The sequence below is a fragment of the Labeo rohita genome, chromosome 8 (genome assembly GCF_022985175.1).
Source record: "Labeo rohita strain BAU-BD-2019 chromosome 8, IGBB_LRoh.1.0, whole genome shotgun sequence".
Classification (NCBI taxonomy): domain Eukaryota; kingdom Metazoa; phylum Chordata; class Actinopteri; order Cypriniformes; family Cyprinidae; genus Labeo; species Labeo rohita.
The window spans coordinates 25,100,909-25,161,856 of record NC_066876.1 but is presented as its reverse complement, the minus strand read 5'-3'; the positions used below and the strand labels follow the sequence as shown (position 1 = coordinate 25,161,856).

Here is a 60,948-nt window from a genome sequence, read left to right as displayed (position 1 = left end):
AAAAAGCAGTCTGATTATAATACGTAGAATGTGTGATGTAGAAACTACAATTTTTATCATGTAATTTGGAATAAAGAACCGACTGCAATTTGCAAGTAATCTACCCAGCACTGTGTATAATTTAGTCTTACAGTAAGCACAACAACGTGTATGTGACAAATGTATATATAAATGTGTAAATGTCAAAACTAATTATTAAGTATAACTCACACAGACCACTGTGAGGTCTATGGACAGCCTAAATCCTAAAACCCGGTTTGTGGTAAACCTATTTGAAAAGTGTGCCAAAACTTCTGCCTCTATCATTGGCTCTCTGTGTACATCCGGGTATTGCAGCCCAGCCAACCTATGAGGCCAAAGGCACCAATATGGCGGAGGTAAGCTGGATAGCTGGAAAAAGTATTCGATTTTAAATCCATCTCTTTAACCATTTACTGTGGTAGCGGTTGCTTTCGTTGATATATATGCGTAAAGTAGATCCTGATATATTTACACCGGGGTTTATAGTAATAATTGTGTTAAACTGACGATGGTAAACCGGTTTAAATGAAGAGTGATCTATTAGGATCGGAGAGGCCTCTGAATCTCATCCCCGTTAGCTCACAGGAAAAAAACAAACAAGAAATCGTCGCCTGTAATTGATACATTACTCGATATAAATGTCGTTTTCATGACGCATTGTATTGTTTTTTTAGGCTTTATTGTGTTTTAATATATTGTGCGAATGCATTTTGGCTGTTAACTTGCAGAAAAGGTTTGTTTATGCTGTGAGTCGATGGGATTTTGCAGTGTTTAGAGAGGATGACAGCATCCGTACAAAGCTGATGGCTGTTTGGTTTGTGTCGTTAATAAATGTAGTTTTGTTACATTATCAAGTAGATACGCGTTATTAAGTTTTATAAGAGGGGACGCAGATTTGTATTTACACTGATGTACATTTACTGTCATGCGTTTTACTCTCAATGTTTGCACGCAAACGATGTAAAATTGAATGTTCATTCGGTTTCATACATTTTCTAGTCCTGATCATTGCACTGTAATGTATTTTGCATAATTTGATTTCATTTCATTCAAAAAAATTCATTTTTTCCTCTTGTCTTTTTTCTTTTTCTTTACGTCTGTCTCCACAGGCTTCCTTTGGGAGTTCGAGCCCTGGTAGGCTTGATTTTTATTTTTTTATTTTTTAGTGTTATTATTATTATTATTATTATTATTATAATTATGTTAGTAGTATTGCATGTAATAGTTGACCAAAATGTATTTTTTCAGTAGCCAATACTGCTCTCCAGAGACCATATAATGATATACTAAAATATAATTATATAAAATAAAGTGTGCAGAATATTGGCATAAAGTAAACATTTATATTACAAAATATTTACTAAAAAATGTAGTGAAAAATACTTAAAGAAAAAAAAGTATCTTACAAGGGCTTAGGTCATTATTATATTATGATTGAGATATTATTATTTATTTATTTTTTTTTTTTTTTTTAATTTTGGGTTCCTTAAAAATTGTTAATTGTTAATAATGCACAATTCCCATTATGTTCCACTAAATGTTGTACTAAAATCAGTCAATTACTTTTCCCCCAGTTGGCTCTTTGTCCTCAGAGGATCACGACTTTGATCCAACAGCTGAGATGTTAATTCACGAGTATGATGATGAGAGAACTTTGGAGGAGGAAGAGCTTTTAGAGGGAGAGAAGAATTTCAGTGCAGAATTGTCAGACCTGGAGAGGGTAACGTGCATTCATAACAATCCGCTTTTTCTCATTAAAAACTGTATGCATTGTGTTGCAATCTCTGGATATTTAGGGCCATATTTATGCTTTGTGACGCTTTTCTTCTTTTTAACATGGATAGGAGGGGAACATGCCGATCGAGGAGTTGTTGGCTATGTATCGTTACGAGGCGTCTGTCAGTACGGGGGCGGGATCTAGCATGGACAGTTCCTCTGTTGAGCTAGCTGATGATCTGCCTGACATGACCCTGGATAAGGTAACTGATGTGATTTTGCTTCTGTGCCAGGGGAAATTGTCAACAAAAGTTGACAAGGTGAAATCACTAATGGTGCTCTGTTGCAGGAGGAGATAGCGAAAGATCTCTTGTCAGGAGATTATGAGGAGGAGACCCAGTCATCTGCTGATGACCTGACCCCTTCTGTTACCTCCCACGAGGCCACAGACTTCTTCCCTAGAACACTCAGATGTGAGAAGAATCATCACACTTTTTATCTTTCATGTTTCCTTTCTGAATATTGGAGGTGTTTTATAGTTTGATAATTTAAAATCTATTATTAACATATTCAACATAGAAAACATATTTCCACGTAGAATGTGAAAAGAGTGAAAAGTCAAAATTACATTTACCTTTTTGCACAGTGAACTTAAACTTTATAGGCAGACTTCAGGGAAAAAGTAATAATGTAATTTGTAACAGTAATACGACCCTTTCAAGCGTATTTTGTCATTTTTAAAGATATATGCAAGTATAATTAATGAACTATTTTCTTTTGTAGCCAACGCAACATATGATGGTGATAAAGAATCTGAGGGGGAGGAGGACGGTGTAAGCAGTGAAGATTCTAGAAAGGTTAATCTAAGTTTAAGTTTTCATACATTGTGCAACATTTTACACACACACAAACGCGTGTGTATATATATACCTATATCTATATCTATCTGTCTATCTATCTATATATTATTGCAATTTAAAGTATTGTTTTTCTATTTTAACATATTCATATACATTAACATATTTAATATCATTTTTTTCTGTAATGCAAAGCTGAATTTTCATCAGCCATTACTCTAATATACTAATTTATTATCAATGTTGGAAGCAGTTTGAAAAATTGCTGAATATTTTTTGGAACCGGTGATACTTTTTTTCAGGATTCTATGATGAATAGAAAGTTAAACAGTTAATAGAAATCTTTTCAAACAATAGAAGTCTTTGCTATCACCTTTTATCAATTTAACACATCCTTACTGCATAAGGGTATTAATTTCAAACAAAGAAAAAAAAATTACTGAACCCAAACTTTGATAGGTAGTGTATATTGTTACAATTTTTTTATTTTAAATAAATGCTTTTTAATTGTTTTATTCATCAAATAATCTACAAAAAAGTATATACAAATATTAAGCAGCACAACTTTTTTTACCCAAACTTAATTTATACGTAATTAATTTATTTTTCAAATATACTACTGTTCAAAAATTTGGGTTGATAAGGTTATATTTTTTAAGAAGTCTCTTTTGCTTAACTGATTGCGTTTATTTGCTCAAAACTAAGTAAAACAGATATATTATCAACTATTATATTAATAAAATAACTATTTTAATATATTTTAAATTTAAATTTAAATATTTTATTTCCTGAAATTTCCAGCAGTCTTGAGTGTCACATGATCCTTCAGACATACTAATATGCTAATTTGGCACTCAACTTTCTATGTCTCTGTTGAAAGAACAGAGTTAAACCAAAATATTAACTTTTTCAGAAAAAAAATCTGATGATAATTTAATTATTTAATTGTTTTTGCTTTAAAACAGGAAATAATGGTTGGATCTCAGTATCAAGCAGATGTTCCAATGGGCCTCAGTCACTATAGTGATGATGAAAAAGGTGAGTTTTGTATTTAAATTTGCTTGTGACTTTCACCTGAAATGATCTGTAATTAACATTTCATCCATTCTAATCACTGTAAATGACCATATTAAATATGTGTTGTTTAAAGTGTACGAGGAGGAAGATCAGCTGCTTTGGTGTCCTGACGTGCTGTCAGAGTGTAAAGTGAAAGACTACCTCAGAGACGCGCTGTCACACTCTACAGATGACAGCACAGAAAATTCCACGCCTGAACACATACGAGATAACGAACAGGTCTGTGCTTTCTAAATACTCTCATTAATTAATATAATTAATATGAAAGTCTTTTGCCCATGTGAGAGTTGCCGCTATGGTTTTAATTGCATTTTTTTCTTTGACCTCCTTTCTAGGCCTTGTTTGAGCTCTTGAAATGTAATTATGACACCCGTGAGGCACTGACGCAGTACCGCAGTAATGTGAAGACTTCGAAAGGTAGGCTGTTCAGTACATGACCAGCTTGAAATCTTTTGTATCTGTAATGGCATAAATGTTCACTTCTCTTTGTGTTGTTTCGATAGAAGAATCCCCACCGTGGTCAGAGGAAGAATGTAGGAACTTTGAACATGCGCTGCAGATTTATGAGAAAAACTTCCATCTTATTCAGAAACACAAGGCAAGAAATGTATCTTTTTCACTGGGACAGGGTTTCCGCAGGTCTTAAAAAAATCTTAAAAAGTCTTAAATCGCTTTTCCGTAAATTAAGGCCTTGAAAAGGTCTTAAATCAGAGCAGCAAGTCTTAAATTCATATGATCATGGCAATAATTTTCGTGAGCAATTGTTTCATCATGTGTTTCATTTTAAAGTGAAGCAAAAGCGTAATTTCTGTGCTACATGGCTTAGGTCGCTCAATATTCATTAAACAATACGCGGTAGATGGCGGTATGTGCTGATTCATCTGTCAGTCACCGGTAGAAGAAATTGTCGTTTTGATTTTTTTATAATAATAAAATTAATTTAGTTTAGTTAGTAAACGGACAATACAGTTAAAACAGTGCAGTGTGTCGAACGACAGTTTCATCACAGATCAGATTTTATTTATCACGCAGAGTGATAAATAAATAAATAAGCGTGCAAGTTGTAAGTCGTGGTTCCAAGCTTTCTTATTCGTTTTGCTAATAAACGTTCTAGGTTTCTTATTTATTTGGTTACACGTTTTTCACTTTTGTATACCTATTTAAACTTTGTGTAAGTTATTATTATATATTAGGCATATAACGTGGTGTATGATTATTCGTTTTGTTAATAACAATTCGTTACGTTAATGCCGTTAATTTAAAAGTGAAAGTAAAATGCGCAGGACGCTTTTACAAGCAGTACCGGCGCAGAGTACGCGGTCTGCGTATAGGGCAACTCCGAGGGGTGCACCATCCCAGTTGTTAAAAAAAAAAAATCGTTCTATAGTAATATCAACATATACATATACACTAAGAACACGTAACGCGCCATTCGCGCCCGCGCCTCCCCTCACCCCCGTCCTCGTCCTCGCCCTCGCCCTCATCTCAAGTATGTTTGCGGCTGACTGCAATCATAATAAGCGGTCCGGCGCCGAGAAAAGAAAACGAAAAAAAGCCAGCCCGTGTCTCACTTTCAGGTTCATAATCCTGAGAAACTTCTTTGGCTGTTGACGTTTACGTTAACTGTTAACGTGTTTTAGTGTCGGTAATAATTTTACCACCACCAACGCACCTGCCTTACTAGTTTCCATGGCTTAAAATGCATGAACCTATATAAAAACAATGAGGCAATAATGATCGGGTAATTAAAAATAATCATATGGTTTCATTAAATAACACTTTTAAAATACATAATGTGGGCTAATACGAAATAAACAATTTCTGTACATTACATATTATTACAAATGCCTGCAAAGGGCGCCAAAGGCCTAATAATTGTTGTTGTTACACTTACAGGACGATCAAATCCTTGTGTAATAGTGACTGAACATTTAATTCAAATATCCACTTAATTTTGTGATAGAAATGCTACAGCCTCTATAATTTATTCAACAAAAACATGTGGAAATCACAACCCTTGCCAAAATTAACCATGGTTTTATCATAGTAAAACTGCTTAATTTTCTTTTATGTGTTTTCTGGATGCTTGAGACAATAAAATCATTTAGACAACTGTCAAAATCATAGTCATAGGTAACTGTTTAGATCTGCAACTGTAATTTATAAATAATACAGTTTAAATGCAATTTATTCGTTTAGTTTTATTATTTTTTTTTTTTTAAGTTCTGACCCTGTAATAGAAAATTTTGACCCTGTATAATATATTTTATACAATTCTGCGTAGGGCACTCATTTGGCCAGCAGCGGCCCTATTTACAAGACTTAAAACCGAAGGAAAGTGAAGAAAAGAGGGAAAACTCAAACGAACTAAAAACAAACAACTGCTTGATGCCAAATTGCCACTAATTTGAAAGTGAAAGTAAAATGTGCATGGCACTTTTACCGAGGAAAAGCAAGCAAAAGAGGGAAAACTCAAACAAGCTAAAAACAAACAATTGCTAGACGGTGAATTGCTGCTAATTTGAAAGTGAAAGTAAAACTCGAACTATATTGCTATATTGTTTTCCCTTCGATATATATATATATTTTTTTTCCTCCTTAAATTTTCTTTAGTTGGTCTTAAAAAGGTCTTAAAAAAGTCTTAAATTTACCCTCATAAAACCTGCAGAAACCCTGCTGGGATCTTTAACTAGAGAGACGCATAAATTATTGCCAATGGTGTTTGCAAAAGTTGGAGTTCAGTATTTTTTTTTAAGTCTAACTAAGGTTGTTCTAATTTGATTGCAGTTTATAAGAACTGTTTTCAATTTTAATAGTTTAAGCCGTAATTTATTCCTGTGATGGCAAAGTTCAATTTTAGCAGCCGTTACTCCAGTCTTCAGTGTCAAATGATCCTTCAGAATTTTTTTTTAATGTTGATTTGCTGCTCAACAAACATTTTTTTTTTTTTTTCTTATCAACCTTTAAAACAGTGACGTTTTTAGGATGTTGATGTATAGAAAGTTTAAAAGAATACAATTCACTTTAATCTCTCTATGTATTCTCATTGCTTTCCTTTTTCTTTTTTTTTTTTTTTCCAGGTTCAGACACGGACTGTAGCAGAATGTGTGGCTTTTTATTACATGTGGAAAAAGTCGGAACGCTTTGATTACTTTGCTCAACAGAACCGATTCGGCAAGAAGAAGTACAGTTGTTACCCGGGTGTGACGTAAGTACTGGGATGTGTGGTTGTTGGTGCATCTGCATGTGTTTAAATTAAAGTATTAGGTTCAGCTGTGTGGTTTTCCTCTTCAGAGACCTGATGGACAGGCTGGTGGATGAGGCAGAGGGTCTGGCCGTGGACAGTTCCTCATCGGTGTGTTCAGCAGGAGCAGGGGGACGGATGGAGGCATCGGCAGAGCAACAGCTCGGACTGCTCAACTCCATCACTGCCAGTGACCTCACAGGTGAGCTCAGCTGCCACAGTAGTCTAGATTCATTAAGGAATGATTCTTATAGACCAGTTCTTTTAATGAGTCACTTGTGTAAGTTAAAGGAATTGTTCACTCAAAAAAAAAAAAATTGAAAATTTGTTGAATATGTACTCACCCTCAGGCCATCTAAGAGGTAGCTGAGTTTGTTTCTCTTTAGAATAGATTTGGAGAAATTTAGCATTACATTACTTGCTGACCAATCGATCCTGTGCAGTGAATGGGTGCCGTTAGCATGAGAGCCCAAACAGGTGATAAAAGCATTACAGTAATCCACACAACTCCATCAATTAACTTCTTGTGAAGTGAAAAGCTGTGTTCATAGGAAACAAATACTTAATGTATTTAACTTTAGATGAATCGTCTAGACATAATAGAGTTTTCTCCAGTGAGAATGCCATCTCGACTGAATCAGGAGAGAAAAGTGCAAAGATCAAACAAAAATAATCCAAAACAAACAAATATGTTGGTGGATTTTGATGTGAGAGGACAATAGAGAATGGACTTTTTAACTGGAAGAAGTTTGGATTATCGTAAAGTTTAATTAGCTATTCGGACTCTCATTCTGACGGCACTCATTCACTGCAGAGGATCCATTGGTAAGTAAATGATTTAATGCTGAATTTCTCCAAAACTGTTTTGATTGGAAAGAAAACTAATCTACATTGCCTGAGAGAGAGTACATTTTCAACAAATGTTAATTTTTGGGGGGAACTATTCATTTAACTCAATCTTAATTTCAATAAAAAAAGTAAACACTAAAGGATTAGTTCACTTCCAGAATAAAGTCCTGATAATTTACTCACCCCAATGTCATCCACAATGTTCTATTTTCTACATTTAGAAAGGTTTTTGGAAGAAAAAAAAACAAAACAAAAAAACATCTAGGATTTTTCTCCAAATAGTGCACTTCAATGGGAGCCAACAGTGTAGTGCATTTATTAAGCATTTCTGTAAAATTTCCAAACTTATTATATTGGTTTGATATTATGCTTTTATAATGATAGACACAGATTTAACTGCTATGACACGCAACATGCCTTTATATTAAAATGAAATGAAACCACTTCTCATAAAAAAACAACAACATGGTTGTGTTTTTAATGAAATGCCAATAGTTATATAGGCTAATTATGCCTTCTTTATAACAACTTGTTTACTGCATTCTTTATTCTTTCAAGCAGACATTTATTTATTTATATAAATAAATTTAGATTCATCTTTATTAGAGCTACTAAAGTGATTGTCAAGAACAGTGAGTGATATTCTGTCTTTCTTTTTGCTTGATTAACATCAATGCCACAGACAAGAGCAACTAAATTAGGCTGCTGTCCCTTTGACAGTGAAAGCACAGATGCAATATACGATACATATCCAATATTCTCCCAACTGTTTACGTTCACGTAAGATGTAACAGAGTGTGTTTACACGAATACTCGTCAAATCAGACAATTCCAGCATCATTTTGTGTGTATCTCTCCATTCGTGAGACGCAAAAGAGTACTTGTGCGCTGTGTGAGAGGCACTGTTTCGGTGCCTGCGCTCAGAAAACCGGACTCTTTTGCGTAGTCAAATTTATCCATATGTCTGCTTTTCTCTCATTCCCAGATATTGACATTTTTGAAAGTTTTATGAGACGTGCAGCAAATGTGTGGCAGCTTATGTCCTGCTGGATAGATAGTTTGTTACAGTTCAAATGTACGTATCTAACCTCAAATCCACTCAGCAGATTCGTTCTAAATGAATCTCTTCTGAAATCATCCCTCCCTAACATTTTTGTCTAGTTTTTATTAGTTGACGAAAATGTCAATGGATTTTCGTCATAGTTTTTGTCTCGTTTTTGTCAGTGAAAAAATGTTGATGAAAATTATGACAAGTTATTTGTCAACAAAATTAACACTGATCGACTCAGGACTTCCGCCTATGTCATACGTGACCTTTTCAACGTGACTACACAATATGTGAGGTTGAGCTAGTGCAAGACAAGCATTTGTGGTTAAAAAAAAGCATATAATTTTTATTGTTTTTTTTAGAAAATGACCAATTGTTTTGCTAGATAAGACCCTTATTTCTCGGCTGGGATTGTTTAGAGCCCTTTAAAGCTGCATTAAAACTGTAATTTGGACCTTCAACCCATTGATCCCAATTGAAGTCAACCATATGGAGAAAAATGCTGGAATGTTTTCTTTAAAAACCTTCATTTATTTTGACTGAAGAAAGAAAGACATGAGCATCTTGGATGACATGAGGATGATTTACCAAAAATATTTTTGTAGGAAACACTTTTAATGAAAAACAGCAAGATTTTCTTTATTATGCACCCCTGTTTTTTCCTCAAACATCACAAAATAGTTTTCCCCCCTACTTGTTTTTGCAGCCATTAGTAACAGTGTAGCAACTGTGTGCAACGGTCCAGGAGACATAAGCTGTTTAGACTCGCCGTACTTCCCCCCTCTGGAGAGTTTACACAGAGGAGCCCTGAACCATGATGATCAGCTCAGCTACGCCGCAAACGGAGACAGCGGCTGCCTCAACATGCTGGATTCTGGCTTCTACCGCTCAGACCTGGGCCAGATCAGCGTGTGCAGCACCAAAGACTGCGAACGGCCCTCCAAGAGGCTCAAGATGGGCCTTTCGGAGTCCTTCATTAACGACGTGTCTGTTACTAACCTGGGCGTGGACTTCGAAGGCAGACGCACACATCGCATTACAGGCGCCACAATGGCCGTGTCGGTCACAGACTTCGGCAGCATGGGGAGCGGCGAAACGAATGGTTTTCTCGGCTCTCATTCACGACACCACCAACACACTGCACTTCAGTCCGACTGATTTCCTTATGCCATCCAGACACGCGTTCATCCGCTCACTGACTATTAGTTCTTTTTTAAATTAAACACAAAAAATCTATATATATATATGAATATACCTTTTGGTCGTTTTTCGTTTTTGTTTTTGTAATATGACATCAGTGATGTCTTTATTGTACAGAGCTAAGAAATCTTGATTTCTCAAGAGTTTAAATAGCCATTTATTTTTCTGGTCCTTCAGATATTTAATATCCTTTTTGTCTTTAGTGATATACAGTTAAACCTAAATGCTGGAGCAGAGAGCTGTGGTCTCTTACTGTACTCATCCCGACACCTGCATCTTTAAGTCTCACGAAGAAGCCGCTGCCGCTGAAACTGCATTTTTCGTTGTTGTTGTTTTAGGACTTTTTCATGTGTTTCAAAAATTGGTACTTTTTTCAGTGTTTACACCACCCAAGATAGACTACGCCTTGGGAAATGTAGCATTTTGTATATCAGGAGACTGGCTTTTGTAACTGAAAATAGTAATTTCTTTGGAGCAAATGACATACATGTTTAAACAAAGAGCACTTCTAGTCGCTGAGATGTTTTGCCCTTTTCTTTTTTTTTTTTTTTTTTTTTTTTTTTTAAACCAAACAAGGTTTTGGATCTTGTTATTGGTTGGTGTGTCGAGTTTTTAAGCTTTAATAACCATTTATCGTGGTAATCCGAACATTTAATAAGTTGTTTCTTCTTCTTTCTTTTAGTATTTTTTTTTTATTTGTGTCTTTCTCAATTTTTTTTATTGTATATTTTGCTTAATTCTCAAGTAGCATGGCTGAAATGAACACAGATTTAATCTTTTCAGCTGCGCAATGTAAAAAATGTAGATTTTCCACTCCCTAAGATTTGGCACTCAAATGATAATGTAACCTTGAATAACATTATATCAGACAGATTGGCTCTATAGGGCAGTCATCTGCACTTGACAGTATTATCATAAGTCGTATATAAATATTAGACTATGAGAAGTGATGTTTATGATTCCCCTTTGAGCTTCTAAAGCTATTTAAATGCTCACTACTATCGCAGGTTATTTTTTTTTACACTTGTGCTGGTGCTCTAAACTGCAGGCGCTTTAGTACCAATTGAACCAGTGTTATTATTTTTTTTTTATTTTCAGCTATGCATTATGTATATTTTGTAGCTGCCGGGGTACTGAGGAACACCTGAATGTTAATTGAGCTAATTGTTAATCACTCTTTACCTCTTTTATGTTAAGCTCGCTGTCTTAAGTTCTTTACCATTGTTGTTTATTTTCTGCATGATGCAGATTGGACTCTTGTTGATCCTTTTGACATATTTCAAGCTGATTAATATTAAATGCCAAAAAGCAGTCAGCTTGCCGCACTGTATCAAAACCGATACTGCCTCTGAGCTCGAGTCCTTCCTGCTATTTGCATTTACAATTTACCATAGAATTCATTTGTATACTTAAAGCCCTGACTTTAATTAGGGCGTTGCAGAATGCTGAAAAAATGTTCTTGTTTATGGCAATAATATGTAGATATGTATAGATTGTTGTACTTCTGTAAGTCTTACAATATCCATAGCTTATTTTTACCTTTGTTTGTTTACTGCAGTAAGAGACGTCAAAAAGATGCATGCTGATGGTGGCCGTTTGGCAACACATACCACAGCATTTTTTTTTTGAGAGAGAGAGATGGAAAATTGTTGAAGCGAAGATTTATGGACACTCCCATTTAAACCCATTTGTTCATCTCTTTGCTCAGTAGACGGAGGAATTTTCCTTGATTTACACCTGATGCGTATCGGCTGCTATTAGTAATGTGAAGAGTCTATTTTCTATTGAATGCACTGCAGTTGCAATTATAAGTTGAGTTGAAAGTCTTGTACATCTACATAGTTAATACATAGCGAAGTACTTGTTAGTAGCATGTGTGGAGCTGTGAATACAGACACTGACTGAAATGGATCCATAGATGCCATTATTCCTTGACAGGGGTTAGAAAGCACTACAAAGAATCAGTTTTTGTTCAGATGTTTTCAGTATCTGTACATCCAGCAGAGAACTTTATCATGCTCAACATACAACAAATTTAGTACTTGGTGCTCATATAAAAAGTTTTTATTTTCATACTTTTAAGTGTCTGTGCTCCTACTATGTATTAGTACTTTTATAAATGATACAGTGAATTTCAGCTTTGCTGAAGAATTTCAGAGTTGAAGTACATTAGTAATTTTACCCCCAGATATTTGCATATTGATTCATTTTAAAGACAAACAAAAATAACAGAATGTACAGGTTGTTTTGACCTATAGAAACATTTTACATCTTAAAAATATTGAGAGAAGTTTGGTAAATTGTCCTCAGTGGATTTGGGTGTGTGTGTGTGTGTGTGTTTTTATATATTTAATTTAGAAATTTAAAAGAATTATTAAATAGAGGTTTTCACATTTAACCATGGAGGGGGAGGAGAGTGGACAGTAAAAGGTTGTGAATAAAAACAACAATTCTATAAATGTATGTTCATATATACAGACAATCATAACAATTAAATACAGAATTATTCAAATATCTCTATTGTTTATAAAATATGTACATATAATTGTATTGCTTTTTTTTTGGTTTTTCATTTTGTATTTTTGTTGTACTTTATTACTTGGTGTAAAAAGCTCCAGAAATAAAATCTCTGGAAACAAATGTGTGGTCATTTGACTGAAAATAACATGACATCCCACTCCAGTTATGTTAAAGGGGTCATCGGATGCCCATTTTCCACAAGCTGATATGATTCTTCAGGGTCTTAATGAAAAGTCTATAATATAATTTGGTTAAAGATTCTCAATGGTTGTGTAAAACAACACCCTTTTTACCTTGACAAAATCAGCTCTGCAAAAATCATCTCATTCTGGTCGAGGCTGCTTTAAATGCAAATGAGCTCTGCTCGCCCCGCCCCTCTCTTCTCTCTGTGGAGTGACGAGCCTGTTTTCTTTAGCCCATTTAGCCGATAAACTTGCTAACTAGCACATTATTAGGAAAGGCCATTACAAAGATTCATAAAAAAAAACCCTTATACTCACTTCTGCTGTAAGTAAAGCTGGATCATGAATCATTTGTGCAAACAGAGACGGATATACATGGATTTTTGTCATTATAGGGTAGATTTGTACATACACTGCCAACACACATTAATGATCAAACAACATGTAAAAGTGAACTTAGCATCTGAAGACCCCTTTAAAAAACAAAAAAGGCAGAGATGGTGGTTATGGCTAAATAAAGAACTAAAAACACAAGCTTTCCAAAATTAGTAAATATTTTAATTGCTCAGTTCCACAATACACATAGTGATCCACTTTGTAGAATATGCTGGCACTCAAATCAGAGCTTTTTTCTGAATCCAGAACATGTAATGAAATGGAAGAGCAAATTCATAAACTCTGTTCATGATGGTCAGAAGAGGTGCTGTCCAGAGTAGCCAGTCCAACACAGAGGGAAGATTAAGAAGGCAAAGAGTTGTGCATTTTAATGTAAATACAGAGCACCTAAATAATGAAACTGTCAAATAATATCTGTATGTACAATAAAAGTATAACTTAATTAGTTTGGTTTGCTGTATGACATTATGAACTCCTCTTATACTGAAAAAAAAGGTCAGGCAAATGATTTTGACTAATTAAGTCTGATTGAATGAACCGGACCGGATCATGTCACTCTGGTCCACCACGCTGAAAGAAAGAAAAAGAGAAGTTATTGTCAGTGGTTTGTACATGTTTATATACATTTTTGTTATAAATTTCACAGCATTTGTCTCATTAGCTTAAGAACAGAGCTACTGAATATTTTGTTAAAACCAAAATGTCCTTCATTTCATGAGTGGTTAGTAAAAACAAGTAAACACTAACCTGGATGTAGTCCATTTCATCTAACGCAAGAGTTCTTCTGCGGTACTTCTGAGGGAGATCTCTAACTACATCAATGCTGTCAGGGGTGCCAGGCAGTCGGCTGACGGGTCCCGGTGGTCTGGGTGGAGGTGATATTGATGCTGTAGGTGGAGGTGCGGATGGGGAGATCTGTGGGAGACTGGCTGCAAGCACCTTTAGAGCCTCTTGTACTGGAAATACAGCACATGGAAAATACGTTTCCGACAAACTAGTGGTGTTTCAGCTTTAACGTTCGCTACCGTGAACTAAAATAACATACTAAATATCCATCCGCCACAATGGAAACTAGAATTCAAAAAACTAGAAACAATGGAAACTAGTTTTTCAGGATTCTTTGATGAACAGAAAGATTCAAAGATCAGCATTTATTTGAAATAAAAAGCTTTTGTAACATTATACACTACACCATTTAAAAGCTTGGAGTCAGCATTATTTTTTTTTTTGTATTTAGCAAGGATGCTTCGAAAGTGATAAAGACATTTGTAATATTACAAAAGATATCAATTTCAGATAAATGCTGTTCTTCTGAACTTGCTATTCATCCACGAAACCTGAAAAAAAAAAAAAAAAAAAAAAAAAAAAAAAACATCTGCTGAGCTGTTTTCAACATAATAATAATAAATTTTTTTGAGCAGCAAATTAGAATATTAGAATGATTTCTGAAGGATCATGTGGCCGGAGTAGTGATGCTAAAAATTCTGCTTTGAAATCACAGGAATAAATAAATTTTAAAATACATTCAAATAGACAGCAGTTATTTTAAATGGTAAAAATATTTCAAAATGTTGCCATTTTTGTTGTACTTTGGATCAAATAAATGCAGGCTTGGCAAGCAGAAGAGACTTTAAAAACATTAAAAAATCCTACTGTTCAAAAACTTTTGACTAGTAGTGTAGAAAAATGATTGTTTGGTATCTTAAATTTACTGCACTTGGTATTAAAAAGCAAAGACTGCACAGTAAAATATGTATTACACAAATAAAAATGATGCATTTCCTAGAATAATGGACAAACTAAATTCAGTGACAAAAATAAGGCAACGTGTGGGCTTGTTACTGACCATTTGGCCTAGGGACGCCCTTCCGATCTGGAAACTTAATTAAAGGTGCATGAGGCCGCACAACCTGCAAATAAATCACTCAAATGAGAACAGTAAAACAAAACAGTTGCGGATTAGTGACTTGTCTACAAGGTTTCTGGAGGTTTTAAGAAGGTAAACTTAAGACTTTTACACATTTAAGACCTTTTTAAAAGCCTTTCCCTCAAAAGTCTTGTTTTCTGCTAGAGGGCATGGAAAAAAATAGACTTAATTTAATGGAAAAAATGTTTTCACACCTCACTGACAGATATTTGTTTTTGTATTAATCATAAATTCAGTTCATTATGTTCAGGTTCTCACAAAGCCAGACTTTCAATCTATATTTTGCATCTCAAGCAATGAATCTTGATTTAAGGACATTTGGATATTTGTATCAAAAACCAAGATAAAACAGATATTTTTTGCAACATATGCAACACTGAATGCCATGACTACGAGTTTTATAACTTTCTGCTCTGATTTAAGACGCTTTAAGGCTTTACATTGTGAAAAAGTGAATAAGGATTCATTAAGACCTGCAAAACCCCTGTATCTATGCTTCATGTAAAAGAATGAACAACCATAAAAATATTTATGACATTTTGAATATTTAGAGACTGCATTTTATTATATCAACTGTACATAATGCTTAATGTGCTGTTGAGATGACATTGTGGTTTACAGAAAAGAAATAAAAAGATATACAGAGAAGAAACTTGGTTTTGCCCACAAGGGCATCTGACAAGCCAGTGAATTCAATGCCTTTTGATGAAGTAAAAACACTCAAGATCAAAACTAACCTAATAAGTGATCATCGTTTTACCAATGCACCCATATAAACTAGACGTCACAGCAAAACACTCAGTGTACAAGCTGAAGCGAGTGTTTACCTGCACGACCCGACTGGCAGCTGCCATCTTGCCACTCACTTTGCTTCCCATGACGACATTCGATCACTGCTTCCGGTTCAGACACACAGACAACAGCATAAAGTAAACACATTAGCAACCTGAAGAGGGCGCGGTTGTATTAAAACTTAAAGGACAAAAGCGGCAAAGAGTCATTTCCGCGAACCGGTTCTTTTGAACAGTTCGTTTAAAAGAACGGGTTCAACAACTCTAATGCTTCAGAACGATTCTACAAACCGACTCAACTGATTCACTGAGAAGACTCGACTGAAAAACGTTTTGATTGCTTCTGCTTTTAGACTTGGTAACCAGATGAGGGCATGTAAGGACTATTATAAAGTGCTATTAATGCTTAAATGTTGCATTAATTATCTAGAATGAACTACAATCGTTATGTTTACTGAAAGCAGAGAAGCTGTCACATTACTGAATCATACGGAATAAACATAAAACAGGCTGTAAATTCATGCACACATGCATGCGAATTTATGCAGGTAATGAGCTTTGATATCACACATAAAGAATACATTACGCAAAATGAATTTATACAATAGCTCATCCTGCTAATATTCATCACAAGTGGTTCTGCCTTTAAAATAACGGTACATTTACAATCTATAGAGCCACGATTCTTAATAAGCACCATAAACACTCAGTCTTACCAACAGGACGCTATCTAGTATCGTATTATAACCTTATTTCCCCATGTTGACCTCCGAAACACACTAAACGCTGTGCTGACAGTGGCCTGTAACGGCCAACCCTTTATTTCTGCTCATGCTTAGTTTGATGCAGGTGGGCGGGGTCTTGTGGATCACCCTGGTCACATGACTGTCACGTCACGTCAAGACTTCCTGGCGGCAGTTTCAGACGGGGGCGAAGTCGGGCCGCTTGCTAAAAAGTAATATTTGTAAACAAAAGCCGCAACAGAAAGAACCAGAAACGACGGTAAGTGAATAAGCTTATTTATTGAGTGTAATTTTTAACAATCCTTATGCAGTTATTATAAACAACTGGAAAGTCGTAGGAATTCGTTGGTTCTACGGTGCGAGAACACTGGACCTAAGCAAAGCTCACTTGACAGCTATTATTGAAGCTTTAACCCTCTGTTGTATCAATTACCTATTTAAATACAATAAAATCTATATGCGTTTTTTATCTGGAGTCTTTGAAACCTTTAACAGAATTTTGAATGGGATTAACTAAGTTTTTATTTCTGCACAGACATACAAAGATGAGTCTCAGTAATCATGATGAACAATCTTCAGATGTTGATTCAGCTGAAATGAACAGTCTGCCTGATACAGCATCGGCTTCTGAGGGGGTGACACCCACACGCCTGTTAAAGTGATTTTCCATAATTTCATTATTTTATTTGTATGATTTTTTTTTTTTTGTCTTCTTGTACCAATGCGTAGAGCACTAATTAACAGTATACGATATATAGAACGTGTAATCAAACCAGTCAAAAGTTTTTGAACAGTAAGATTTGTAATGTTTTTTTTAAAGTCTCGTCTGCTCACTAAGCCTGCGTTTATTTGATCCAAAATACAGCAAAAGCAGTAATATTGTGAAATATTTTTACTATTTAAAATAATTGCCTTCTATTTAAATATATATTTTAAAATGTAATTTATTCCTGTGATCAAAGCTAACTTTTCAGCATCATTACTCCAGTCTTCAGTGTCACATGATCCCTCAGAAATCATTCGAACATGCAACAGTTGAGTGCATTTTTCAGGATTCTTTGATGAATAGAAAGATCCAAAGATCAGCATTTATTGCAACATTATACACTATACCATTCAAAAGCTCAATTTTTTTTGCTACTTTTAGTTAGCAAGTATGCTTTAAATTGATTAAAAGTGATGATAAAGGCATTTATAATGTTACAACGATTTATATTTTAGGTAAATGCTGTTCTTCTTAACCTTATTCATCTAAGAAACCTGAAAGAAATTCTACTCCGCTGTTTTCAACATTATATTAAGAATTTTTTGAGCAGCGAATCAGAATATTAGAATAATTTCTGAAGGTTCATGTGACTTGAGTAATGATGCTAAAAATGCAGCTTTGAAATCACAGGAATAAGTGACATTTTAATATATATTAAAACAGTTATTTTAAATAGTAAAAATATTTTAAAAAACTACTATTTTTGCTGTACTTTGGATAAAAAAAAATACAGGCTTGGTGAGCAGAAGAGACTTTAAAAAAAAAAAAATTACAAATTGTACTGTTGAAAAACTTTTGACTGGTAGTGTATACTCAGTCTGTTTTTTGTATGTCTTGTTTTTTCTCTCCTCAAGAATGAAAGAAATAATGGAAAATCAGTGTTTTGAAATGAATGTTAAAGTCAGCATGGGTAAGCTTAAATTTGTACATAAATATTTATGCAAATACTAACCACTAATAATTAACCTAATGCTAATTGTAGTGTTTGTTTCTAAGGAAAACATAAAGAGTCATGTGAAGCTGATGGAGACCTGTAAGTGTGTTTGAATTTATGAATATGTATGTTTGTATGTACTCTGTTATAAAATAAACTGACAAATGTTTGTGCTTTTAAAAATCTGTAGATCCAAGTATGAAAGTGAAATAGAGCAGGCAAGACTCTCATATTTCAACAAAACACTGGTACTGAACAGGTAAAGCTGCTGTGGTATCGAGCGTCATTTATTTTCTTTTTGCAATCCAGTGTCCGACAGTCTAAAATGATTGTTTTTCTGTAGAATGCAGATTTGGAATGTCATCATTGAAAAGATGATTCAGAATGATGCAGATGCTGAGTGAGTGAATCCTAATTTAAATAAATCTGATCTGTGTAGTCTTATATTCAGTTATCTGTAATCATATCTTTCATCATACAGCGCACTGAAAGAACTGACAAATCAGAATACTGAGCTCTGTGAAAAGACCCTGAAAATTTTAAAGGTGGGATATTCTCTGCTCTACTAGATGTTTTAGAAAACGCACAGTCCTTTTTGTTAATAGTTCAATTTCTAAAAACTTTCAGGGTCATAGAATACTTAATTACTTATCTTTTTTTTCCCAGGAAACACGAGAGCTTCAGGACCAGATCACAGATGTCCAAAAGGAAAGACTTGGTAATTACTATTTTAATGATACTTGTTGACTTACAACCAGGCCTAGGTGGAAATCATGGAGACTTTTTCTGCTATGAGTTTTTTTTTTTTTTCATTTGAAAGCTTGTTATATTTTAACAAGATGTGACAAATCGGATGGGCAAAATGTTTATTTAAAAAGTAGAAAATCAATCAATCATGTTTTCCTAGACCTAAAAGGACAAATTAAGAAGAAAATGCAGGAGATAAACGAGTTGAAGCAGGTAAAGGAAAACCAAGGAGAAGTTCAACAGAGAGCCAAGGAAAGAGCTGAAGCGGTCCTACAGAAATACCAGAAGGTCACCACCATTTTACAAAATGTGCTGCGGGTATGTACGTTCCCAGTGTTTGCTTGTGTACTTATTCTAGTTTAATCTATCTTGTTGTCTACTTATCTAGAAACATTGTATTTTGAACTTCTTTGTCTAAAAATCTTTTTTTCAGGGAATCATACTGGCCAGTAAAGTCAACTGGAGGGATGATCCTAAATTAAGGGACATTGCAATGGGACTAGAAGATATTCCCAACTAAATTCCTGTTTGAACACAATTCTCCAATTAATGTATATACTTCACTTGTAAATGTGCTTACTGTTACCATGTTCAGTGTAATGTATATTTAAGCTTTTTATAACAGCTCATTTGAGAATGTTTTGGAAGCATTCTGAATGAGATAAATGACATTAGATTAAATTAACTGCATTTACTAATGAATTTACTTTTTAAAACAAAGTTCAGACTGATCTTTTATTAAAGGTTGATATATAACCACATTCAGTACCAGTTTTACTTCTGTAATGCCACACATTTGAGCCATACCATGCACTAAATGGCTAGTTTGTTTTTGATGAACATTATCCATTAGCTTGCTGTCTAAGTAATGTCAGTGGTATAGAAAAAAGGAAGAAGAAGACTGTTTTGGAAACAGCATGCACTGATAAATTGTTCACAAGACCAGGAATATGCAAAAACAGTTTAATTTTGTTGACATGGTAACTAGACAACTGGACAAAACAGCCTTTTACAAAGTATTTTATTTTCCAGCCACTTTAAGTGAAAGGTTTTAATACAGACATAAAAAAAATACAGACATGATTTAATAAAGTTCAAGCAGTAGAAAAGATAAATTCTATCATATTTTCACCACCTGTCCTGCTATACATGGGCTCACTCTCTTTCCCTCCACCAGTGCAGGGTTTGGCTGAATGAGTAACCTTCCATAAGTCCCGCCCACCTGTCCTTTAGTGAGACGGCCAGGATTGACACACACACAGCCAATCACATCCTGAGAAATAATAGAAAATCAGTTTTCCAGTCAGTTAAAATAACCTTATTTGACCTGGTATATAAATAAATTGATCTAAAATGCGAGTGATTTACCTTGATGAAATACCGAAGCTCAGAAGGAACGATAAGAATATCAGGTGTGAGGTTCATTTGGCCAAACTGCTGAAACTTGTCGTAATCCATGTTAACTTCCTCCGCAGGAGGATACAGAGGATAGTAGCTAAAACAATGAAATGACATCTCAGAAGCAGCAGAAAAACAACACTACTAACCTGAGGTAATTTCATTTTAAAGATAAGAAATCAATATGCTCTACTAACCTTCTCTGGGTCAACATGTGTTTCATGATGCGTGAGAAACGTTCTGTGCCCGTGCCACTGCAAAAACCATAATTATACTGTAAACTGTGCTTGTGCTCACTCATTCCTCTGAAATAAATTTGTTAGTTGTGGGTTGTTTTCATGCTAGAATTGCTAGTTGGTTCGGTAGTATTACCTGCTGATCTCTTCAGCTCCCATATAAAACAGGATGTCTGTAGAGGTCAGGCCAAATGTCACATTACCAATGAGGAGCGTGCAGGGGTCAGAAGCTAAGGTCACTCGCTAGGGATGGAAAATGTATACAACAGTAGAAACAGAAACGGATTAATTATTCAGTTGAAGCATTAAGACATATTAAATAAAGCCATGTCTTTCTAATTAAGCATGTCCTGATTCACACAAATAGATAAAATATTAATCACCAGCACTTAGAACTAAAGAGGACGGCCAATTACAGCTAATCACCAGCTAATCACAGCTAATAGCTAATGATCTCACCGCTGAATCATCTTTGCTGAGGCTGGTCAGGTTGAAGGGTGGCTGAGGATAAATGTAATGATGATGGACATCCCTCTGAGACGGCACAAACACCAACCTGCATCCTGACCTATAATAAAAGAATGTGTGGAATGAAAACACACAGTTGTGCATCGTGAGCACTTCCTGTAAAGACGTAAATAAAAACATATACGCACCCTTTGGTTCCTTCCACTATGCTGTCCGCACATCTCTTGAAGATGATTTCGAATGTTTCCGTTACCTGGTTTTTCTGTCGAAAAGGTTAAACATCAATTTATGGTCATGATGAATAACGTTAATACAGGAATTTTTAAAAACATACAAAATCTGGTTTACCTCAATCTGCTCATGTTTGGAATCAACAAAAGGCCCAAACTGTAAGGGAAATACAGTTAATTACTAGTCAAATTAAATAGATTTAAATACATTTTATTAAAATGTCCCATAAAGCAGTCATACTGTAAGATAAATTAGGTTTTATCATAAGATGCTTGCTGGATCAAAAGCTGTACCTACCAGAATGCACACATCAGGACGATCTTTATTGATGATCGTGATGAGGTCAATCAGAGGGTCATAGGTCAGACTTTCAGAGGGGGTGTATGGTCCACAAGTCATCATGACCATCACAGGCTCAGACACTGAAAATTGTTATGAAGGGTTTAATATGAGCAGTGATCTCAACAGTGATGTTCATGCATTTTCTACCAATCTTACCTTCATCCATTTCTTGTTTTACTTCAGGAGGACTGTAAAAAGGCAGGGGAATACCCTGATGGAGAAACAAATCATAGAATAAATAAAACTTTTAATTCAACAAATTCTAACTGAACCCAAATAGGTTTAAACTAAAAGAGCTATATGTAAGATACCTCGTATAGTTTGGTAGCAACAAACTTCTCCCCAGTGGGATTCATACCTTCCATCACAACAACCTATAAAAGAGAGTTAAGAAATTGTTGCCAATATGGATAATAATAAATGGCAAACACATTGCATGATTAAAGATGGGGGGGGGGTTATTAATAATTATTATTATTAATAATTCTGGTTCCTGAAAATTATTTGCAATATAATAACATTGTTTAGTAATAAGATTAAAAAAGACAAAAGGAAAAATATGCATCTAATAGAGGGTTTGCACTTATGTCACTGTTTGGTTAGTCACCTGGATGCATGGCCATATTGGAGATACTCAGATGTAAACAACAGCATAGAATGCACAGTTAATGTACTACTGAATACGTTGTTCTGCTAATTTACTGCATGCTGTCTAAACCACAGAAAAAACGTGTCGAAGCTGCTCAATCATATAGAAGAAGGACTTAGTAAGCAGGAAAGGAATATTTTTGGTAAACTAAAGCATTAATATTAATTAAGATATTAGCCTAATATTTCACCAACCTGACCAGAAATGATAAGAATAAACATGTTGTCAAGATTCTTGCCCTGGAAAACTTGGTTCAGTTTGGCCAACCACAAATGCCTTTTGTTCCTCAAAACGGTTTTTTGCACTCTTCTCCTTGATTTGTTATAACTTTTGGCAGTCTATAGTACTCCAAATGTTTTTCCCGCTCTGACTGATTAGTACAGCCCAAAATAAGACAATAATTGACCATTTTCAGCTGTAATAATCAGCAAAATATGCAAGTTTTGTTCGGTTCAGTGGCATTACATTCAGCACCGGCAATATGGCCGACAGATGACGTGCCGTTAAAACCCTCTATAGTAGGCATGTATCTCACCTGTCCGGGAAAAAGCGAGAACTCTTTAAGCTCAGACAGATCCACAGGCACCTGTCTGCCCCCCTGTTCCTGTCCGGCCTCCAGCAGCACAGACTGTGCATTGAGCTTCCCGTTACTGTCACAACACACTTGCCCCAATACTGTGATGCTATCCTGCAGAAGAGAAAGAAAATAAGATCACAGTTAAAATGGATACACACAAACTGGAGAATTAACTTAATTTTATCACTTTGAGAAAAGATTTAGCCTTAAATATTTTCCTTATTTAGCCATGATGATGTTTGTGCTTGTACCTGAACAGGTAATGAAACTGGAGAGAATTCCTCTATGTTAAAATGACTCCGCAATTCCTCACCGAGTTCTTCAATCTTTTCAGTCAGAACTGTAGATAAGGTAGAGAACATATATGTAAAACAAATATCTAAAAAGACAATCTGTACGTTTCATGCAACACTAACAAATTTTTTCAACATTTAATATGACAATGCACATTTGGAAAGGAGCAAAGGTTTGTATTAATAACAACACAGTCTCACCGTCTCGCACATCTCTCAGCCTCTGAAACATGTATTTGTAGCTGCTGATGAGTGAATTCTCTCCTCCTTCCAGCATCTCAACTCTCACAGCGCTCTGTCCTTTACCCATCCAGCGAGGACCCTGCACTGTTCCAAACGTCGCAACCACCTCTCCTCGGCCACCACGCATGCCATATTTTTGAGAAGGGGTTGCACTACACAAACACATAGCACATCTCTATACTGACAGATCAAATTCATTTCTTTTGGAATCTTTTGGTATCTTGGAAGTTAAAAGACATAAGATTCCAGTTACCATGCTAATTATTCCACACTGTCTTTAAGGTATTTTTGCGTTGGTGATTTTATTAATGGTTCTGTTGCCTCATATATTTAAATCTGAAGAAATCTTAATGATTTTATTACCTTGGTGAGAAGCTAGCAGGTGACAGCAATAGACTGGGGCTGGTGAGTCGAGCCACACCTCTCTTGGACTGTGGATGTTCTGGGGTGGTCAGCGCTCGCTTCTGAGAGCCCTGCAGTCACACAGATAGGAATGCATTTGCATGTGGGCTTTCTTACCAACAGTTACCAAGAAAGCCATTTACAATATACTTGAAATTACAGCAGTTAAGCAGATCAAATAAACAATTTGGGTTTGCTTTTAAGAGCTGAGCTATACATGATTTACTCATTTGGAATCAATGATACATTTCTATCTGTCCATCTACATCTCCATCAAGCATCCCGTATTAAAAAGCCTCCAATTTTCTTACTTTGGCAGGTGTTGAATAGGAATCCAGCAAGCTTTCCTCTTCCTCTTCTGCTCGGATTCTGCAAGAGTCTATTAAGAAAAGTACTGTGTGCATTTATTGTGAAAAACTAAATTAAATGACCTCAAAATAAATCTAGTGATAGTTTGAGTGATAAGGATACAGGTCCTGGATAGAGTTGATGTCTCTTGTCTTTTAAACTGGCTTCCCTTTGATGAGCCTTTAGGCCTTTTCTTTTTGTTCAGTATCTAAAGAGTAAATAAGCAGTAAACAAATCAAACAGAGAAACACAGGGTGTCTTATTTATTAATGCATCTCTGGAGATCTTAGGACATCTGCGTTGTAGTTATCATGTTTTGCACACTCATACTAACTTCATGTTCAAACTGGTCCAGGTTATCAAGAGTTAGCGGCAGCTGCTCTCTACTGGAGCTGAAAGCAAACCACTCACATACGATGTCGTCCCCCTTCAGCCTGTGACACAAACACTGCTCCAACACTACAAGAGACAATTATTACAGTATGACCATCGTAAGAGCGTTTATATATAAATTTCCTACCGTAAATATATCATAACTTAATTTTTGATTAGTAATATGCATTGCTAAGAACTTCATTTGGACAACTTTAAAGGTGATTTTCTCAATATTTTGATATTTTTGCATCCTTAGATTCCAGATCTCACCAAATATTGTCCTATCCTAATAAACCATACATCAATGGAAAGCTTATTTATTCAGCTTTCATGTGATGTATAAATCTCAATTTTAAAAAATTGACCCTTATGACTGGTTTTGTGGTCCAGGGTCACATATATACAAATTTACATTTATATGTTCACAATAAGGCATAATAAGTATGAGTGCCATACATTGTTAAAAATACTGCATTAAAACAACAAATAAGAAACTTGACATTTACTTTTATCCACAGTTTCATTGTTGAAGGCTATGTTGAAGGTGTCCAGTTCGGATTTGATGTCCTCTGCAGTGACTGAAGCCATTGTTATTGTGTCCTCTAATGTTCAAATATGAAGAATCTGTAACCCAAGAAGAGAAGCAACTAGATGCATACGTATTTTGAATAACACATTACATCAACTGCAATTATATCAGACAGAAATATTCAAGTGTCGCTAAATAAAACACTGAACTGGCGCTAAGTTAAACACAATAACTTAACCTAATTTGCTTTATCAATACAATTTTATTCAGCGAAAAATACAGCTCGAAATAAGAAAGTTATCTTCAAACACAGATTGAATAGAAATGTAAAATATTACCTTCTATATTAACATCAAAAATCAGCTGTCATATTCCTCAACAGTCTGCATCACGTTCGGATTGCCGCGAAAAAGTACCCGCAAAACAGCACTGAAAGGTCACTTCCGGTTCCTCCAAGCGTCCTCCACGACGCCAGAGGGAGTCTGAGGCTGTCAACTGAATTCTCTTCCCGATCAGCTGAAAGGAACCAGAGGAACTAAAGCCAGCAGTTGCTACACGTGTTTATGATACCTTAATATTATTCTCACATTTGTACTGTAAATTTTATAATTTGGATTCTTAAACGTTACTTATCAAAATGCCGAAGGTTAAAGCTGAGAAAAAGTCTCGTCAACACCAGGAGGTGAAGAGTCAAGGTAGGTTACGTTCATGTTTTGTACTGCATGCTGTAGGACTAGGAAAATGAAGCCTACTTTTCGGACCATAAAAATGTTTGCATTAGTAACATTATTTTCATGACATTCAAGCACATTTTCATCCTAAGTGACATCACTGTAACGCGTGTTTTATTTATTTATTTATTTATTTCTTTCTTTCTTCTTCTCTCTCTTTATGTGCTTGATTGTCATGTCAAGAATGTCACAAGAATATAAAATTTGGCGACATGCATATATGACGTTTTTTAGAATCCACCACACAGGAACAATAAAACATCATTGTTTCTTAATCTGTTTCAGGAATTATGTTCAATACTGGTATTGGTCAGCATATTTTAAAAAATCCATTGGTTGTCAACGGCATCATAGAGAAGGTCAGTAACATTGACATTTTCTGTTAAAATGTTCTTTTTACACTCCCAATCAAAAGTTTTTGTATAGCAAGATTTATGTTGTTTTAATTTTAATGTTTTTAAAGAATTTTCTTCTGCTAACCAAGCCTGCATTTATTTGATCCAAAGTAGGCAAAAACAGTAAAATTTTGAAATATTTTCACACAATCCTTCAGAAATAATTCTAATATTTTGATTTATTGCTCATTGTTATTGTTATTGTTATAATTATTAGGTTAAGCATTTGTCTGAAATGGAAATCTTATCCTGGTTCCTTATCCTTATTATAAATGTCTTAATCATCATTTCTGATCCATTTAAAGCACCCTTGCTAATATGTATGTGTATATGTGTGTGTGTATATATATATATATACACACACACACACACACACACACACACACACACACAGTGTTGGGGGTAACGCATTACAAGTAACGCAAGTTACGTAATATTATTACTTTTTCCAGGTAACTAGTAAAGTAACGCATTGCTTTTTAATTGACAAGAAAAAATCAGAGTTACTTTTTTTTAAAATAAGTAACAGCAGTTACTTTTCCCCCCATTTATTGATTAAAAGCTCTCCTGTCCCTATGTTAAGAGAAATCCAGAGTAAGAATATGACACAAACCTGCAATAATTAAATATGTTAAATAATACAAATATCCTTTATGCATTTAATGCCATTTTATTAACCGATATCTTTGCTGCCAACCTTTGATGATCCAATTCAACTATACTGTAAGCAAAAATTACTCAAGATAATCTAACATTTGTTTTCCTTTTTTTTTTTTATTGCTGAAGAGTTAACATTTTTTCCTTCTGCGGTCTACTGTTCACACATGAATTTACTTTTCTCAAAGCCTGAGGCTTTTGGTGTGAAAAGACTTTTACATTTTACAGAACTTTTTATATTAAAAATAAACAAGCAAGCACTGCCCAGATTTTAAAAGTAACGCAAAAGTAAAGTAACGCATTACTTTCCATAAAAAGTAACTAAGTAATGTAATTATATATATGTATATGTGTATATGTGTGTGTGTGTGTGTGTGTGTGTGTGTGTGTATGTGTATATATATTCTTGAACAGCATATTAGCATATAATTAGCAAAAGTGATGATGTGATGATGCTGTAAATGTAGGAATAAATTACATTTTAAAATACATTCAAATAGAACGCAGTTATTTTAAATGGCAAAAATGTTTCACTTTACTGCTTTTGCTGTATTTTGGATTAAATAAATGCAGGCTTGGTGAGCAGTAGAGACCTCTTTAAAAACATTAAAACTCTCATATTGTAACAGCACAACATAATCAGTGTGTTGATTTAACACAAAAATGTCTTTGCAGGCAGCATTACGACCAACAGATGTGGTTCTGGAAGTTGGTCCTGGAACTGGTAACATGACTGTCAAACTTCTGGAGAAAGCCAAGAAAGTAAATAAGTTACATTAAATGTTTATTGCTGGATTTTAAGCAGCAATTAATTTCTCTATTTTTATTATTATTTCTCCCCAAAGCAAAACGTAATTACTTCATTTATTGTAATTCAAAGGTGGTTGCTTGTGAGTTGGACACCAGGCTCGTTGCTGAGCTTCAAAAAAGAGTCCAGTGCACGTAAGAGTTTTTATCATACACATTCATTGCCACTGTTGTCAAGACCTCAGCACCTGTTTGACTGAGAAATCTGTTTTCAATGCAGTCCAATGCAAAACAAGCTTCAGATCCTCATAGGGGACGTACTCAAGACGGAGCTCCCCTTTTTTGACATCTGCGTGGCTAACTTGCCTTATCAGGTATTGGTTCAGAGATTTGTTTCTCCTTGGTTACTGTAGATCTGTCTTACAATAAGATCCCATTAGTTAATGCATTAACTGATGTTCAGGATGTGTTCACACATATGTTTGTTATTATTAATTTTTTTTTAACATTAGTTATTGAGAACCCCCCCCAAATGTTCATTTTTAGTTTCTGTTAGCTCAGGTCCATTAGATAATATTAACAGATCTTTTGATTTTAATAATGTGCAGTAATAACTGAGATAAATAAATAGTTTGGAAGCATTTATCATGTTAATGTAGTTAACAAATAAAACCTTATTGTAAGTGTTATTGAATCACTGGTGTTCACATAGTTTTTTTTTTTTTCTAGATATCATCGCCTTTCGTGTTCAAGTTGTTACTTCACAGACCGTTTTTTAGGTAAGAAAATGTTTTTTTTTTTTTTTTTGGACAGTTGTTTTGCAGAAATGAGTTTATCACCATGTCAGATAATGAGTTTTCCATTTATTCTGTCTGTAGGTGTGCTGTGCTGATGTTTCAGAGGGAATTTGCCATGCGGTTGGTAGCTAAACCAGGAGACAAGCTATACTGCAGACTGTCAATCAACACACAGCTCCTAGCCCGAGTGGACCACCTCATGAAGGTTGGTGCCTGTTCACGTTCATTAAATGTATTCTTATTATTATTCATATGTGAAATCAAGTTTTTACTGCTTATTGAGAAATGTTAAATCCTCAAGTTTGTATGAAATACACTATTATATATGGAGATACTGACATGTTATGCTTATGAAGGTGGGAAAGAACAATTTCAGACCACCTCCAAAAGTAGAGTCCAGCGTGGTGAGGATAGAGCCCAAAAATCCTCCACCTCCTATTAACTTCCAGGTAAGTGTCCTTAATTAACGTGTGTTTACTGACTGTGCAGTTATTGGAAATAATATAATCATGTTTTTCTGCATTTATAGGAATGGGATGGTCTGGTCAGAATTGCATTTGTCCGAAAGAACAAAACACTGAGTGCTGCCTTCAAGTAAGATGTCCCTAAATGGTGTTTTCGTTGAGCGATCAATAGTAATACATTTTAGCAGCTGGCCAGTCGTGGTAGGGACTAGGAAGATGACGTTTTTATTTTATTTTTAATTTTTTCAATGCAGGTCTGCTGCGGTTGAACAGTTATTGGAGAAGAACTACAGAATCCATTGCTCCGTGCACAACATAGTGAGTCTGCTTCATGTTTACATTTTTAATATACTTAATATACCTGAGAAACCATTATATTTATGGCTTTTGTGGGTCTTAAAAAGTCAGCTCTTAAATCAGGTCAGAAGTCCTAAATTCATAGTCAAGGCATTTAGCTGTTGCATGCATTGTTTAAAAAAAAAAAAAAAAAAAAAAAAAAAAAAAACTGACCCAAAACTGAAAATTCTGTCATTAATTACTTACCCTCATGTTGTTCCAAACCCAGAAGATCTTCATTTATCTTCAGAACACAAATTAAGATATGTTTGATGAAATCAATGAGAAAAATGAGAGCTTTTTGACCCTGCATAGACAGCAATGTAACTGACATATTAAAGACCCAGAAAGGCATTAATGATATTGTTAAAACAGTCCATGTGACATCTGTAATTCATTTTTATTTTTGGGTGAACTATCACTTTAATGTCATAAGTATTTTTGTCGTGTTTACAGTTAAAATGTCTTAACAGCCTGAAATCTTAAAAGCCTTAAATTTAATTGAGATGCAAACTGAAGATAAAGTTGGTTTTCTGAGAAATTTAACAAAGAAGTGAGTTTAAGATTAAAACAAGAACAAATGTCTGTCAGTAAGAAATAAAAGCTTGTTTACCCTTTGAATTAAGTAGGTTTTTCTGAGCCCATTTGCAGATAGTTGTTCTTGTTTTAATCTTTAACTCACTTTATTTTGAACAATTTCTTAGAAACCAAGACTTGTCTTGTATGTCATTTTGCTTCTCAAGTAAATGTATCTTGATTTAAGATTTAGATTTTTGCACTAGAAAACAAGACAAAAAAATACTGTGGATGAACATCAGATTTTGCAATGTGATACAAAGGTATAGTAAAATTTATTCATATGTTCTCATTATGCTACATGCTTTGTAAATAATTAACATTTAGAGAACACATTGATATATTGTGTTCCCTTTAAAGAGATAGTTCAACCAAAGATGAAAATTCTGTCATTAATTACTCACCCTCATGTTGTTCCAAACCCGTAAGATCTTTGTTCATCTTTGGAGCACAAATTAAGATATTTTTGATGAAATCTTGAGAGCTTTCTGACCCCGCATAAACAACAACACAACTACCATGTTAAAGGCCCAGAAAGGTACCAAGAATATCAACAAAATATTTAGTGTGTCTAGGTACTCTTGATAATGGCGGTAGACCGTAACTCAGGGGAGAAGAATTGTTGAATAAAGTTTTTGCGCACAAAAAGTATTCTCGTAGCTTAGTTGAACCACTGATGTCACATGGACTATTTTGTCACTGTTTTTTGTACCTTTCTGGGCCTTGAACATAGTAGGACCCTTGCTGTCTATGGAGGGTCAAAGTACTTAATGACAGAATTTCATTTTGGGTGAACTATGCCTTTAATTTCTTCCTTAAATTTTCTTTTTTTTTTTTTTTTTAAAGGTTTTGGAAAAAGTCTTAAAGGAGAAGTCCACTTCCAAAACAAAGATTCACTTATAATGTACTCGCCCCCTTGTCATCCAAGATGTTCATGTCTTTGTTTCTTCAGTCGTAAAGAAATTATTTTTTGAGGAAAACATTTCTGCATTTTTCTTCATATAATGGACTGATATGGTGCCCCAATTTTTACCTTCCAAAATGCTGTTTAAATGCGGCTTTAAACGATCCCAAATGCGGTTGTAAACGATCTCAGCCAAGAAAGAAGGGTCTTATTCTGACTCAAGACAGTTAGGGTGTATCGGAAAACTCCAACTGTACTTCAAACTCAACTTCAAAAATCATTTCATCATCCTACATCACTGCAGAAGTACCGATCCTCTCTTGCAAAGTGAACATGCAAAGCGAACATGCAAAGCTCATCAAACACACTTAACAAAAAAGGTAAAACAGCGATATAGGGCGATTTTGAAGTTGAGAGAGAACATGAGATGGGAATTTTTTGACATACACTAACTGTCATGAACCGGAACAAAAACAGTCCAGGCAGAGTAAGACAAGACGAGCGTTTGGCATTAAAAACTATATACATCGTATTATTTTTATTAAAATAAACGATTGTTTCACTAGATAAGACCCTTCTTTCTCGGCTGGGATCGTTTAAAGCCGCATTTAAACTGCATTTTGGAAGTTCAAAATCGGGGCACCATATCAGTCCATTATATGAAGAAAAATGCTGAAATGTTTTCCTCAAAAAACAATTTCTTTACGACTGAAGAAAGAAAGACACGAACATCTTGGATGACAAGGGGACGAGTACATTATATGTAAATCTTTCTTTTGGAAGTGGACTTCTCCTTTAAATCTACCTTCAAAATCTGCAGAAACACTCACATTAAAAAACATTTCCAAACTCTATTACAGGAAGTAGAACAGGATTTCAGCATTGCTCAGAAAATTGAAAGCATCCTTCAAGAGTCAAAGTTTAGCGACAAGAGAGCACGTTCCATGGATATAGATGATTTCATGGTGTAAGTATGACACGCTTCACTTCGTAAAAAAAATACTTTTTAATGTTTGTTTTTTTGGGGGGTGTTTTGTTAAGCATCTTTTCTGCATCCGTGTTTCACGGTAGGCTTCTTCATGCATTCAACTCCGCCGGGATACACTTCTCCTAAGACTTAAGAAACAGAACGGCTACTAAGCTGACAGGAAGTGATGTCACAATCTTCTCATATTCTGCTGTGCAAAGAAATAAATGATATTTCTTTTCAATGGACATGCAATGGAACACCTAATCACTCAGGCTGGAAATGTTTTGTGCCTTTCCTGAATCAGGAAATATTTACGGACTTCCTTCAGAGGTAAAATTGGTGACTGTTAAGAGGATTTGAAGAGGACGTCTTGCATTTTTATAACTTATCTTTATATACTCCCTAAGTGCACAAGGTTACTCTTCGTATAACTCAGGTTGTCATTAAGAATATTAATCATCATCACCGTTAATCTCAGTGTTGCATACAGAACATAATATCCCACTCATTGAGTACTGCTCAATACTGAGCTGTCAAAGTGAAAAATTATAAACTGCTAACACTTTACAATAAGGTTCAGTTGGTTAACGTTAATGGATGTATCAGATGTCATGAACTAATTGATAGCATTTTTACAGCATTTTGTGTCTAGCTTAATAATGTTAATTTTTAAATATAGTAATTGTTAATTGATTAAATGCTGTAAAAGTATTATTCAGTGTTTGTTCATGTTAGCAATTGCATTATTAACAAATTGGAACTTACTATCAAGTTTTAACTAGAATTTATTATTAACATTCTACCTACAAGTTAAGGTAACTAGTACGTAAACTTTGTGTAAATATAATGGCTAGTTATGTAATATGTGATAAATCTATTCTCAGATTCATTTAAGGCATGTTTCTTAGAAAGGTTTAGCTGAACAAGCTCAAAACAATTGAAAAATGTGTTTTGTGTTAAAACTTAAGTATTTAAAAATTTAAAATGAACAGGATCTGCATACAAATCTTTTGACTTTAAAAGGAACTTGAGAAAATGGTTGTTTTGTTCCTCACCCTGTGTGAGACTTGTCAGTAGTGTTTCTATTATAAATCACTTTGAACTGTTCAAAGATGCTCTCAACAGCTTTGAATTGTTAAATTGCTGTCAGTGAAGCCGAGTTTCAGATCCTCCTGTTTTGAAGCAGGAGGAAAGTGAAAGATGAAAATCTGAACATGAGAAAAGTTGCTCTGCTGCAACAATTATACAGTGTAGATGTTTTTCTTAGTTGCATGATAAGCCACACCTGAGTAAAATTACATCATGGTAGGCTTAGCCTTACTTTCTATGGACGTAAGTGCTTTATTTTACTCTTTGCCATGCTGAGTATAAATACAAATGAGTTACTTAAGTAAAGCCCTTTTGTGCACCAAACACATGAGGACCAGCCATCAGACACTAACCAACATCCTCATTGTACACCGCAAGAAAAATATAAACTTAAGCCTGCCTAAAATATAGTTTTAGCTGGTCTGTTGGACAGTTTTAAAGGATTTTAGGCACATTTTTAGCTGGGCAGACCCCTTTAAACCAGTTTTTTTGGTCTTTTAGCAAAGTACATTCTCCGTGCTTTACTAGAAATGCTAAATAATGGTGGTTGTTCACATGACACAAGATTAAATGAGTGGAAAATCGTTTTAGTGGTTGTTTGAATAAATGAGTGGATTATTCCTTTGGCGGTTTCATGTGTTGACTATTTTCAAACTGTTGTTGTCGTTACATAATTTGACCACTAGATGGCTCTCAAGTACCGTTACAGATATTTTATGTGTAGTTCTTTGTACATGAAGGCTATTAGCGACTTTAAGTACGTGGCTAAAGAAAACGAACTTACACGAAAATAGATTTTTCACATAATAGGATATAATTAGGAGGCTGTTGAATTTGATCAAGTCAAGTTGGTAAATTCAGCGTGTATTCCTCCTCACCAACGTGGCTCATTTTCACTCCTACCAACACCAAAATGTCACTGAGTTGAAGTTTCTTACCGTAGTATTGACAGATCCAGCTTTATTGATTGATAGCAGGCAGGGACTCGTATATTCTGGGGTGAAGTGTCTTGCTCTACAGGGAACAGGAAGAAATTGATTCAAGAGTTTGGGCGCCACAGGTGCACAGCCTCATATGAGTGACAGTGGCCTCTACTGTCAATCAATGCTAGAGTTTGTGTTGACTGCCTGATGGAGCAGAGACAGATAGTATAAAAGCATAGTAAAAACAATAATATTGCGAAATATTATTACAATTTAAAATACCTTTTTTTTTTTTTATTAATGAAATTTGTCAGTTTCACATGATCCTTCAGAAATCATTAATATGTTAATTTGCTGCTTTACAAATGTTGCTTATAATCAATGTTGAAAATAGTTGTGCTGATTAATAAACACTACCAGTCAAAAGTTTCTGGACAGCAAGATTTTTAATGTATTTTTTTTCTAAAGAAGTCTCATCTGCTTACCAAACCGACAAGTACAGCAAAAACAGGACAATTTTGAAATATGTTTGCTATTTAAAATAACTGTTTTCTATTTGAATATATTTTACAATGGAATTCATTCTTGTGATTTCAAAGCTACATTATTAGCATCATTACTCCAGTCACAGGATCCTTCAGAAATCGTTCTCATATTCTCATTTGCTGCTCCAAAAAATGTTGCTCAGTAGAGTTTTTTTCAGGTTTCTTTGAATAGAAAGCTAAGAAGAATAGTATTTATCTGAAATAGAAATCTTTTGTAACATTATAAATGTCTTTATCATCATTTTTGATCAATTTAAAGCATCCCTGTCAACAAACAAACAAAGAAAAAAATTATAAAAATAAACAAAATCTTTTTATTTCAGACAAATGCTAATTTTTGGATCTTTCTATTCATCAAAGAATCCTGAATATAATGTAAACTGTTTTAAATATTAATAATAATAATAATGTTTCTTGATTGGCAATTTGACATTAGAATGATTTCTGAAGAATCATGTGACACTGAAGACTGATGATGCTAAAAATTTAGCTTTAAAATCAGAGGAATAAATTGCATTTTAAAATACATTCAAATAGAAAGCAGTTATTTTAAGTGGTAAAAATATTTCACAGTATTACTGCTTTTACTGTTTTTTGCATCAAATAAATGCCTGATTGGTGAGCAGGAGAGACTTCTTTGGGGGGGGACATAAAACAGTCCAAAAACTTTTGACTGGTAGTGTATATCTATATATTTTTTAGATATTTTTGTGGAAGCCAAACTTTTGAACGGTAGTGTATATTGATGTAGGCGATTCATCTCTCGTTTTTATTTTTGCATCAATGGTGCACTGACAAAAATGCAGATAAATTTGAAGTTCTATGAACGTTTAGAGACTCTCCACATTGACTCAACAGTTTACAAATCACGGATTTTAAAACGATGCATAATACATGAAATTATGAAGTGCACACAGTTATCTTTGACATTTCCAGATCTAAATGTCACCTGAACAGGTGTATTTCCTATTGTGGGACGTCCTGCAGTGCAACTGAGCTTCTTTTTTTTTTTTTTTTTTTTTTTTTTTTTTTTGCATCGCACCTGCTCATTTAAACAAATCCCTCTCTAAGTGTTTCACAACATCTTGCTTTATCTTGAAGCAGATGTGACTGAATTGTTAGAGAAATCTATGCAGCCTTACAGCAAAATGCTTTCAGCTGTATTACAAACTTTCCGGCTGAGTCACAAACGTTCAATTATTCTTGCGTAGACTCTCCGTTTTCTGCTTGGCTCTTGAAGTTATGATGAAAATAATTAATTGGGCTTTAGGTGCGAATCCCTCTCATGCTGCCCAGATACTGTCCTAGTTTTCCTGTATACGCAGGTTCTTGCCAGTCGCTGAGCCGCAGGCCTGCTGATAGGATCGAGATTAGAAATTCAAATGTCTCTCTTCTTTGAAGTAAAGCGAGAGAGCTTTTGAGTCGGGCACCCGGAGGACATGCCAACCCAGTCTACACATTGATCCTGCGAAACGTGTTTGACTTTGAAATTTATTTATCTATCTTTCTACTGTATCTGTTTCTTTTTTTCCTCTTAAATTGTTCACTTGAGGCAGGCGCTTAGATTCTCTTGATCACTGTCTGTGATACAGAAGAGATTGGGGGCCATGGGAAGTATCTGATCTGTGGGTCAACTATCAGTCATTGCATGGCTTAACATTGCTTTCTGTCGTACTTGTAGAAGTTCTTCTTGCCTTCACTGACCTCCATGTTGCGATGAACCTAGTGGCCGTTACTGATTGGCTGGTTGCAACAGACCGTGGTGATGTCCCATAAATACTCACTGTAGCATTTAGCTGCTGTCAGGGTCAATGGTGCGGGACGGTCTTAACGACCTCCAGACACTGATGCCGTGATAAGCTAATCTTAAAGGGACTCCATCACTGAGAAGGTCACGATAAGGATCTCATCACAGTATTGAATTTGTTAGATGCCTGGCAGTGATGATTCATTCTATCACATTGGGATCCATTATGGATTTTGCATCTTAGATGTGTCAAAATGTGCTTTTGTAAATTTGTGGTACTATTATTCATTCATTTAGTCCAAAAGCACTTTTTCTTTTTTTTTTTTTTTTTTGAGTTTTTAATTATTTTTAGGGTAGAGAGGACCGAAATTGATGTTGAGAAGATCATAGCATACTGTAAAAGTAATTTTATAGTTGTATTTTTGTATTTATATGTTTTAACAATGTGTAAGCATACTTTTATATATTTATATACATATTTTTTTTCAATATTTTAATATTTATTTATTTTTAAACCTTTATATTCGTTCATACTTGTATGACATCATTTTTTTGCTGAACACAAAATAAGATATTTTGAAGCATGTTGGGGGTCCAAAAACATTGACTTTATAGTCTTGGGCATTTTTTAAAATATCATCTTTTGTGTTTATATATATATATATATATATATATATATATATATATATATATATATATATATATAGAAATGATATTCAAATAGAAAGAATATATATATATATATATATATATATATATTCTTTCTATTTGAATATCATTTCTTGTTTTAAACATAAATCCTATTTGTTTAACAAGGAAAAAAAACATTTAGATGTAATTTGCCTGTTAATGTCTGGTGCATTTTTGATTTCTCAAGTAAATTTATTTGATTTTAAGGATGCGTATTCTAGTCAAAAGTTTTTAATTGATTTTAATTAATTGAATAAGATTTTTAGTTCTCTAATTTTTTTTTTGTTTAAGTCTTTTCTGCTCATCAAACCTGTGTTTGTTTAATCCAAAATAAAACAAATATTTTCACTATTTAAAATAACTGAATTTTTAGCGAGTGATTATCTCATAATTAAGTTATAAAAACAAGTCTCTGTATCATATGCAGCATTGCTTCTCAAATAAATGTATCTTGTTTTAAGGATTTTTACCATTTTTATTCAAACACACAAGTCACACAAGCCTAATTAAAAAGTCATTAAGAAGTCAGTATATTGAAATATTGAGGTAATTTCTTCTTTTTCTAAATATTTCACTTTTTTCAATATTAAATGCTGTTGACATTACTCCCTTGTTAATTTAATGTGATCTCACACTAGACCTTTGAATTAGTGATACCCCAGTGACAAGTTCATTTCTTAGGAGCTTTCACACTGATGATTAAGCCTGCGACTGTCTGCCTTCTCTTCATATATTTCCTCTCCGGCTCTCTCTCAGACTAACGGATGCTTGAAATGCACGCCGTGGCTGTAAAGTGAGGTATTCCCTGTGTGCTCAGTGGGACGTGGCACAGGGGTCTGACCTGGGCCCCCCTGTCGGATATTGATGTCTGCAGATGTTCACGTACAGAAAGGGCAGTCTCATTCCCTCCTGCTCCTGATAAATCATATAAGGGAGGGATTCACACTGCATTATTGATGGTCCGCAGGGAGGGATGAGAGAGGGCTTACTAGAGAAAGAGAGAGAGAGAAAAAAATGCTGTTCAGCCTTTTCAGCTGCCCAAGGTTAGCCAGACACCAGTTAAGAGATCCTGACAGGTGTGTGTGTGAGAGAGAGAGAGAGAGTGAGAGAAAGATTTTCCCCATGGGAGACGATGATCTGGAGTTTTTGAGAGCAAGCCTTGCTGTGACAGGCCTCTCCACAGCAACCTGTCAGGGCAGCCCCTTTCAAGCAGGTTTGAGGGATGTCATGAGGCTGTGGCATGGCGGTCTTTCGGAGGGGGAGGGAGAAAGACAGATTGAATGGAGAGCCCTATTTCCTGCGCTCGCTCACAGACTATAACAGGCATGGATTTTATGAGGCTGTGAAGCTCAATCAGTTAGCGCACACTCCATGAAAAGAGTGTTTTCGTACGCAGCCTCATGCATTCTGCAACTTTCATTTTCATAATTTAAACATCACTGCCCTTTAGGCACGGGAAGGAACTCTGGCTTTGTTTGGAACTGCATACTATCATACTTCTCTGACCAGTTCTGCAGTGTATACTATGTATATATATTTATATATTTATTGCATAGAATACCTTGATGCAGTCTATCCTCCCTTTCACACAGTCTTTACTGGTAAATTATCATGTTTCTGTCAACATACTTGCCTTGACAGCGAATCAGGTTTCTTGCCACTAAATGCAAACATTTTGGAGGCAAAAGACCAAATATAATATAAATATAAATTAAATCTGTATGTACAAACAAAAACGAATGAGAAGCAAAGCCTACTTTTTTTCCATTGCGTATGTTTGTTTGAGGCTGAGAGGAGAACGATCACATGAGCTCTACACTGTAAAACATAAAAAACACAATTTGTTGAGTCAGCTTAAAATAATTTGTTACCCTGCTGCCTTAAAATTTTAAGTTCAGTCAACTAAAATAAGTTTATTCAACTTGAAATGTTAAGTTGTACTAAGTAACAACTTAGATATTTGTGTTTGCTAAACTTAACAGATGTGTAAGTAACCCAGCTGCCTTAAAATTTTATGTTGATTCAACTCAAATATCTAAGTTGTCGCTTAGTATAATTTAACATTTCAAGTTGAATAAACTTTTTTTGAGTTGACTGAACTTCAAATTTTAAGGCAGCCAGGTTACAAATTATTTTAAGTTGATTCAACAAATTGTTTTTTACAGTGTACTGTGTTCTTTCCTATAGGCTGTCGCTCCTGAAAGTCGCTCTTCATTTGCATAAAGTTGAGGAATTCTTAACTTTGTCGCGTCGCTGGACATGCCCCATCCAGTCGCCACCGGTCGCAGTAGCTCGCTGTCGCTCTTGTCACCAGAAATCGCCAGCTCTCCATTGAAATGAATGGGATCGTGTCGCTTTGTCGCTGCCTGATGCTTGTAGTGTGAACGGGGCTTTAGCTACCACTGTCATTAAATAAAAAAAGAATAATTCTAAAGTGTTCTTTAACAGTTTAAAGGAGACCTATTATGTCCTTCTTTATGATATGTAATACAAGTCTCAGGTGTCCCCAAAATGTGTCTAAGTTTCAGCTCAAAATACCCCACAGATCACCTATTATAGCATTTTGAAAATGCCTATTTTGAGTGGAAGCAGAAATGTGCTGTTTTCATGCATGTCTCTTTAAATGCAAATGAGCTGCTGCTCTCCGCCCCCTTTTCCAGAATAGGGCTGTGCCTTTACAGCTCACAACTCTGATACTCTGATAAAAAACATCTGTTTGGTTTTAATTATCATATCTATCGTGCTGAAATCATGCGTTGTAAACCATATCAGTTTAAACTTCTGATATATGCAATTTTCTGAAAAGTGAAAAGGTAGAAATATGCACTTTTAAAGTACTAAAATGTACCTTTAAGGTACTAATATGTACTGTTCAGTGGTAGGTAAGGTACAAAAATGTACCGTTTCACTTTTGTACCTTAGGGTACCGCCACAGTGACAGAACTGTACCTTTTTTCTCTAAGAGTGCATGTGAGTACAAAAAGTACAAAGTTCTCTAATCTAAAAAACGAATTGCGCTTAAGCAGTCAAATACACAGAAGTTTGTTAAAAACACAGGAGTTACAAAAATAGTCTTTTATGTCTGTGAAAGTAAACAGCTGGGAAAGAAATCACGTTTATATTAGATGGCAGCAGCGTAATATACAGTAAATAAATAAGTAAATCAACTGCTATCTTGTCTCCTCAGAGACTGGGACTTTAAATAGTGTTCTGTGCTTGTCTGTGCAGCCAATGACAAAACAGTTAGCATGCTTCGCTCAAACTTTTGCCATGACATTAGAACTACACTGTTGTGCTTGTGAAAACAAAATGACGGCACCGTGGGTGGAAACGTGCAGATTAAGGGGTGGTAATATTATAATAAGATCCCCTTACTACATCACGGAGGGAGCAAAATCTGATGTGCTCATTTTTTCTGGGTTGGTAGATGCATTGGGGACCTAATTATAGCACTTAAACATGGAGTGTTTAGCAGGTTTTCAAACACTGAGCGTCATACACTAAATGACTGAAGATTACACACTACCAGACTTTCAGGTCATTCTGAATACATGAACTCATGCAGAAACATGTCTAAAGTTAGACTCTGTGGCCATCATACACTATAGAATTTTCTGTGAAATCTTTAAACATCAACTGTCCAAAATCTGCAGACTGTCTCTGACTTTCAGCAACTGCTGTTGACTCAGAAAACTTTCAGTAACTTGCATCCAGAAAAGTGACAAAAGTCATGTACTTTTTTCCCAGCCTGAAAGTATAAATAATTTATGATTTACAGTACAGTAGCAGCTAAAAACATCTCTAACTATGCTATTTTGTTGGAAATTTTTAAACAGGTTTTATTTTAAGGGTGATTGCTAATAACTTTACAACATACCACTTTTTCCTCTTGCTAAATGTCAGTATTCCTTAAACAGTTCCCACTTCCAGTCATTAGGATTCAGCTTGAAAATGCCAGTAAAATTGAACCTGCCATGCAAATTCAATTCATCTCTCTCTCTTCTGTTCTTCACACTGTGGTTTTGAATGAATTAGCTCCCTCTTTGATGGCGAGAAGCTTTGAAAGCTTGTCCTCCAGACGCCCAGCCGCCCCCGGCTGTGGTTAATTCCTGGTGCAGTGCAGGCCGCCTCTGGACCTCTAGAGGGGGTGGGACAGGCGTCTGGGGAGCGGGTGAGCAGCCCACGTTCTGCCAGCCGGAACAACCCCGCTCGCCCGGATACAAGCTCTAGAACTCAGGCTTCTGGAATGTTCTAAAATGCCACAGGGCTTGAATTCGATTGAGAATTTGTTGCATTTAATGCAAGAATAAGGGGAATAATCTCTCCCCCGTGGTAAAGACGAGATGATTTGATATTCATATTAATATTTTTTAAATTCATGCTCCCAGCTTGGCCAAAACTGGAACACATCCTTCATAGCTGGGCTTTGAGAGATCTGGAATCTCCATTGAATACAAAGGCAAGGTTGTGCAGCATGTTCATGCTACTCTTTTCCTTTTCTGGAAATAATTCCTGGAATAATGTTTGTTCATAACTTTGAGTGAACCTTAACAGAACGTTCCTGAGAATATTCACTGTGAATCCTCTCTTCATACGTTTAAACAAGAAGGCTTGGAATTAGGCCTGGTATGTACATTTACATTTCATTCTCAGCATATAAAGCTCTACTACTTTACTGTTAAAAGATGCATTCTATGTATGTCCTATAATGCTAATCTTCTGTCCTGAGGTAAGTGTACTTGAGCAAACACAAATGCAGTAATTTTTCCTCGTCTGTGAGCGGCATGGCCATCTCCTTGATAATTTAAAATCCAGGTGTGAAGGAATGTCAGCTCTCGTCTTGAATAACACCATTAAAGCCACTCCGGTAGAGCCGAGTGCCAAGGTCTAGGCTGTTAGATAGCAATTATGTCTCCTGGAGAGCAAGCGGAAGGAAATCTCACTCATTTAATTGACTGTCAGGCTGCTATCTGCGCCTGTGCTTACTGTAATCGGACATGTTCTGCATCCCACAAATCGTGAGCGGGCCCAGTTCAAGGTAAATTTCACAGATTACTCCTTGTAGCTTTTATCCCATGTATATTAGCACTGAACCCATTTGTATGCTAGTACGCTCCTAAAAGTTGAATAAATTAACCTTTAGCAGATGGAAAGAATTCTTTGATGTACAACAAAAACTATACTTTTCTGATCAAAAATACAGTAAAACAGTAATATAATTAAATATTTAACTTTTTTCCAACATCAGCAGCACCACGCACAGTTAAGACTGACTCGTAAGAGATGGTATGGTTGAATAAAGTTATTTTTGCTTTCTTGTAGTTTCATAACATTACGGTTGAACCACAGATGTCACATGGACTATTTTATCGATATCCTTACAAACTTTCTGGGCCTTGAACATGGTAGTTGCATTAGTGTCAATGCAGGGTCAGAAAGCTCTGGATCTATAAATGACAGGGAAAAATAAATTCTTACAATTTTTTGATTGAATCATATACTGTATGCCCACATACACTTTCAAAGTGTGGTTTGAAATATGTGAAATTATTCTAGTTCCTCCTTTAGACTTCAGATACGTCACTCCAAGGTGACTCTGGGCCGCTGTGGAGTTCAAAGGCAGGCGTTTGTCTAGCAGAGGTGTTTGGTTGCTAAGCCTCGTATTGAAGTTTTTCTCCTGAGGTTCAAAGAGTGAAGGTCAAACTCATGCTAAGACGCCTCGTTAACTCTCCATCACAGCGCGTCATTGGTCTGCGAGCGTGTGTGCTGGGGAGGATGTTGACCTCAGGCTAATTTCCTCTTGCCTCCGCTGACTTTTTTTTTTTTTAATGACACACAGACAGCTGCCACTTCTGAAGGATGTCTGTCCCACAGGGGTGCTTCATTAAGGCGCGTCTCAACCCACGCTCAAGCATGCAAGCAAACACAAAGCATGCCGCCACACGCAGACGTCATTACTGTCTCTGATCGTTGTGTTCCGTCAGCAAATTCTGTCAGATGTGATTTCCAGAGCTGTTTTCCTCTTTCTCGCTGTCAGCGTTGGGGAGGGGGTTGACTGATATTTCTAGTTTGTAAACACAACACCGTTCTACACTGCGGCCTAACATGTGGGATCAGCAGATTGTAGTGAAAGGAAAAGCAACTGTTATCCAACAATTGTTTTGCCCGATTCTTTTTCTTTACGAGACAGTTCATTTACTATTTTATTTTTAAGCTCTGCCCACCTTGGTTATGGTCACTAACTCAAACAAGCCATACATACAGTAGTAATGAACTAGACATTTCTGTAAAAATGATTTTCAATAAATTTTGTTCCTGTATAGTGACCATAAGTTTTCTTTCTAAATTTCTAAATTGCCTGAAATGTCTGGATTTTGGCTTTGTTTAGATAGAATCTATCTATCGTTCTGTCTATCTATCATTTTATCTATCCAACATTCTATCTATCCAACGTTCTATCGTTCTGTCTGTCTGTCTATCCAACAATCTGTCTGTCTGTCTGTCGTTCTATCTATCTATCTATCTGTCGTTCTATCTGTCTATTGTTCTATCTATCTATCGTTCTGTCGTTCTATCTATCCAACATTCTTTCTATCTATCTATCTATCTATCTATCTATCTGTCCCTTCTTATTGACTTGCTCTCTAGAGAGATAGGGGGTAGGATCGGGAAAGGTCCTCAAGTCAGGATTCAAACACGGGACGCCCGTAGCGCAACAGCGCTGTATGTCGGCACATTGTCCACAAGGCTATTGCACCAACAGGATTTGGTCACTCTATGTTCATGAAGCAGTAAAATAGTAGTTTATCTGGCTATTTTTTATGAAATAGTTTGTCTTTTTCATTAACTGTCTTTTTCATGAAAGAAATTGTGAAACTATGCAGTAGCATGATTAAAAACTGCAGTTGTTGCAGATCAAAATTGAGAAAAATGCTTATCACGGTAAACTGAGAAAAGCCTCATTTAAAAGGGATTGCAACTGATAACATTAGTGTAAGCAGAATGAAAAAGTGCCACTTGTATCTGATAAGCCACTATTTTAAGTGACCCAGTAACAACATTTTACCATAATTCTTTGTGCACAAAAAGTATTCTTGTAGCTTCATAACATTACAGTTGAACCACTGATGTCACATGGACTATTTAAGCAATGTCCTTACTTTCTTTCTGGACCTTGAATGTGTCAGTTACATTGCTGTCTATGCAGGGTCAAAAATCTCAGATTTCATCAAAAATACCTTAATTTGTGTTCTGAAGATGAACAAAGGTCTTATGGGTTTGGAACGACATGAGGGTGAGTAATTAATGACAGAATTTTCATTTTTAGTAAACTATCAATTTAAGGTTGAATTTTGTGAAAAGTCAATTACATACTGTTTAATATTTTTAGTTGTTACAATTATGACACATTACAGGCAGATGCTTTTATGCAAAGTGACTTGAATTACATTCAAGGAATACATTTTATCAGTTCTTGCTTTCCCTGGAAATCGAACCCATGACCTTGGAGTTGCTAGTGCCATGTTTTACCATTTTAAGCTACTGCTACACACTCCCAATCTATCTCCAAATACATTTCAGAAATCCCTAATGCACAAAATGATTGATAGGCACAGAGTATATATGATTGGCAAGTTCTCTGAAGTTTCCAAAACCCTTCTTTTTGCTGTTTATAGGGCCGTCACAAGAGATTTCTCAGATCATCTGTTTCAGTGGTAGTAGCATTTTGTGTGAAATTGCTTATAGCAGCTTTAAGTATCGTGAAGGAAAATCAATATGCAGGTTCAGCAACTTTTAATAATCAAAAATATCAAGAGTGAGAATTTTTTCGCTACTTTGAAAGATTTATTTAGTGTAGGTGTCACTGACTTGCATTTAAACCAGGAATTTACAGTTTCCACTGGGTTTTATAACACATTTAGTAAAATCTATGAAGAAATTCAATTATGTTTTATTGATCATCAAAACTATCTGGAGGCCCCAGCCTTGAATTTATGAGCTGGGTGTGGACAAGATCCCCCTCCAAGAACATCAAGGTCACACTGTCTCATGTAGGGCTCTTTCTTCTCATCTTCTCCTTCACCTTTACATTCCCCCGATACTCACTTGCCTACCTCATACCTCAAATGCTGGATTGAAATTCTGCATTTAAAACACGTTGCTATGATTCTCTAAACATTTGTGTGTGTGTGGGGAAACCTTGGTTTTGATTACATTACGGTCTTGCACGATTTTCTGAGCTCAACTTTGTTAAAATTAGCCAAGGTGTTTTTGCATTGTCAAGACAATTTGTTCTGTTTTTGAGTCAATGGAAAAAGTGTTGATGTTGTTAAGTGTCTTGGACTCAGCGCAAACACATAAGCCCTTGCGTGGTGCTTGGATAAACTAGTGGGGATGGGCAGGCAGGTTGGGGCAAATACCGGTCTGTGCGTGAAGACTCGTTCACAACTTTCCAACCATAATTGGCTGCGTGTTAATGGCATTTAATCTGTAGGGAGAGAGAGAGGGAGACAGAACGTGAAAAAAGACTTAGAGAGAGTGTGTGTTTGAGAAAGTGAGACCACACAGAAGCCATAACTTTGATATCAAGTCTTTTATCGCTAAGGACAAAAGCAGTTCCAGTAAAGCTGATATGTAATATGAAAATTAATGGGCCATGTTTTTTCCCCTTGCCATTTAAGACACTCTGCGCCCATCACACTGACCTGCCCGTGCTTGTTCGCTACCTGGCGCTGGCTGGAGGATGTGCTGAATGAGTACTGCAGCCAGCGCTCAGGTTTGATTCATCGCTCAAATGCCCTTGTTGTAAATGAGGTGCGACGTGCATCAGCATAACGTAAATTTAAAGCTTGTAAAATGTTTAATTTGCGGGTTGATAAAAAAGATCCGCCAGATGGTCGCGGTCATCGCCCTCAGAACTCTGCTTACCAGCTTTCCTTCATGAGTTATTAATCTGCCTGTACATTTTAATGCACAGACTGACAGTACGTGTCCACAGAGGAGGTCTGTAATACAGTTCTATCCATCGTTCTATCTATCGTTCTATCGTTCTGTTGTTCTATCTATCTATCGTTCTATCTATCGTTCCATTGTTTTATCATTCTATCGTTCTGTCTCTCATTCTATCAATCTATCGTTCTATCTATCCAACTTTCTGTCGTTCTGTCTCTATCTATCTATCTATCTATCTGTCTATCTATCTGTCTATCTATCCAACATTCTGTCTGTCTAACTATCTATCTATCTGTCTATCTATCTACCTATCTATCTATCTGTCTATCTATCCAACATTCTGTCTGTCTGTCTGTCTATCTATCTATCTATCGTGCTGTCTGTCTATCTATCTATCGTTCTATCTATCCAACTTTCTGTCTACCTGTCTATCTACCTGTCTATCTACCTGTGTATCTATCCAACATTCTGTCTATCTATCGTTCTATCTATCTATCTATCTATCTATCTATCTATCTATCTATCTATCTATCTATCTATCTATCTATCTATCGTTCTATCTATTGTTCTATCTATCGTTCTATCTGTCTATCGTTCTATCTGTCTATCTATCTATCTATCCAACATTCCATCTGTCTGTCTATAGTTCTATCGTTCTATCTGTCTGTCTGTCTATCCAACTATCTACCTGTCTGTCTGTCTATCTTTCTGTCTATCTTTCTGTCTATCGTTCTGTCTATCGTTCTGTCTATCGTTCTGTCTATCGTTCTGTCTGTCTATCGTTCTATCTATCTATCTATATATCTATCTATCCAACATTCCATCTGTCTGTCTATCTATCGTTCTATCGGTCTGTAGTTCTATCTGTCATTCTATCAATCTATCTATCGTTCTATCTGTCCAACGTTCTATTGTTCTATCTGTCTGTCTGTCTATTCAACTATCTACCTGTCTATCTCTCTATCTATCTCTCTATCTATCTCTCTATCTATCTCTCTATCTATCTCTCTATCTATCTATCTATCTGTCTATCTATCTGTCTATCTATCGTTCTATCTCTATCTATCTATCGTTCTATCTATCGTTCTGTCGTTCCGTCTATCGTTCTATCTGTCTGTCTATCCAACATTCTATCTGTCGTTCTGTCGTTCTATCTATCTATCCAACATTATATCTTACTATCTATTGTGCTTTCATTTTATCTATCGTTCTATCTATCGTTCTATCTACCTATCTAACTGCTATTTTTCTAGCATTCTTTATATCTACCTATTGTTATATTCTTTCTATCCATCTATCACTCTTTCTGTAATTTTTATCATTTTGTCTGTCTGTTTTTCTGTTTGTCAAGAAAAAAAGTCTTTTTAAACTTCTTTCCATCTTTCAAATGAGAGATGAATATCTTTACATTTAAATTCATTTAAATTTTAATTCTTTACATTTTAATTCTGCATCCTGTTTACTACCTCAATTCAAATTTAAGCATTAGTTGTATATAAAAATAAATCTATATTATGCTTTGGTTGTGCTAAAACATCTACTATATTATATTAAAAAATATATATGTTGCTTGCAAATGCATAATATGTCAAATGTATGTTTTGCAGTATACAGTAGTCAACATTTGAAGTGGATCAAAACCTTTCATTAAAGTGGTCCTAAAACCAAAACAATACTTGTTCTTGTCTTAGGACTACTTTGAACTTTTTTGATCTACTTCAAATTTTGACTACTGTATATCAATATATATCATATATAATTTTGTAGTGCTGTCATTGAGGAAAGAATCATTTTAGCAGCAAAACGTGTAGTTTGGAGCATCTAAAGGATTCAGTCCTTACATTTTAAAGTTACATAGTACTATATTCAGATTTAAAAAGCAGTTTGCATGTTTTTTGTTTTTACTGTAGCTCCATTGTGGCTAGGTTAACAGCAGCATGTATTGAAAGAAACAATAAACCATATATAAGACACTCCCACTATAGTATATTTTAAAAGAAACACTGCCAAAGCCACAAACCTTTGACATGTTCTGCAGTATTGAGCAGATGTCTTCCATACCAGTGCATTCATACTGTCAGCCTTCTGCAAAGCACAACTAAACTTCTCAAATTCAGCCTCCAGTGTGAATTTACCACGCTTCTTAAGCAGGAATTGATCCTGAGCAAAATATGACCAAACCTAAAGAGCAACCATATTCTTTCATTCATTTTAAATGTGTTTGACGATGTTTAGCTTTTAAATGAGGCCCTAAGCTCTTGCTCAACTGCTGTGCTCAAACTCAAAACGTTTTTTTTAGTGTCATGATTAAGATCTCAAATCTCAGAGCTCTTTTTCAGATCTTTTTGTAACTTACAAAATGTACGCTGACTAAAAGAGAAGACAAATCTATTCCTAGCATATAATCATTGTCCAATAAGACCTTTCTCTCTTTCTGAACAAAAATCAAATCTCATTACTGTCACTGTCCTTTTGAGTAACAAGAGCCATTCAGAGATTTCAGAGGTCTCTGTATGTAAGTTAATACATGCTGAAAATAGTTGTCAAGACATCGTAATGAGCTAGTTTTCACTTGTCAGTGGCTCTATTACCATCACTATATGTGCACTGTATGTGTGTGTGTGTGTGTGTGTATATTAAGACAAAGTTTACGTCCAGGACTATTCATCCAAAGTAATCTTACTTAAACCACAGACTGCTGGCTAGTTCTAAGATCAGTAATTATTTGGTCATATTGCTCTTATTGACTGTCCTTTGTTGCTCATGTGGTTGCACAACAAAAAAATAAATAAAAAAATCTAAATGAAAAACACAAAATCTGAACTAGAATCTGATAGCTGTCATGCACAGAAACACAATGACAAAACACATCTGAGAACCCTCTTTAAAAGGGACATCGGATGCAAAATTTATTTTTATATGGTGTTTGCATAGAAACGTGTCTTAGCACTGTCTGAACATAACCACCCTATATGATAGAAATCAGTTCACTCTTTTTATCTCAAAAAACCAAAAACAGTCTCAATGATCAAGCCGTTTTGATTTTCTGAGCAGTATGACATCATAATGTGCAGGCCCCACCTACGGTCGCTGACGCACTGCCCCATATTAGCATATTTCCACCCTCAGCCAGTTGAACGCTGTCCACCATTTTCTCTGCATTGTAGCAGCTGTAGCAACAACAGTGTCTTGTAAGCAATGCAGGTGTTTTGTAGTTGGATGTAAAAGTTAACATAAGCGTCTTTATTTTTTCCCAACATCAGAGCCACTGAGGACGCAGTGGATAAGTTTTGTTTTTTTATGGTAACTCACCATCAAATGCAACAAAAATGGAAGAGGGGGTGGAGTGAGCAGTAGCTCATTATCATTTAAAGAGAAATGCACTGAAATGGGTTACTGTGAACAAGACTGTTTTTGACAAGGTAAAAAGGGTTTTACGTGACTATTGAGGAATTTTTTACTTTAAGTATTGAAGACCCTAAAGTATTTACCTTAACCGATTTGCAGATTTAATTAGGGTTCTCTTTAAAAGACTTGTTTTCTGGTAACTATACCAAAGTAAATATTGACATTCACTGAGCTATAACCACAAGTAGTGTAATCGTATCAGAAAATTCCATAGTACACTTACATGAATTTGTATTTCATTCAGTTTTCCTTTTTCTTAATTCAAATATGAATGACAATTCAGCTTCCTGTTCAGTTCAAATTTAAGATGTCAAAGGTTTCCTCATTCAATTCTGAATGGAACACATGGTCCTTTTGCTGTAGAGTTCTTTTGTGCTTTCTTTTATACTCTTTCTTTTTCAGTTTTTATTGTATGAATACGCTCTACAATATTTACATGTAGTACAAGTGAAGGCCACACTGTGCATACATCTTTTTTTCCCTCTTTTTCTTTGTCCTTGTTTGTGCGCAGACCCACAGAGACAAGTCTAACCAATTACTCAAACACAGTTCAACCAATAATCACTCTAATTAAAACACAAACTTGCACTCACTTAGGGGTCCAAGGTAGTGCAATAAACATTTGATTTTCTAGTTAGTCTGTGAATCATTAATTCAACTCTGTTGTATGTCTGATGTGGACTAGTTTAATGATACTGTTATGATGCTTTTGCAACCTTCAGTACTCTTTTATTGTAAATGTATGCAAAAGAGAAAAATATATTTTTAAATATCTTTTGTTTTACAAAAAAATAATCTTGCATTTGCATTTTTTTTTTTTGTAAAATTCTGTGCAAAGTGAGCGAAATATTATTTGATTGAAAAATTATATGATTGCATCTGTAATGGATCATTTTCTCTGCATCTTTTCATGCATGCGTGTTTGACTTGCTTCGGTTTGATGCTCCCTTACCCCCTAATAAGCCACCTGCAATCAAGCTCAATCCAGTCATTTGCCCAGGTGAAGAAAATGGCAGCTGGGGAGATGGAGTTTGCTGCGCTTTTACTCTCATCTCTCTAATAAACACGCTACAGAGTCGCCCTGCCCCCTGGTTCCCTTTATGGCTCCTAATAATGCTGCTGACACAAATGGCACCATTATCATCTCCTCCTATCTGCACCCTGAATAATGTGCAAACTAGAGTCAGCACAGCGACTAAAAATAACTTACTCGCATCTAACCATAGCTGCCGTTTCTAACGGTTAAAGTGGAGGCAGAAAAACCAAAGTTAACCTTTCCCCATTTGTCTCATGACATTATATAAATGAAATGCTGTTATATATAATGTAACATATGTGCACAAGCTGCAGGCAGACAGCAAAATGCAGTAATCGTGACTAAAAATGGTTTTCATAATGGTTTAATGATTCATAATGGTTTAATGAAATTCCAAAGTAACTGTTTGTAATGTAATTACATAATATTCATTTGATTTAGTATGTTCCACCATATCCATAATCCACCAACATATTTGTTTATAATTTTTCGGACTGTTTTCTCTTGTAAATGGTGCATGATCTGTGCATATTTCTCTCCTAAATCAGATCAGACAACTTTTTCACTGGCAAAAACAATAGTTTGGAGTTAAAAGCATCTTAGTGATGGACTAGTTTATTACAAAAATGCACCTTTTTGCTTCGCAAGATGTTAATTGATGGACTGGTGTCTTGTGAAATACTTGTGGATTATTGTGATGTTTTTATCAGCTCTCATTCTGACGGCACCCATTCACTGCAGAGAGTCCAGTGGTGAGCAAGTGATGTAATGCTAAATTTCTCCAAATCTGTTTTGATGAAGAAACAAACTAATTTACATCTTGCATCCCTTAGGATGAGTAAATTTTCATTTTTGGGTGAACCATTCCTTTAATCAAATAAAAAGCTATGTGAACCACATGGCCAGAGTTTTTTAAAATCACTTTTCATACAAAATTGGAAAATTTTGTAACTTTTTTTTTTTTTTTCCTCTGTATTGATTACTGTGTTTTTGGTTCTCGTCTTACAAGATTGGTTTTGGCATTTTCTTATTTGCTTTGAGCATTGAGTGCTTTGGCTTATGTTTTTGTTGTTTTGTTTTGTATTTTCTTTATCTTCAACTGTCATTTTCTTGAGCAGGGTTGTGTCATGAAACACTTTGGAGTTTCACATCAAAGGACGCTCGTGGAGTGCGTGTCATCCAGACTGGAAAAGCAGTGCATAATTAAGAGAGCTCATGGGAAAAGGAGAGCAAATTAATCACTGAGAGACTTATCAGCCTTAGGGCACACAGAGGCACCGACGTGTTCCTACATCTTTCCTCCTTCAACACTCACACAGCATGGGCTGCCAGAATTGTGTTAACCAAGAACTACTAAGCAACTAAACAAGTGTATTCAGCTAAGTAAAGTATCCTTGTTTATCTACTAAGTACCAGTTAGTTGTAATTCTCAAATTGAGTTTTGAGGGAGGACAGGAGATTGGAGCTGGAAATTGACAATTAGTAGATAACCACCTATGGACCAGTGTTAATTTCACTGACGAATAATTTTTGTCAACAGCAATTTTTTCCACAGATGAAAACGAGACCATAACAGAATAAAAAACTGTTTTTGAATAACACAAACAATGACAGAAACCTATTGCCATTTTTAAATTTTATGAATAAAGATGAGGCGAAAACATTAGAGAGGGATGATTATAACGAAGTTATAACGAATGTCCTGCATGGATGGCATTGTAGATTCACATTTGAACTGTATCATAATTTTGCATGCACTTGCTGCACATCTCATAAAATGTTACAAAATGTCAGCGTCTGGAAGTAAGAAAAGAGCAGACCTATGGATACATTTGAAAAGTGTAATGACGCAAAAGAGATTTCTGAGAGCACACAGAAAAGCGCCTCTCAAACAGTACACGACTACTGAGTTCAGTTCTCTTTCATGTCTTTAAGGAGTTGTTCACTTCTAGAATGAAAATTTCCTGATAATTTACTCACCTCCATGCCATCCAAGATGTTCAAGTCTTTCTTTCTTCAGTTGAAAAGAAATTAATGTTTTCAGGAAAACATTCCAGAACTTTTCTCCATATAGTGGACTTCAGTGGTGGCCAAGGGGTTGAAGGTCCAAATTGCAGTTTCAATACGGTTTCAAAGGGCTCTACAAGATCCCAGATGAAGAATAAGGGTCTTATCTAGTGACATAATCAATCATTTTCTTAGAAAAATACAAATGTATATACTTTTTAATCACAAATGATTGTCTTGCACTAGCTCAACTTCAAAGTAGACAGACGAAGAACTAACCGCACGTAACTTTTCCAATATGATTACACAATGCATGAAAACACGCATACGCATCTCAGATCTAGTGCAAGACGAGCGTTTGTGGTTTAGAAAGTATATACATTTTTATTTTTTAAGGATAATGGCTGACCATTTCACTAGATATGACCCATATTCCTAGGCTGGGACCCTCAACTCGTTGGCCACCTTTAAAATGATATGGAAAAAAATCCTGGAATGTTTTCTTCAAAAACCTTAATTTTTTTGCAACTAAAGAAAGAAAGACGTGAATATGTTGGATGACAATGGGGGTGAGTAAGTTATAAGGCAATTTTTACTCTGAAAGTGAACTTCTCCTTTAACAGGGACACAAAATGATGTCAAATTGTCTGTTTTGACGAGTAGTCACGTAAGCACACCCAGTTATGCCTTAAGTGAATGTAAACTGTTGGGACAATATAGGATGTGTACCAGTATATTGAATTCGTGCAGTCAGTTTTAAAGGGACAGCAGCCTAATTGTGACCGTAAACCATAACGGTAAATTTTTGGAAAATGAGATTTATACATCATCTGAAAGCTGAATAAATAAGCTTTCCATTAATGTATGTTGTTTGTTAGGATAGGACAATATTTGGCCGAGATACAACTATTTGAATATATGGAATCTGAGGGTGAAAAAAAAAAAAAAAAATCAAAATATTGAGAAAATCACCTTTAAAGTTGTCCAAATGAAGTTCTTAGCAATGCATATTACTAATCAAAATTTAAGTTTTAATATATTTATGGTAGGAAATTTACAAAATGTCTTCATGGAACGAGGGACCTTATTTATAAAGCATGAATACGCTCAGATTTGATCTTTCTTAGAGTGTGCGTACTCTTAAATCCACACCACCGATCATATTTGTAAAAACTGGCTTTAACGTGGAAAAGTGCTTAGTGTCACGTCAGGGTCTGATCAGACATACACACTTTTGCTTGTCAGAGTACTGCAGGTTTTTCGAAATGTAAGCTGTTCTTGCAGTTCTTGCAGGTGCTTTAAATTAAAGGATTTGAATGATGATGTTTTATATGCTAAAGGAGAAGTCCACTTCCAGAACAACAATTTACAAATAATTTACTCACCCCTTGTCATCCAAGATGTTCATGTCTTTCTGTCTTCAGTCGTAAAGAAATTATTGTTTTTGAGGAAAACATTTCAGGATTTTTCTCCATATAATGGACTTCATTGGTGCCCCGATTTTGAACTTCCAAAATGCAGTTTAAATGCAGCTTCAAAGGGCTCTAAACGATCCCATCGAAAAGATGGGTCATTTTTTTCGAAAAATAAAAATTTGTATACTTTTTAAGCACAAAAGCTTGTGTAGCACAGGCTCTGGGATGCACGTCCACGATGCTATGAATTAGTAATGGGTCGTTCTTGTACGATTCTTTCATTTTGAACGAATTTTCAATGTGACTCGGGAAGAACGAGTCGTCTCGGGGAGTTCATCGTCTGTGTACTGTGTATGAAAAATTCCATCTTATTTTCTCCTACAACTTGAGAGAAGAACATCATTGTACTTTTTTGTTTGTAAACAGCACTTCCTTAGTCTTTGTGCGTTCTCTTTGTAAACACTGGGTCTGTAGTTTCGACGTGATTCAATAGTACGTAGCATCGTAACGCACGTCCCAGAGCCTGTGCTACACAAGCTTTTGTACTTAAAAAGTATAAAAAAATGTATTTTCCGAAAAAAATGACAGATCATTTCGCTAGATAAGACCCTTCTTCTTCGGCTGGGATCATTTAAAGCCCTTTAAAACTGCATTTAAACTACATTTTGGAAGTTCGAAATCAGGGCACCAATGTCCATTATATGGAGAAAAATCCTGAAATTCTTTCCTCAAACACCATCATTTCTTTACGACTGAAGACAGAAAGACATGAACATCTTGGACGACAAGGGGGTAAGTAAATTATTTGTGAATTTTTGTTCTGGAAGTGGACTTCTCCTTTAATGACATTAATTAGGAGTTGTTTGCAAGGCAGAGAGCTGAAACCATACAATGCAAGTTCAAGATAATTTGCGATTCATTCGTGATTTCACATCTGAAGAGACGCGTACAAGCGTTTTCTGTACGTATGTTCATTCTATGAATCACATCTATTTGAGAGATGATTGTAAGATCAAATTTAAAACGGTTTCTGCACAACATTTTATAAATGAGGCCCATGATCTTTACGTATGAAGAGTTCAGATGCAAAACCAGCTAAATCCATCGGACGTTTTTCTTTAAAATGAGCATTTCTTCCTGGCTACTTTGTGTAGGTTTCTGTGTAAGTACTGGCACTTCTGATTGGGCTGAGGCTGGAATTTAGCGAGTTTGAAGTAAAAATATTTGATGGATGTATAATATGTGTCAGGAGCATTCACTCAGTATCATTATCTCATTTTTGACCGAGATGGCTTTTAGCTGGTTTTGCATCTGAACTATTCACATATATCCTAATGATCATTTTGACCCACACATTGTATTGGTGGCTATTGCTACAAATATACCCATGCTACTTAGGACTGGTTTTGTGATCCACGGTCACAATTCAGTTGCTGTTGTCTATGTCGTTATTGTTAATAAATCAACAAAAGAGAGAAAATCACTCAGAAATGACCTTTTTTTCAGTATTCTGTAATGAATAGAAAGTTCACCTTTTTTTTTTTTTTTTTTTTTTTTTTGTACAAAGACAGCAGTTTATTTTCAAGGATATTTTAGAAAGTCTGTCCCTCACAAGGTTATCATATTTAGGATTCTGTGGCATCAAAACATTGTGAAACCTCTGCTTTAAAGAAGCCAGAAACTCGTATTCTGACCTGACGACCTTTATCAAGAGCTTATTTTCCTACAGCCAGCTCAAGGTATACAGTGCAATGTAAAACATCAGCTAAGAATGTGTAAGAAGCTGAAGGACTGGAATTTAAAGTAATATGTCAGGTGAAAGAGACGGACAGACCGAAAAAGACAGACAAGTAGAATTGTGTCTTCAAATTCATCTTTTCAAAGTGCAGCTGAACTATTTGAACATACAGGCACAGTGGACGGCAGTCGAGTCTTCAGTTCTTGATGAATTCTCTCAGTTGAAAAGAGAAACAGTCCATTGTGCGTGAAAAGCCCTCACATACTGTTACTTTTACAAATCAATATCAGATTGTTTTTAAGAGCTGTAAATCTTACACTCAACACTTGTGTCGGACAGAGCGGAGGGCTCAATACGGACCGCACACAGTCCGCTGCGTCCATGCCCCCCATTCTTGTCTGCCCGATTCAAGTGTCAGCTCGTGACTGATCCTTGCATAGGCGTCTCCATGCCACTTTTGTCTCTGCTCAATGGAGTGCAAGGCCTACCTCTTAATCATTGATCCAATTAATTTAGGGAACCTCTCCGCTAAACAAAAGGGTCATTGAGAGAAAAGGCTCACACAATCGCGATGACTTCATACTGAGTATGTACGGTGATTGACGTTTGGGCTAAACGTGCTGTAGCTCTTTTGAAGGGTTCAAATTTATGGACTTTAGGGGCCGTGTTCATTAAGGTTGGCCGCAGTGGGAGAGTTGAGGTTTAAATACCTCATTAGCGTTGCTTTGCGACCCCGCTACACCCGCCCGCAAACCTGCTCAATGGCCTTTCAGCGGATGCCCACCTGTATGTGTCTGCGTCTGGAATAGTTACCCAGAATTCACTCCACTTCCACTGGGGAATTCAAGCCAAAAGAGCATTAGCTAAAGGAGATCATGCTACGTTAATTGTCAGTGGCGATATGAAATGTAATGGATTACGGAAAGCACTCAAGTACTTAATGATTTATAAGCAGACCATAAACAGAAGGCAGCTCAATATGGAACAAATATCGCTAAACATATTTATGTAATGATTTACTGAAAGCAACCCACTAGAGCTCAATCTATACGTATGAAATTGCTGAGATAATAAGACAACATTATTGATTGTTTTCAGCTTAGTGGCGTGTCTGGTTAGAGAGACAGTTTTGAGAAAGACCCAGAGCTTCGTAAGAGCACTGCAGGTTGCAACAACAGCCTTTCAGAGCAGATGTTGACTATAGCAACACTTGCATCCAATAGAATTTTTACAACTGGTCCCTAGTGTTTTTGTTCGTTTGTTTGTTACACTCGAGTATTATCTTTTTACATTATGCTGAGTGTGCGGTTTGTTGAGGAGAGATGAGAAGTAATATTGTTTCTCTAAAGAGTCATATTTATGATTTCCAGCTGTTGAGTTTCATAATAGATATACATTAAAGGAAAGACATAAGTCATATGACAAATATCATAACTAAATAAAATCTAAAAAAAAAAAAAACAGCTAGCAACATTTGTCATTTAGCCTAACTGTAAGAATGATAAAGATTTTTATTTTATATAGATTTGTAATGTTTCTTAAAGAAGTCTCTTCTACTCACCAAGCCTGCATTTGTTTGATCAAAAGTACATCAAAAGCAATAATATTATGAAAATTACTATTTGAAATAACTGTTTTCTATTTAAATGTTTTAAAATGTAATTTATTCCTGTGATCAAAGTAAAAATTTTCAGCATCTTTACTCCAGTCTTCAGTGCCACATGATTCTTTATAAATTATACTAATATGTTGATTTAATGTTCAAGAAACATTTATTATTATTATTTTTTATTATTTTTATTTTTATTTTTATTTTATTACTTTTATTTACCAAGGATGCTTTAAACTGATCAAAAATTATGATAAAGATATTAATAATGTTACAAAAGAGTTCTATTTCATATAAATGATGTTCTTCTGATCTTTATATTCATCAAAGAAACCTGAAAAAATTCTACTTAGCTGTTTTCAACATAATAATAATAATAATAATAATAATAATAATAATAATAATAATCAGAATATTAGAATGATTTCTGAAGGATCATGTGACTGGAGTAATGATGCTAAAAATTCAGCTTTGAAATTACAGGAATAAATTACATTTTAAAATTTATTAAAATAGAAAAGTAATAAAATATTTCAAATAGAAAAAAATATTTCAAAATTTGACTGTTTTTCCTGTACTTTGGATCAAATAAATGCAGGCTTAGTGAGCAGAAGAGACTTCTTTAAAAAACATTTAAAATCTTACTGTTCAAAAACTTTTGACTGGTAGTGTATATAGTTTTAAAAAATATTTAATTTAGAAATGTAAAATATAAACTATGCATACATAAAATTAAGGTTAAGCAGGTCTGACTGTAAGGCCTATAACACTTTCCTAAAAAAAAAAATTCACAAAGTTGTAAGAAAAAGGTTATTGCTGTACTTTTTATGAAGAAATACTGTTTCAGTCTTTCTATTTGAAAATTTAATGTTTAATTCAATGTAATTATGTGTGAAACATGCTAGCAATTTCTGAGTGAAAACTGCTTCAACGTAAATCCTGCACCATTTTCTTTTTTTTTTTTTTTTTCAGTGTATTTAAAGATTCAAATTTTGTAGTTGAATATGAATTATATGAGTTCACTTAAATTCTGCTTCTTGGAGTTTAAAGAGCAGCATTGACGGCAAAGCACTGGCAAGCCCCCACATCACCCTAAAATGAACAAATTTAGTTTTACATAACAATTAAAGTAACTTTTTATTTAGGAGATTTGAAAAATAACATCAAGTCAATCAACATCTTTATTGAACTGAGTGAGCACTCTCAAATCATCTACCCTACAAATAAGTTCTATTTTTAAGAAGATAAGCTCAAGGGATGAACAAAACGAAGCCCAGAAAGCAAATAAATATCTTAGAGCAACGTTCGGATCACATGGTGATGGCTATGTTTATTTCCAATACAATGATTCACTTTTACAATTACACTGTTTCTAATGTTCCACAGTGTCAGTGACAAGATTTGTAAATATCCAGAAATGCTCGGGGTGGTTTCCACAACGAAGAAGTTCAACAAATCAGATTTGTATATCACGTCTGTTGTAACCGTTAAGGCAGCATTAATTACCTTGAAAGGTGCACAATGTTTTCTTGGGATGTAAAATTGTTTCCTTAAGGGAGGGAAATATGCATGGTCCTCATTAATAAATCTGTTTTTATGTCGGACCTTGTTTTTCCTGGCGATGCCCATTTCTGGAATCCATCAGAGAGAACAATATACCCCCCATAAACTGGCTTAATAGGTAAACACACAATAGCTTCAGTGTAAATCTGGCCCCAAAGCCCCCCGCCTGCCGGCGTCTCTGGGGGAGAGCACTTTCACAATGACACAGGAGAAAAGGCCTCCTTCAAAAACACTGAAAGGAAAAGCTTGCTCCCGTCGACTACTAGGGGAATACTTGCGCACAGGTGTGCTGGGAAGGAATGACGGAGATGAGGGGACCAGGAAGGAAAGCGAGAGAGACGTAGAGTCTCAGCTCGCATATTTCAAATGTGATGTAATGGTTAAAAGCACAATCTAAAGTCAAACATTATAACATATGGGATTCTACCAGGGCTTAACACTTTCCAGAGACACCATGTGTGAGAGCTTGTGTATGTGCGTGTGTGTATGACATAAAGCGAGACAGCTATGAATTCATCTCGAGGGATTCTCTGCACCGCTGACAAGTAGCAGGAACTATGCGATGTGTGCGTGTGTGGATGGCAGGTGTAGGGTCTGGAGAGCAGTAAAGACGTGTGGAGGAAAACTTTCTTTCCTCGGTCCATATACATGATAAATATCGGGTTTCTGCAGAGCTCCCCTGCTTTGACACCGTGACTGATTCTGGGGCATCACATCAGGTGTCGCAGACACTCAGCTGGGACACCACAGACGAACAGAGGACTTTTTTGTCCGCTCTCACACCATACTCACATGACAGAAATCATAAATGATATCACATCTATCTCTTAGACAGCATAGTTTACCTAGAAATCTCACGTTGTTTCAGAACTGTTGTTCGAGACTTTCTTTCTTCTGTAGAACACAAAAGATGTTTTGAAAAATGTTTCACTGTTTTTCTGTCCATACAATGAAAGTCTTTCAAAATATCTTCTTCTGTGTTCCACAAAAGGAAAGAAAGTCATACAGTTTTGGAGTGGAATGAGGGTGAGTAAATGTTGAAAGTATTCAGTGAACTATTGCTTTATACCTCATGCTTTTCAAACATTCTAAGGCCCTCGTATGTCTCATAGTTTCAGAAATCATGTGAATAGTGACTCACGTTATAAAGATTTCAACATTTTTCAAATTCTACAAATACCAACATATCTTGCCTATGTTTTCCACACTACTCTAAAAGTTCTATACAGTTACTGTATGTCCGCAATTGTCTGATTTATGTCTCTTTCTCTTGAGGAATATTATGTGGAAACATCTCACGTTGACTCCTCAAAGGAACATAACCTAACTCCATTAATGGTATAAAGGTATGGTTCACCAAAAATGTACATTTTCTTCATTTACTCACATGGTTTCAAAAACCTTGGTGACTTTCTTTCTTCTGAGGAACACAAAAGAGGAAATTAAAAGGAAAAAAATATATATGTTTTTGTCTGCATACGGTCAAAGCCAGTGGGGTTTAATGTTGTTTGGACCCCACTGACTTTCAAAAAAATCATCTTTTTCATTCAGCAGAAGAACGTTATAATCATAGAGGTCATAGAGGTTTGCAACATGATGACAGTTGGTGAACTATACGTTTAAGCCTCATGTTCCTCAAGAAAGCCTTTAGTAATCTTTGTCTTTTAGTTCCAGAAAACATCTCAACTGTAAAGTTTGAATCAAAATTCTTATGCAGATTTCAATATGAGCTCAAATTCTACCAAGACCAAATAATTAATCTGACAATTCTTATTACTTTGTCCAAAATTTGCCTGTTTATAAATCGCTAGTATGTGGCAGCAAATCACTGAGTCATTCATTCAACTGATTCGTTCGTTCGAACGGCTGATTGACTGATTAACAAAACACAGCTGTGTGTGGCTCAGAGATGCAAAATAGTTCTGCTATGGATTTGTTTGGAACTATTTTGTTGTTGAAATACAGCAAAAAACAAGAACTGTTGTTTCTAAAATGTAAGTCACTTAATATTAATTTCTTGTTAACTGAGTTGTTCATCAAACCAATATCACATTTGCAGTTGTGCTGTTATTTGGTGAAAAACGTCACTCATCAAAGCGTTTAAAAGACATAAAAGTCATACGGGGGCATGTTTGCTCGAATTTTGGGGGAATTATAAATGCATTTTAATAAATGGAATTATGCAGCGAAAGTGTGAGGTCTAAATGTGCTTGTGCTTTAGTCTAACCCAGGGGTTTTCAAACTGGGGTCCGGGGACCCCTAGGGGGCCACAAGGAAGTGCTAGGGGGTCCTTGGAAATGTTTGGAGAACGTAAAAATTGAATTATTATTGTAATTATTATTATTATATATTGATGAATAAATATAGAAATATAGAATGAATAAAATATACTATCCAAAATCTGATTAAAATAAATGAGTAAAAATGAAAACAAAGAAATAAATACAAATTATAGTAAAATTAACTACTAAATTTAGATTAAAAAGATAAATAAATACTGTACTTTACTTTAAAATATATTTTAAATATTTGTTTTAGAA

General features: G+C 35.4%; 5 protein-coding genes across 7 annotated transcripts; 3 read left to right on the top strand and 2 right to left on the bottom strand.

The window, feature by feature from the left end:
* Window positions 1-322: 322 nt before the first annotated feature.
* On the top strand, window positions 323-11,639 carry mier3b (mesoderm induction early response 1, family member 3 b). Of its 2 annotated transcripts, none has more exons than XM_051118088.1 (13): window positions 323-377; window positions 1,131-1,155; window positions 1,596-1,741; window positions 1,866-2,000; window positions 2,087-2,210; window positions 2,521-2,594; window positions 3,560-3,632; window positions 3,745-3,890; window positions 4,007-4,088; window positions 4,175-4,269; window positions 6,752-6,879; window positions 6,966-7,117; window positions 9,519-11,639. In XM_051118088.1, the coding sequence occupies exons 1-13, from the start codon at window positions 369-371 to the stop codon at window positions 9,968-9,970; spliced, it is 1,641 nt and encodes a 546-aa protein (XP_050974045.1). In that variant the 5' UTR covers window positions 323-368; the 3' UTR covers window positions 9,971-11,639. The 2 variants fall into 2 exon arrangements, with proteins under 2 accessions (XP_050974045.1, XP_050974046.1); XM_051118089.1 differs by lacking the exon at window positions 323-377 and adding an exon at window positions 699-767.
* A 1,611-nt stretch (window positions 11,640-13,250) lies between these two features.
* Window positions 13,251-16,687, bottom strand: mrps36 (mitochondrial ribosomal protein S36). 2 transcript variants are annotated; one of them, XM_051117405.1, is made up of 5 exons: window positions 16,545-16,687; window positions 15,865-15,930; window positions 14,957-15,020; window positions 13,858-14,066; window positions 13,251-13,680 (listed from the first exon to the last, which is right to left on the bottom strand). In XM_051117405.1, the coding sequence occupies exons 2-5, from the start codon at window positions 15,913-15,915 to the stop codon at window positions 13,663-13,665; spliced, it is 342 nt and encodes a 113-aa protein (XP_050973362.1). In that variant the 5' UTR covers window positions 15,916-15,930; window positions 16,545-16,687; the 3' UTR covers window positions 13,251-13,662. The 2 variants fall into 2 exon arrangements, with proteins under 2 accessions (XP_050973362.1, XP_050973361.1); XM_051117404.1 differs by having other exon boundaries at window positions 15,865-15,933; window positions 16,545-16,678.
* cenph (centromere protein H) lies at window positions 16,682-19,779 on the top strand. The gene is made up of 10 exons (XM_051117403.1): window positions 16,682-16,830; window positions 17,107-17,229; window positions 18,192-18,247; window positions 18,334-18,370; window positions 18,462-18,530; window positions 18,615-18,671; window positions 18,753-18,816; window positions 18,938-18,989; window positions 19,179-19,336; window positions 19,452-19,779. Exons 2-10 carry the CDS (start codon window positions 17,117-17,119, stop codon window positions 19,536-19,538), a joined length of 693 nt encoding a protein of 230 aa, XP_050973360.1. The 5' UTR covers window positions 16,682-16,830; window positions 17,107-17,116; the 3' UTR covers window positions 19,539-19,779.
* Window positions 19,780-19,986: 207 nt separating this feature from the next.
* pola2 (polymerase (DNA directed), alpha 2) lies at window positions 19,987-25,585 on the bottom strand. The gene is given in 20 exon segments (XM_051117399.1): window positions 19,987-20,291; window positions 20,387-20,513; window positions 20,614-20,670; window positions 20,789-20,895; window positions 21,112-21,220; window positions 21,309-21,382; window positions 21,469-21,507; window positions 21,649-21,773; window positions 21,850-21,904; window positions 22,005-22,067; window positions 22,878-23,030; window positions 23,171-23,259; window positions 23,414-23,607; window positions 23,819-23,928; window positions 24,169-24,226; window positions 24,329-24,362; window positions 24,365-24,413; window positions 24,540-24,664; window positions 25,087-25,204; window positions 25,448-25,585. Coding segments are annotated over 19 exon segments (1,803 nt in total). The 5' UTR covers window positions 25,169-25,204; window positions 25,448-25,585; the 3' UTR covers window positions 19,987-20,138.
* Window positions 25,586-25,607: 22 nt separating this feature from the next.
* dimt1l (DIM1 dimethyladenosine transferase 1-like (S. cerevisiae)) lies at window positions 25,608-33,359 on the top strand. Its single transcript, XM_051117400.1, has 12 exons — window positions 25,608-25,804; window positions 26,126-26,199; window positions 27,568-27,654; window positions 27,773-27,834; window positions 27,920-28,013; window positions 28,369-28,418; window positions 28,518-28,641; window positions 28,793-28,885; window positions 28,966-29,030; window positions 29,155-29,218; window positions 31,577-31,683; window positions 31,788-33,359. Exons 1-12 carry the CDS (start codon window positions 25,747-25,749, stop codon window positions 31,828-31,830), a joined length of 921 nt encoding a protein of 306 aa, XP_050973357.1. The 5' UTR covers window positions 25,608-25,746; the 3' UTR covers window positions 31,831-33,359.
* Window positions 33,360-60,948: the final 27,589 nt, after the last annotated feature.

Bases quoted from the DNA above. Each gene is read 5' to 3' on its own strand.
- mier3b (XM_051118088.1), top strand. The intron at 4,270-6,751 runs GCAAGAAATGTA...TTTTTTTTCCAG, and splicing joins ATCTTATTCAGAAACACAAG to GTTCAGACACGGACTGTAGC. The intron at 6,880-6,965 runs GTAAGTACTGGG...TTTCCTCTTCAG, and splicing joins AGTTGTTACCCGGGTGTGAC to AGACCTGATGGACAGGCTGG.
- mrps36 (XM_051117405.1), bottom strand. From the start codon at position 15,915: ATGGGAAGCAAAGTGAGTGGCAAGATGGCAGCTGCCAGTCGGGTCGTG. The intron at 15,021-15,864 runs GTAAACACTCGC...ATTTATTTGCAG, and splicing joins CTGCCAGTCGGGTCGTGCAG to GTTGTGCGGCCTCATGCACC. The intron at 14,067-14,956 runs GTCAGTAACAAG...CTGTATTTCCAG, and splicing joins GGGCGTCCCTAGGCCAAATG to TACAAGAGGCTCTAAAGGTG.
- cenph (XM_051117403.1), top strand. From the start codon at position 17,117: ATGAGTCTCAGTAATCATGATGAACAATCTTCAGATGTTGATTCAGCT. The intron at 17,230-18,191 runs GTGATTTTCCAT...TCTCTCCTCAAG, and splicing joins ACACCCACACGCCTGTTAAA to AATGAAAGAAATAATGGAAA. The intron at 18,531-18,614 runs GTAAAGCTGCTG...GTTTTTCTGTAG, and splicing joins AAAACACTGGTACTGAACAG to AATGCAGATTTGGAATGTCA.
- dimt1l (XM_051117400.1), top strand. From the start codon at position 25,747: ATGCCGAAGGTTAAAGCTGAGAAAAAGTCTCGTCAACACCAGGAGGTG. The intron at 28,886-28,965 runs GTAAGTGTCCTT...CTGCATTTATAG, and splicing joins CACCTCCTATTAACTTCCAG to GAATGGGATGGTCTGGTCAG. The intron at 29,219-31,576 runs GTGAGTCTGCTT...ACTCTATTACAG, and splicing joins ATTGCTCCGTGCACAACATA to GAAGTAGAACAGGATTTCAG.